The following is a 69,147-nucleotide window of genomic DNA, read 5'->3' as shown; positions in this document are numbered from 1 at the left end:
ATATCTGATTCTGTCAGAGAAACCATTTCATGAGGTGTCTGCCAAGACAGCTCCTAATCAGCCTGGAAGTTGCTGGCTGGCGGGGTGGGAAGTGGTATCAGGAAAACAAAGCTGTAAGAATCAAAAGGGTATTTATTTTCATATCTACAAAGCAAGCCTGCAGAGAGAAGCACATGGATATTTGGTCTCTAGTGCTGGAGCTGAGCTCTGAAATCACTTGATGATGGTTTGGGGTTGTTGGAAATGAAGAGGTAGGGTAGGTGTTTAGCTGAATCACAGTTAAGTACAGGAGATACCAAACACAGCCTTAAATCCGTGCTTATTCAGAAAAGATCTTTAAGTGTGTAATTAACTTTAAGCACTTGCTTAGGTGCCTTATAAGTGGTGATGCTTTGCTGAATTAGGGCTGTAATTATTGGGCTGTGACCGTACACATGTTTACCCTTCACCAGGCTGGCTTGTCCCGGCATGGGCGCTGGGTGGCTCGCTGCCGGGAGCATCGGCAGGGCCAGCAGCAGCAGGTCCTGGAGCCATTGGGACCTCCAGGAATGAGCCACGGCAAAGCCCTTTGGGATGCAGTGAGCTGACCCAGGGGTCCAGCACCACCCCGACCCTGAGCTCTGCTCACCGGGCTTGTGACCGGCTCCCCGCTGCAGAAACCTCCCCTTCCTCTTGTGCAAAGAGCCAGCACAGCCCCATGGGCCCTGATAAACATCTGAAAGGCAAGCAGGGCTCTGGAGGGGCTGGCAGCCTCTTGCTTCACCGAGGGCTGTGCCGGGCAGCGAGCTGCTCCACCGGCATCCCCGGAGCTGGTTCCACTCACTCCTCCCAGCTCCACACCTTCCCAAGGGGATGAAGAGCACAGGCAGGAAAACTCCACAAAGCCTTCGGAGACACGGGGCGATGTATTTATAGCCAAGGCTTTTATGTTGCAAAACACAGGAGGCCAAACTAAACATGCCGAGGCTGCAAGAAAGCAGGAAATGAAAGCAAATCATCACTTGCCAAAGCCCTCGGACCAGCGTGAACGACAAATGTGAGTGGAGCAGCCACTGCCTCTCTGCTCCGCCGGCCCTATCGCCAGCGCAGGCAGCCAGATCCCGCTCTGGCCTCTGGCATCAAGGGCTTAAAGGGGACAGATTTTCCCATTTTCACTTGAGTCTGTCATACACTCTTGAGAGGGGTGGTTTGAAGTTTTGCAAAGCAAATATAGCTTTAATTTGAAAACCACACCAGCTTTCAAGGGGCTCTGCCCAGAGCACAGCCCACGGCTTGCCAGGGTCCCTCCTGCTGGCTGCTGGGCTGCTGCTTTTTGGGGACCCTCTCCCACACTCTGTGTCCCCTCCTTGTGCAGGACACCTTTGCTGTGCCTCTGTGGCCAGGAGCTCTGTCCTTGCCCCACGCTGTGCATTGCCACAGCTCTCTCCTCCTTCCCTTGGTGCATCCTTAACCTTTACCAGCAGCAAACGTGTGACCCAGGTGGCCCCGTTTGGGGACAGAACATTGCAGAGGGTCTTTGCGCTTGAAGACGGCTCCAGGCCAGCTCTGGCACTGCTTAGGTCTCTGCTCTCCTCTCCAGTGCTCCCAGGGAGTCACCCTGTCCCCGGGCTGTCCCCAGGGCCTCACCTGGGGGACCCACTCGCTGTTTCACACGCTGCGTGTGGGCTGCCACCCCACTGCTTTGCTCTGCCTCCCCATAGCACGGCGGTCCCTGCCCCACAGCATCCTCTCACCATGACCCTTGCTCGCTGCTAAGGTTTCCTCTTGCAGCAGCCAGGACCCACCACCTTTTGCAGCCTCATTTTGCTGCAAGAGAGCAAAGTCCAAAAAAGCCCAGAAGCCACATACTGATAAAGTCAGGGTGGACTCTGAAGACACCAGCAGATCTCTCACGGCCACCCCAGCACCAGCACATCCCTCCAGCCCTGGGTGCATGTGCCCAGCTGGAGGTGGTGGATGTTCCCGTGGCTGCGGAGGGGACACTCCAAAGCAGCTGCTTCACCTTGCTGACAGGAGACACCTCCTAACGAGCTGCTTGTGCTCACAGCAGCGTGTGGATGATCCAACACATTGTCAGTCATTGGCAACCCCAGCTCGTGTTGTCCAGGTTTAACCCAGCGTCGTGTGTTGATGGTTTGATGTGCCTGTGGCTGCTGAGCTCCTCGGTGTCTGTGGGGCAGAGCAGACCTCAGACACATCCCTCCATCACCTGGGTCAGCCTCCCACGATCAATCTTCCTCGAGAAAATCATTATCAGAGCTATCTGTGGTTATTACCGCCAGGCAGGGGGCTCTGTGAGCAGCGTGTGATGCTGAGGTGCTGGAGGAGATGGGTTGCCAGGAGGGACAGTCCCCTTCCTGAGCAGCAAAAGGCTTTTACAGGGCAGGAACTGCCTGGCCATGGCTGGAGGCTGCAGAACTGCATCAGAAGTACACACCTGACCCAAGAAGTGGCCTGTTTAGTCTAGTTTCACAAATCTGGCATTAAAACTTAATGTGAATGGTGTCAGGTGGATATATAGGGTCTGCTCGGGGTGGCTTTAGCGTGTACCCATGTGTTTGCCATGCCAGGAGGTTGGTTCATGCTGCAAGTCTTTCTGCAACATATGCAACCAGCAGCGCTGCCACAACCTGCCCGGGATGCCAGAGTCTGCCGGGAGGGTTCGGTCCTCCACATCTGACCTTGACATATCTGTTAAGCCGTGCTTACTTCCTTCAGAATTGTTAACCTGGGTTAAGAGGATATTTTCCACGCATGGCAGATTGCAACACCAAGCCTGGAACCAGAACAACACTGATTAAAGAACAAACCCCACATTTAATGTAGCGTAATGATTTCCACCTAGCTTAATGGCTGCGAAACAGAAACAAGTTATCGCTAGCACATCAAAGAGCTGGAAAAATGTAGTCAACGGTACCTTTGAGCTATTATGCATATCAAGTGGCAAGATACCATCATGAAAAATAAGGGATCTGCAGCGAGGTTGCACAAACGGCGGTGAAGCAATGCTCACCGTGCACCCTGCGCCCGGGGTACATCAAAAGCCTAGAGAGAAGGGCAACTCATCTCCAAAGAGCGGCACATGGAGAGGCGGTGGGAGGACAAGACGTGCACTATCCCGAGGAGGAGGCTGGGCCGCGACACCGCACAGCGGCCAAAGCCAGGGGCTGGCACCGAGCTGCAGCGCTGAAGGGCAAAGCTCTGTGTGTCACCAGGGCTGACATAACCCCGGATGAACTCCATGTGCTCCTGGCTTTGGAGACCAGAGCTTCCCTCACCTGGGAGTTGCTACACCTTCTTTCTAAGCTTCCTTCTTCCCCAGGTTTTTTCTCCCAGTAAATAACAGAGAGCTCACTGGAGGCAGTTGCCGCACATTTTTGTATTGATCCCTCTCCTTTCAGGATGGCTTTCCTGTGGCCTTGGCAGTGCCTTGGAAAGGCCATTTCTCTCTCTGCTTTCTGAGTCACCAGGTGCTTTTTGTACTCTAAGTGTTGTCCATGTTCATGTCCCTCAAATATCATAAATATTAGGTGTGTAAAATCTCCCTGTGCCAGCTCCCTTTGGCCACGCTGTTCCTGCTGGTCCCTTTGGAGCAGGGGCGAGCAGCAGACATGCTCGAGATTTCTGTCCTGCTAGCCCTAGTGACACTAAAATGACACCGGGTTACATGATATTTTCGGTGTTCCCCTCCTTGGAGGCACATGCGGGGTCTGTCACCCCAGTGCAGTGCAGGTCATCGCTCCTCGGCAGCGATGCTCCCCGGGCCACCGCGATGGAGGGGACAATGGAAAGAACAGAGCAGGTCCGTGTGGCTGCCGTAATCACCGTGACATGGAGGGAGGTGCTGTCTCTTGTGGGGGTGTCCAGGGGGGAAAAAAACAGCAGTATGGGTTGGGGTGAGCTGGGCACACCTCAGCACCACTCGCTGCTTCATCAAGCATTCCCAGTCCTCAGCAATTACAACATGGAGAAAGAAATACACTTGACTTGCAAACAGCGTTGGGCAACAAATGAGTCTTTCTACCCACAGAACCAGCCCTGGGGCTTTACCACGCCGCCTCAGCCTGACACAGTTAAATTTTCGCAGTGAGTGCTGATGACAGAGGATTACAAGAAGGAACAGTCCATCCTCAATAAATGGTTTCACTTGAGAGCTGCAACCCAATTTGCTAATTCCTTTGGTATTTCTGGCAGCAGCGCCGCTTGCTTCACGCCTTCCACGCTAACGTCTTCCTCAACTGGTACATCCTTTGGGGTTCTCGTGATTTTGGAAGGGATTAAACCAGCCATTACTCACATGTTACCAAACGCCCTTCAGTAGCTGTGGGGCTGCAAGAGCTCCTGGAGAATCCGGGTGGGACAGCGTGGGCTATGGGGCTGGGGAGCCAGGGATGGGGCTGCAGAGCTGGGGATGGGCTCGGAGAATGATGCTGCTTGGGATAGGAGGGGCGGCTGGTCCCTGCTCTGCACAGTGCCATCCATTCACAGGTATTTTTTAATGTTTTTTTTTTTTTTTCACCCTCTTATTTTCCTCAGGTGCCTGTTCGCCCCGTGCCCCAAGCTGTGCTGTGAATTCTGAATAACGAGGACTAGGGCATGAAAATGAAGTCCCACGTGGACAGGAGCATGGGTTGCTCAGCCTGCGGGTGCTGGCTCTGAGCTGTCTGTGTCTCCCCCACACCAGTCCCTGTGCAGCTCTGGGAGCAGGGCCTGGGCAGAACTGCTGGTGAGGGGGTATTCATTTCTAATGATTCCGATGGTTGAATTTGCAATTATTTCTGTGTAGAAGCAGCTTTCTAGCTGTAGCCATGGCCGGACACCACGTGTGCCCAGGATGGCTAATCCTCTGTTTGGAATGAAAATAAGACAAACATTCAAATTAAATGGAGCACTAAAGGAAGATCAAGATGGTATTAATATTCAATTAGAAATGATCAGGGTGAGACTAAGGCTGACTCTTCTATTATTGCTTTGTTTGCAGGTGGCCTTGTCTTGCCACTGGAAGTCAGGTTGGGAGCAGGGGACTGTCCCGATGTCCTCACTGAGGACAGTGCTCCAGGCTTAGCTTAGCAGCGATGATAGAGGGGCCAAGCGCTGGTCCTGAGTGGAGCCTGCAACTCCAGTGAAGCAGCCAGGGGAACGAACACAATAAACTAGCAAAATTGGAAAAGCAATTGCAATTTCTGGTGCTGAACCAGCCGGCTCAGATTAAGCCTGGGGAGGGGGAGCAGTTGCTCTGGTGGCGGAGCACCAAGTCCTGCATGCAAGGAGGGTTCCAGCCCCTCTTTGTAATTCCAACCCCAGCCCCTCTTTGCAGTTCCCGGAGCACAAAGGCAGGGCTGCAGCCAGCCCAGGGCAGCAGAATAGCTGGGCTTGTTTGCGCATCAAGGCTGAGAATGAATAAAACATCTTGGGAGCACAGGGTCCCTTTGTCTGGCTGGTAGCCGGGTGCTCTGGTTTTTGCCATGTGCATGCAAGTTGGAGGGCAATATTTTAATGGGACAGTGCCTGGGACCAAAATAAGTGACTAGTTGTTCTGTTCACCCTTGCCAAGCCAAGGGGGCTTCCACCAGGCATCAGTCCCATAACGCCTCGTGCTACTGGCATCAATGGGATCAGAACATCCTTCCATATGAGAGCCAAATTACCTCCCGTGAGGTGGCCCTGATGGCTCTGCTGATGCTGCACAGCTTCAACTCAAGAGGCAGAAAAAACCGCTCTGGGTGCCTGCCTGTCCCACCTACTGTTTTTTTTGCTGAGAGACGTCTTCAGCAGAAATGAGTCACAGGCAGAATAATTGAGACTGTTGATATTTCAGAGTATAAAGTGGTCAAAGCAGCTCTACCTGCGTCCCGGCAAGGCCTCTGCAGGCTGACAGCACCAGGGCTCTGCCTGTGTGGGGCTGGGGGAGGGGGATAAGGAAGATTAATGCGGGATCCAGCCCCAAAACATGGGCCCTACAGCTGAGCTTGGTTCTCTTGGTCTTGGTGGCTGGAACTGCATCTGCCATTGCATGTGACAGCAAGACCAGCCTTAAGGATGAGCATAACCACCATGGTGCAGGGGACAGGGACATGATGCTGTGGCACTGGTGAGTGCCCTGGTGTTGCATGGTGCTGTCACAGCAGACAGATGAGTGCTTGGGCAGCTCCATCCTTGCATGGTGTGACGTGGTGTGGCATGGTGTCACGTGGTGTGGTGTGGTGTGGTGTGGTGTGGTGTGGTGTGGTGTGGTATGGTGGGTCACACATGAGCTGATCCCTGGTGGTGACAACACAGCTCCACGAGGAATCGCAATGTCTGCCCCAGACTGGGCTGGGGGATGCTTTTGGGGAGCAGCTCCTGAGCATCCTCACAGCCCTGGGAGGGGACCAGGGGAGCTCACACTGGGGCTGTCCCAGCTCACCAGTGGGCCAGGGGAAAAATGGGGAAAATTCCTAAAGAACAGGGTTTTGCTGGCAAACCCTGACCTGTCCCAGGGGCACAGCAGCAGGTACAGGAGCAGAAGAGCTGCTCTAGCCTCGGCTGGTTCCCCCAACCCAGAAATAACTGGGCAAAAGTAATTCCCCCACTGAGCCCCATCCCAGGCAAAGGGAGAAGCAGCACTTATGACACCAGCACCATCGCCACCACTACTACTACTACTACTACTACTACTACTACTACTAACAATAAAAGAAAAAAGCAGTTCACGGGGAGCCTAATGGTGCAGAGTCTGCAGTCCCCACCCAGTGCTGCAGTCCCCACGTCTGGTCCCCTGGTACAGCACCAGGGCCACATAGGAGTGTGTCCTCATGTCCCCAGCAGCGCTGGGGACACACCGTTACCATGTCCCCGTGGCTCAGACAATGGTGCCACCCCTGCAGCTGCTGCTGGGGGTGCAAGGCCAAGCTGCCCCTCTCAGTAGGGTGGCGGATGCTCTGGGGGTGCTTTTAAATGGTTTATTATGAATAATCAAGCCTCTAAAATCCTACCAAAAAGTGATTGGTGTGTGTTTTAACCTTTTCTTACAGATTAAACCTTTCCACAGCTTTTCAGCTTAAGGAAAAGCTGTTGAGGTGAAAAAATGATTAAAAGGTCTGATTTTTTTTTTCCCTGAAGAAACAGCAACAATTTTGATGGCAGCAAATTAGCGACAAAATGTTCCTTCCAAACAGGCGGTTTATAATTGGAGATGAGGAATTTTTTTTTTAATTCCCAGCCAAGTGTGATTTCAGCGGCTCTGGTGGGGATGGTGAGTGTGTGTGTCCCCCACACCCTGTGCCAGAGCCTGTTGTGGGACAGGGATGGGCACCTGTCCCAGCTCACAGCGCGGGCAGGGGCTGCACAGTGGCAGTTGTGGCATCCATGTCCCCTCCCGCGCCGGCTGCCCCACTGCATGGCAAATACACCCCAGCTGCAGCTGGGATGTGCTCATATATTGGGGGAGGAGTGGGCTGGGGAGGAGCGGAGCTCCCGTCACGGCAGCATGAGCCGTGGAAACCTGGGCGCTGGGTTAATTCCTCCCGAGACACACAGGAGAGGAGAAATGCAGGAGGAGTGGCATGTGATACTTGATTGCTCGCTACAGGCATGTTGGCTCCGCATGTGTAAAAACAATAATTAAACGTAAGATGTGGGAGGATTATTAAAGGTTTTATGGCATCTAATCCTTTTTGAAACCTTTCTGTAGGCTGGAATCTGAGGCTAGAGCAATAAAAATGCAAACTACACCCAGATTAATTCCGTGCGCCATTATTTTCCCTCCCCGGCCCTTGCCCTCGGTGTTGCCGGGGCTGTGGGAGCCGGATGGGCATGGCCTGGTGCTGGCGCGGAGGGATGGGTGGGATGATGGGATGCTGCGGCTGTGCCTCCCGGGGCTGGCGGGGCTGGAGACCCTGTCCAGCGTGACGCAGGACACACCTTGGTGCTGGTCACGTGTGTGTGTGAACATACAGACATGTACATCTCAGCTCCATCTTCCAGTGATGGCCCTTGGGCGCTGCTCCCCTCCCTCTGTCTGGGGACTGAACTGAGCAATCCCCGCACCCCCGCGAGCTGTCTTGGAAATAAATAAACAACTATAAAGGTGCCTTTCGCATTTCAAAGCTGGGAGATTTCTTTTTTTTCTCCCCTCCTTCAAAATGGCTTATCTCCATGAAATTAGTAATTGGCATTTCTTTCTGAAGCCGGGTAAGTGCCAGCAGCCAGTAACACCCACGCGACACTTCATTCTCTCCGAGAGGCCCCGCAGCCAAAGCAGAGAGGCTAATAAAAATAATAACAAGGAAAAAAAAACCCAACAAACCACCAGAAAGTGCTGAAATCAGATTTTACTTTCCCTTTTGCTCCCCTAGTGTTTTTCAGGCAGGCAAAGCAGCGTTGGGTCGGGCAGAGAAGCGTGGTGGGTGGGTTTCGGGCACCCTTAGAGTGTGAGGACTGGTGGGATTTGGAGTGCTGGGGAGGAGCAGGGTGCTCCCTCCTGGAGAGCCCCCACCAGCCGTTCTCCAGCCTGCATAGAGACACGTATTTACAAAACCCCATTTCATCTCCAAAGCACCCTTGGGGCTGCAGCATCCTCCCCCAGAGCTCCCGGCCTCGCCGCTTGTCTGGCACATTGGGGCGGCCACCCCCAGCCGAAACAGGTTTTGGCTGATGATTTCCAGCCTGCTCATTAACTGTGTCTTCTTCTGGTTGGCTTCATTATTTTTTTCCTATATGTGCCAGCTCATCCTGCCCTTGTGCTGGTACCTGGGGAGCCCTGGCTCTGAGTGGACCTGAGACCCAAAGCAGCCCCATTTGGGGTTCCCTGGTAGTGTTATCCCGTGCGGGGCTTGGGATGTGGCAGCCGGCAGTGCCTTGGCCAGGGGAGCTGAGAATGGGGCTGTGAGGCCGTTCCCGGGAGGGTGCGGCAGATCCCTATCGCCAGGAGCACATTCAAACCTCCCGAAAACAAAGCCGGGCTGCCAGCGGCGGGGTGAGCGGTCGGCGAGCTCTGTGCACAGCCCCGGATCCAGCGGCGCATCCCTCCTTATCCCCCGGGAGTTATGAATGTCGTCCACACCCTGACAGCCAGTGATTATCAGTGTGGGAGATCCTGGGCGCAGCTCAACGCCGCGGCAATGCCAGAGCTTCCCAGTCTGTGGCACGTCTCTAATGCTTCGGCTGAGGCTGCTGCAATTGCCCAAGGAATGGCAGGTGGTGGATGTCAGCCCCCTCCTGTTCAGCTGTTGCTCTGGTTGGCTGCACCAGTGCAGCACTGGAGACACTGGGACAGGCTGGGGGGGTTATAAAAGGGGGCTGGAGCCTCAAGGGGGCCCTGGGTTGCACCCTCCCACCCCACCACTGACACCTGGCCCTGGTTGTGCTCCCCAGTCTGGTGATTCACACTGCTCACAGCACAGCTACCTGAGCAGGTTAATTACCTTAATAAATATAAATGACAGTGGGAATCAGAGCACACTGTGGTTTCTAGCCTGGGCTTTAACGAACGCCCCATTTATTCTGCAGTAACCCACTGCAGACACCTCGGGGGGTGGCTGAAGCTGCTGCAGGCTGACCCTGAGCACAGGGGTTATGACATGTCCCTGGGTGTGAGCCCTGTGTCCCCTCCCCACCCTGTGCATCCCTCCTGGGAGACATAGGCACTGAGCTCCCACCACGAAGCAAAGAGCATCGATGGAGAAGCCATTAGGTGTTTGGGTTTAATTGAGTCCTGGGCCAGGTGCACATACAGTTCTTGGGGTTGTTATGCCGTGGAAAAGGCTGGAAATGCTGGGGCAGAACCCCGTCTGAGCTCCTGCTGTGCTGGGGCCCTTTGTTGGTGGCAGGGGACAGACCCCACTGCCAGGCTCAACCGCACCAGTGCCCTCCACCATCTCGGCCTCATCCAGGAGCCAGGCCCCAGAGAATCCCTGTAATTTTTGTATTTTTTTATATTTCTCCTCTCAGGCAAGCCAAAAGCACAAAAATTGCTGTGAATCGATTTTTGGACATCAAGTTGAGATGGGTCATATTTGCCTAGCTTTTAATGCCCACTGTCTATAGCTTGCGCTTCCATCATCCCATTACACGGCTGACAAGCAGGCCAGCACCACAGAGAAGAAACAAATTACCTAATAAATCAAGCACCTAGGATATAAAGCGGACAGTGCTATTAGGCTGCTATAGAGAGGGATGGTAACAGATAGGGATGGATCCATGGGGGGAGAGGGGGCCCTGTGTCTGCTTTTGCCACGAGCAGTTGCAGAGGGCTGGTCTGCGCCGTGCTGGCCTCAGCTGTGCCAGGTTTCTCGGTGGGCCATGCGCCCGCTCTGTAACATTTCTTTCATAAAAGACTCTGTGAAACGAGTTCCCGGGCACTGGGAGGAGATTAATGGGGTTGGAGGGGTGTTTTTATGAGCCTCTCCCTTTCTCCAAACCCTCCTTGCAAGTTCTCATCGCTTTAACGAGAAATTCAGCGGGGCTAGAAATGAGCCAGCTCCAAACCATCAGGCTTTTGTGGCCTTCATCGCAAAGCACTGATTTCATTGTGGGTTTATAATTAGCAACTACAATGCCATAATTATGCACCACTTAACTTCTTAGCTTTAATATCTGTGTGAGCCAGCACTAAAGCCAGTGAGCAGGATCCCGGTGCTCTGTCCTGGGGGAAATCCACCGGGAAGGAGGCTTTTCCAAGGGGAGCAGCTCAAGCTGCCCCCTCCCTGTGCAATTGCTATTGTTTTCGGTGAGAACGGGGCTCCATCTGCCCGAGCCCCCGGCCGCGGGGCAGCGGGCAGAGGAACAAAAGGGGCCTGCAGGAAGGAAACGCTTCAGAACCTTCCAAAGGTTCCCTCGCAGCAGAAGAAATGCTTTTGATTTTTATCACTTTTGTTCTTTTAAATAACCTACGCTTAACCTTTTTGTGTTTCCCTTTCTGGGACAGCGAGATAGTGCTGGGAGCTCTTGTGACTCAGGGTGCTGCTGGGGAGGCCTTGGATTTCTTTTCGGTGTCTCTCACCTCGTGTCCAGTTTGTCTCTTCACCTTCAGCAGAGTCCTCTCTGCTTAAGCATCTGCACTCCTGAGGCCCTGCTGAGCATGGTGCTTTGCAGGGCTGGGTGCCCCGGCACCCCGAGGGGATGCCCAGAGGAGCGGAGCAGCTGCACCCCATGGCCCCTACCCCATCCCTGGATAACTTAATTTTCTCACCTTGCACCAACGAGTGAGTGTTTCTTAAAGTCCACTGTGGCCATCAGCCTCCGCATCATTTAACTCCTCAAAAACTGCCCTGCAACTCATTATTCTGGATGAATTAAATTGTTTGTAATTGATAAATTATGCAAAAGTGCCTGCCAAATCTGAAATGTAGAGCTGATATCAACCCACCCAGGGGGACTCAGTCTAATTTTGTCTCAGCCTTGCATTGTGCCTCGCCTGCTTGATGTATGTTGTATTGATTTAACAAGGCTCCTGGGAATTAGGTTGATTTTCTAATTTTATCCTCTGGATGAAATGAATCAGATTTAAATACAATGCGGGCATTGTCTGCCGTGGGTCACGCAGCAGTGTGTCCTCCAGCCTGTTGGTGGGTTATGCTGGGAAGGGATCAGTGGGGACCGTTCTCAACCCTGCATCATCCCAAGGCATCTCCTGAGGACAAAACCCACCCTGGGATCCCTCCAGCCTGTGTCCCCGTGCTGCCACTCTCCTCGACACGTGCCACCCAATGGCAGATGCTCCACATGCTTTTCCTGCTCCCAATCCCCCCGGACCACAGCGGAGCAGGAAATCTGACGCTGCTCCTCAAAATAACCCTGTGTTTTTCTTCTAGGGAGGGTTGCTGGAGCTGCTGCGGTGATCTGAGGACGGCATTGGCATGAGCAGTAATGTTAGTCCTAAAAAGAAGCTTCAGAAAAGATTAAGGCTGTATTTTTTCCACGCTTGTTCAATTCTACATGGTAATAGCCTATAGAGGGGATAATGGAAGAACTTGATTCATGTGTCAGGTGCATCTTCACAATCTCTGTCTGAGGAATTCCCATTACAGTGAATTCAAGGGTGCTCCCAGTCCCTTGGAGCCTCCCCAGGGGCTGAGGGCAGGAGCCTCAGCCCGTTATCACCTCCAGCTGCCAGGACTTTCCAAAAGCAGCATCTGAAGCCTGACACAGCTGCCAAGAATTACTGTGACCCACCCTTTCCCCCGCCTCCCTGCATCCACTTATCAGATAACTGGGACAATTAGGAGATCATGACCATAAATAATCTAGATTATGCAAGAAAAACCTGTGGTTAGGATAATATATTCTGATGGGCTGGATTTAAAAGGCTGGGAGTGCTCTTTGGCTGCTGACTGTGGCTCAGGCTGGTGGGTTTGGAGGAGGTGGGTGGTTCGGAGGATGAAGCATTGGCCAAGGGCACAGGTACTGTGGCTTTGCCTTGTCACTGCTTCCCTGGGCTGGTTGTGGTTGCATCTCTTCAGGGCTTGATTTCTGTGGGTATTTAACAGAACCAGTGCAAAAAAAAAAAAAAAAAAAAAAAAACAAAAAACAAACCAAAAAACAAAAAAACACCAACCCAGGCTATCTGGGTGTTGGGTCTTGATCTCTCCAGACTGTGTGACCACCCCCAGACCTTCTTATCAGACCTTCTCATCCCACAGCCCCCGTGGCAGTTTAGGTTGGAGATGCCGGAAAACAATTAATTCCTGGTAAGCTGGATGTGAATGCTACTCCTGGGGGGATCTGGGGGCCTTGTCCCCACTGAGGAGAGCAGAGCTGGGGCTCCTGGCACTGGGCAAGGTCCTGAATTCTCTTATTGCTGCACTTCACTGAGGGGTTTTCATCCCTCGGATTTAGGATCCAGCTGGAAGCCTCTCAGGGGTTCATAGGTGGGGCTGTCATCCCAACATTACTAATGTGGTGAAGGAGTGGTGTCATGGGTTGGAACAGCATCCCTGGCTGGGATGCTGGAGGCACCAGGCTGGCAGCAGCGTGGGAGGATGCTCTGCAGCTCCACTAAACCTTCCCTGACTGCTAAGCGTGAGCTGCCATGCTCAGCTCTACATGGGCTGTGAACACAGCTCTGAACCCCGGTCACCCCATGGTCCTGCTGGCAGGGATGTGCAGCAGGATTTAGGGCCATCCTGACCCTCCCCACATGGGCTGGTCCAGCTGCCGCTCCCGGCCAGCCTGAGGGAAAGGGAAGAGCTTGACAGAATTTTCTAGTTGTGGTGATAAACATGGAGGAGCCAGCAAACACATTTCCATGCAGGAATTGTGCATAACTTGTCTGTGCATACGGTACAGCAACCCCGAGGCAGCCAAAATTATTTTACTTCTGTTTTAAATTAATATGCATGTTTTCCTTACAACTACAACTAGCTATTCTCTCTCTCCTCCCTTCTGCCCTTCAGACTTTTAGGACTTGTATCTGGCCTGTTGTCCATTATATATGGGAATATGCTAAATATAAAATAGATTTGGCTGTTGAGAAAGGGGTTGCCAGCAGGAGGAAGATGGGTTGGCTGCCTGGGTGGGGAAGTCCTCAAGAGCTCCTGTTAGAGCTTCAGGAGGGTCGGTTGGGACTTGAAAATTGCTGTGCTCCAAGAGCAGCTTCGCTGAGAATGAGAATTTGTAGTGTTCAATAAATATTATTAGAAAACTGAAAGATAATAATTATGTCAATTACAGGATGGGTAATTGGGCCTGGAGAAGAAAAGTACTTTTCTTCCTAATTGCTGGGGGCATGCTACTGTGATTGCATGTATCAGTTCCAAAAATAAAAGCCCAGCTATCTAGTGGAGAAAGCACTTTGTTTTTTAATGGCATGTTATAGCACTGTGTCTGGAAGAGTGTGCTGGGTCAGCCTGCGGGAATTTAAGAGCATCAGTTTCGGGGCGGGGGGGGGAAGGAAAAAACCAAAAAAAAGCAGCATTTTGAGGTGTGATAAGAGCCTCTGCATTGACCCTTTGGCTCCCACACCCATCACCACCCTGATCTGTTTCCATCCCACTTTCTGGGGTGACCTGGATGGCTGTGCTGCAGCAGCTGGTGGTTTTGGGGTGTTGCCCCTGTTATTCCTGGGGTGGATGTGGAGGTTCCCGGGATGCTCCTGGCAGAGCCCGCTGGGTGGGTGGCCCCTCAGCCAAGGGCTGGCACAACCCCCTGGTGCTTTGGGGCTTTTGGTTGTTTTATACAAATTTCTGTGATCCTGCTTGAAAGAAGTCTGGGAGGAATTTCAGCGTGGGGGAAGGGGAGCTGTGATTTATTTCCTCCTTGCCTGGTATAAAAGATACTACGCTGGGTCTACTGAGCTTTGAGTGTTTGTATAAATCTGTCTACTCAAAACATCTCAAAGAGTTGACTGACGGCCCGTGTAATTTAGCACACAGCTAAAAATTTAAATCGTGCATCCTGCTGAGAGCCAGAGAATACAGTATCGCCTGTGCCGTGCTCAGCATCGCACCAAGGGAAGCGGGTACGGGGATGGTATTTTGGGATGTGCCCAGGATGGAGCCAGGCACAGCTGACCCCCCAGCGGTGCTGTCCCCAGGGAATGGAGGCACAAGGCGGGGTGGGGGGTGTCAGACTGAGCCTGGTGTGGGGGTGGTGACCGTGGGGCAGTCCCAGGATTTGCCTGACTCCAGTGTCTTTTTCTTCTTTCCCTTTTATCTCTCATTTAATTTGTCTGCCTTGGTAGCCCATATGTTTGCCTGAAGATGGCAAGGTTTATTTTTTTTTTCCTCTGAACTATAAATAGGCGTTTCAGAACAACTTCTTGCTGCCAGTTATCCGTCTACACATCAACATTAACATAATTACCACGGTGAATCTCTAATCTCGGCAGTAACACATTCAAGTTTAACAGTGGATCGAGCTTCGTAAACGTGTGTAATTTGGGTCTTTAGCGAACTGACAAATCTGCAGGCGAGTGGTGGTGGAGAGCTGTGAACTTCCCCTGGTTCCCAGCCCTGATCCTCGAGCAGTGACAAGTGAGATGGGAACAATGAATAATCGCTGTCACGTATCCCAGAGGTGGGTATGTATCACAGCCCAGCTCCTGGCTGGTGGGAGAGTGGTGCATTAATCTTTCATCTTCTTTGTTTTGTTTGCAAATGTCCCCGAAGGATGAGGCTGTAATTGGGCCGGTGGCAGAACGGGCAGTGGGATTTCTCTGGTATGTTTTCCAGCCGCTGTTGCTGAGAACTTGCTGGGGAGCTCGTTTTGAGTGATGCACGAGCAGGAGGTGATGCTTGTCCTGCTCACCCAGCATGAGAGGAAATGGCCTCAAGTTGCACCAGGGGAGGTTGCGATTGGATCTTGGGAACAATTTCTTCCCCAAAGGGCTGTGGGGCATTGGAGTGATGGAGTCACCATCCCTGGAGGGGTTGAACAGATGCGGAGATGAGGTTCTCAGGGACATGGGTTGGGGTAACAGTTGGACTCAGTGATCTTGAGGGTCTTCTCCAATCCAAATGACTCTGTGACTCTATGGTGTGTCCCCAGAGCTAGCAGCACCACGGTTTGCAGGGCTTAGCCCCAGCCCCATGTAGCTGCCCTTCATCAGGAGCTGCTGGCAAAGCATTGCTGCGAACCTGCACTGAGTTCCTGCTTCTCCCCTGACAAATGTGACACTTCTCAGAGATGCTTCTCCCCTGGGCAGGGATGGCTGCCCCTCCACAGCTCCTCCATGCAATCTGAGGGGCTCTGTGCTGGCAGCAGTTTTGCCAGCAGCACGGGGAAAAGAGTGACCTCAAACCATGAGTGCTTGTGTGTTCCCTTCCCAGCCTCTGAGTTACACAGGGCCTGGTTAGATGGTTTCAGTGGTTACATGAGTCATGACCTCATCATATTGTGGTGATGCTGCTCTAGTGCTCACACTACAAATTATGGGCTGGATTCTGCTGCCCCGGTGGTGGCTGGGTGTCTTCAGATATAGCACTGCATGTGTTTATTTTCTGGAAAGCTTTGGCTTCAGTGGGACGGTTTTGTTTAATTTTTTTTTTTTTTTTAAATTTGCCTGAGGAAGAAGGAAAGGATGGGGCGTTAAAGCTGGCGGGAGCTGTGCTGCTGGTGATGCTCTGCTCTCCAGCTGGGCTGTCCCCGCGCAGCGCTGGGCTCAGGATCCCTCCAAAGAGCCTTTGCAGAGAACGTGCATCCCATTGCCTTGAGTCGGCTGTGCTGCCTGCGATGCCTTCATAGCTCTCATTAGCAGCACATGGGGATGAAAATGGGAGCAGGAGCCTGATCCCCACTTGCCTGCATGTCCTGAGTACCCCTGCCCAAAAATCTCAGCTCTCCACAAGCTGACATAACTTGAACAATGTTTGCAGCACATTTTCCACAGCAGTAGTGGGTTGCCTGGAAGAAACCTGCTCAAATAATCATCACTTTGATTCCCAACAAAAGAAAGGAGCTGACTGAGTTAAATCCCTCCCTTCTGATGTGATTTTTTTTTTTTTCTTTCAAGAAAAATAAATACCCCCTTGGCATGTTTACAGTGCTGATGTGGTACTGCAAACACAAACCTAAATCGGAGGGCAAGGCATTTTGAGAAGAAAAGCGAAGGTAACCTTGGGAGCTGGCGCTCAGTGCTGAATGCCCCTGTGGCTCCCTGTCCCACCGGCTGTGGCTCTGTGGGAAGGAGCCCTCTGGCTGAGTCTGGGGACCTTTTCCCTCACTCATGGGACCCTGGGCTGGAGCTCTGCTCAGGGTGACTGCTTGTACACTGCAGCCGGCTCCTCTCCAGCTGAAATGCTTCTTGCTGTTTCCTTGAGCCCCATCGCCACTGCTCAGGGTGCTGGGCTGGGGGACCCCACTGCCCTCTTCCCTGCGTCGCCCCTCCTCAGGCAGCCCCCAGACCCTCTGCCTGCAGCAAGGTTGCAGGTTTGCAATTTGTCTTTATCTGATTTTTTGTTTGCATCTCCTGCCACCACCTCCCTGGTTCCAGGCTGTGGGTGAAAGGATTGGTGAGCCAGCCCTGTGGTGCCATCCAGCCCTGCCATGCAGGCAGATGTGCCAGATGTTCCTCCCCAGGGCTGGATGCTGGGATTGGGAAAACAGCAGTGAAGGATGGCAGGGGTGTGTGGAGCCCGGTATGTGGGTTAGGAAGGTGCTAGGGTGGAGGGATGTTCTGCAGTGGGATGGATGCTCCTGGTCCAGCCCAGGGAGACTGGGAGCAGCACCTGCTCCTCCTTCCCCAAAATCCCCCAAAGATGAGAGAGTTGGGGTTGTTCAGCTTGGAGAAGAAAAGGCTCCAGGGAGACCTTATTGTGACTTTTCAATGCTTAAAGGGCTCATAAGAAAAATTCAGACAGACTTTTTAGCAGGGCCTGTTGTGACAGGACAAGGGGTGATGGTTTTAAACTAAAAGAGGGACATTCAGGCCAGACATGAGGAAGCAATTGTTGCCCCTGAGGCTGGTGAGAGCCTGTCCCAGGTCACCCAGAGAGGTGGTGGATGAACCATCCCTGGAGACATCCCAGGCCAGGCTGGACGGGGCTCTGAGCAACCTGAGCTGGTGAAGATGTCCCTGCTCATGGCAGGGGTGGCACTGGGGGAGCTGGGAAGGTCCCTTCAACCCAAACCATCTGTGATTCTATGAAAATCCAAAGAGATTTCATATGCAGGGGCTCAGCAGACTCTTGTCTATAAGCCCTTGTCCTTTTTGTGAGGCAGGCAGTGGGTGCTCGCAGGAGCGTGGGGCTGCCCTGGCAGCTGTCAATAGGCAGGGATGATAATCACATAGCACTATGGGGGGGGGTGAGGGTTGTTTTTCTTCCCTAGGGCTTGTGTGGATGTGCCGGCATCTCTGACAGCATAATCTTCTGCCTGGTGTCATCATTATGGAAACAAGCTGTAAATCTTCCCTTGATGTTATGTAGATCCGGGATGGCTTGCCTCACGGGAACAGCCAGCGTTAAGAAATAGGGTGTTGAACATAAAGATTAACATATTGCGAGCACTAATTTTGGGAAGGAGCTGCCTGTGTGAGGAGAGCCGCGGTCGGTAACGCTGGTAGCAGCTCTGCTGAGCTCAACGTCTGCCGCCGCCTCCCCAGCAGCGCCAGGAGCCGGATGCTCTTACCACACCATCGCCTGGTGTGTTTTTCTTTTTCTCTCTCTCCTTCATTTCTTCTGGCAGAACCGCTGAGCAGCAGGGGGAAGAAGATTGCGAAGTAAGGGATGCTGTTCAACAGAAAAAGTTGCTGTTTGGATATTTTTGGTGCAATTTTGCTGAACCGCAGACACCTTTGTTGGCCGCTGCTCCCAGACCTGTCATGGTCCCACCTGCTCCCATGTGATCCTGCCCATCCCGACCTGTCTGTTGGTCCCGGCTGTGCCAAGTGTCTCCACTCACCCTCTCGCTCTGCTCTGCCAGCCCTTTAATCTTGGGGAATTTCTTTTTTTTTTTTTTTCCCTCTGACATCTCTGACTCTCTTGTGAAATGCAAATTAATTAGATTCTAATTACTCACTGTGTGCTGTTTCTGTTTCACTCTCTTGTTAGGTTAGTCTAACATCTTTGTTGTCAGCTGTATGTTGTATGTATTCAGCCCATTAAAAGTGATCCTTGTTCAGCGGGAGACAGGCAGAGCAAAGAGACAGTTCCCCCCCTCCTGCTGAGGCTTTGTCAGGAGCAGCTTTGTCAGCAGTTCCCAGCAGCATCGCTAAGGCAAACCTCCCCTTTTTTTATTGTTCAGTTTTTCTCTCATTTTTGTTTTTTTTTTTTATAACCTGGCAAGTTAAGCATTTCAAGGAAGCATTTAGAGAGCATCAGCTGACCTGGCTGGTTCATCTGCACTGCTTAGGGCCACTCTGAGCTTTTCTCTGCACCAGCTTTAAGATGCCTGTGGTCTCCTGTGCCCTGGGGAAATCCCTGCCCAGGGTCTGGGACCCCTCTGTGTCCCCATCCTGTGCCCAGCCCCATCCTGGGTCCCACATCCCTCTGTCCTGCTGGGAGGACCAACTGCCCTATGGGGGCTTGAGGCAGATGTGGGACTTTTGCTCTGGGGATGCTCATTCCCCAGGGACCCCTGGGCCTATGAAGGTCCTGTTGCTACTCTGGTCCCTTCTCTCCTGTGTGTCCTGGTGGGAAGGCAGACACCAACCTGCATCCCCTGCTGCCTGGCTTTGTCCCCACCGCGTCCCCTTCCCCTCCTTCCTCTGTACTGTCCTGTCTCTTACCATCCCCCTGCTCTCATTAAACTACCTTTGCACCACAGAAAGCAGCACCTATGGACACCGGCAGGTGTCCCACCCCCCAAGACAAGTGTCCTCTTCTGGCAGGGGTGGCTCCCAGCCAAAACCCTGTCACCTGGATGGACAGGACACAGTGGGAAAGCTCTTGCAGGTGTGGGAGAGCAAGCAGCATTGCATGCTGTCCTGTAAAAGCCAGCTGAGAACCTTGGGTGTTGGTCTTCAGCCCATGCTGGGGGTTTCAGGCAAATCCACGCCTGCATGGGCTGGTAATAGAGATCTTCACACCGACGGGCACTTCCTGGGGAACATCACACTCACCAGTGAATCAGGTAATAATGTCAACATAAAAATGGTTCTTGTTAGCTGCAGCAGCCCGCACCTTGGCATGCAGTACTGTGGCAGCTTGCAGGTATGGCCAGGGGGTGGGAAAGGGGTTCCCCCTGAATTCAGCCCCCACTCTGCTCTAGCTTCTGCCATGGCTCCTCCAGCACTCTGCACCGGGGGGATGGATGCTGAACTGCAGCTCCTTTAGGTGCCTGTTTGATGTCTTAACAGTCTAACAAAACGTGGCAAACAGGAGTGTTCCTCCCGCGCCTGACGTCGGGGATGAGACACTTCTCAAGCTTTCTCTAAATGGAGAAGGGAAGCGGGAAAGCTGGGGGATATTGCATCAGCAGTGCTTCTCTGGCACAGAAATCAGTGTCACCTCCACCCCATCACCCTGGGGGAGCCCTGCAGACCCCAGCCTTGCAGAATGGGGTCCAGGCTCAGTGAGACTGGAGCACACCTGTGAATTTGGGCTGGAGGCACCATTTTAGGTACAGCCCATGTGAACAGGCAGGTTTTGGCTGCAGGATTAAATGCAGAGTCAGCCCCATATCACAGCTCACTTGTCTTTTGCTCTTCAAATACATCACTTGGGGTGAGATTGTCAAGGGGTTTGTCCCCCAGATTTGATGCTATGTCCCTCTGCCTCAGCCCTGTGTCCCTGGGGAGTCCTGCACATGCTGGGCAAACTTGGAGAGAGGCTCAAATGCATCTCCAGTTGGTTGTGGTCCCTCTGGCTTGGGTCAGCTTTCCTTCCAGCTGTTAAACTTCCAGGTGTGCATTTTGTGTGGGGTTTTGTGCCAGGACTGACTCTGCACAGTTCCCGCTGCTGCCCAGGTCTGGGGACCAGCATCTCCCTGGTACCCACAGGCACAGAGCCAGGAGGATGCTCCTGTGACAAGGCATCACCAAGCAAAACAGAGCAAAGTTCCCGCAAGTTGTTTGGTTTTTTTTTTCTCTAAGTCCATAAATAGTGTTAAAATACAACCAGGATCATCTTCTGCCTTCATGCTCTTTCTCTTCTGCAAGAAGCCCAGCTCACTGCTCTCCGGAGTTTGTTTGCTGCCCTTGGAGCTGTGCTGACAAGCATCACCAGCTTTGAAAGTCAATTGCTCACTGGAGTTGAAAATGTGTTTTCAGGTATTGGGCTGATAGGTCCTGGGTGAGGAGGATGAGGCTTGAATGCCAAGTGAGGCAGCGCTGGATCTGGCCCCTCGGGCAGCAGAAGGGGAAGTGGCTCCAGTCTGATGTGCAGCGATAAATGCAGCAGCTCCAAGTGCCCACAAGGTCTGAGTGCCAAGTCCTTGTTTGCTGAGTTGATAAAGAAGGTATAATTTCTATGTAAAAGCACTATAAACTTTTTTGCTCCTAGAGAAATTATTTTGGCAAAAAAAATGAACGAGGATTTAAAGTTTCCATTGGTTGAGGTGAATGGTTGTAACTGCATTTTCCATGGTCCTGGTTCCCCTGGGAGCCACAGCCCTGCTCACGTCCTGTCCTGCTGGGCTCCGATACTGGTAGCTGAACACCAGTGAGGTCTGAGCATCTCTGGTGGTGGGACACAGGCCTGGGCTGCAGAAGCAGCAATGGGGATGGAAATCGTGCCAGTAAAATGATCCCGCTCTCCTGGGGATGGGTGATGGGTCTCCTTGCCCTGCTGCATTGTCACTCATAGCTCTGCTTTAAAGTCAACAGTGGGAGCCCCACGTCTGGAGCCGGTCTGGTGCTTGGAGGAGATGCCTGCATGGGATCTGTCACCTCTCCAGGGGCTGCAGCCTTGGGCTATAAGCACTTGGATGGAGTTTGTTACGATGGTCAAACTCTTGCTGTGTTTCTCTGGTTGGAGTTTGCAGAGCAGAGCCTGGGCCACCATCATGGTAACCAGGGTGATGGTTTTAAACTGGAAGAGGGGAGATGCAGGCCAGACATGAGGAAGAAAGTTTTTCCATGGAAGGTGGTGAGAGCCTGTCCCAGGTCACCCAGAGAGGTGGTGGATGCCCCATCCCTGGAGACATCCCAGGCCAGGCTGGACGGGGCTCTGAGCAACCTGAGCTGGTGAAGATGTCCCTGCTCATGGCAGGGGTGGCACTGGGGGAGCTGGGAAGGTCCCTTCAACTCAAACCATCCTGTGATTCTGTGATTCACCATCTTCCTGCAGCTCCACCGTGGCTGGGGAGAAGATCCCGGAGGTTGAGTGCTCACCAAGCTGGAAAGCAAAGTTCAGCTCTGCCCGCGGCCGGTGTAGCAAGGAGCATGTGTTGGGGGGATGACTGTTCCAGCCAACCAGCCGTGCATGTTTGATGTGGTTTAAATTAATCTCGATTGCTGTCTAATGTTTTAAAAATACACTTTTTATAACATGCGAGAATAATGTAGGAGAACTAATGTTCCCTTATGAAATGCCTTTCAGAATCATGATAAAAGTGCCCTTTAATCTGCTGTGAGAAGTCTCTGTGAGGGAGAGGCATCATACGAACAGGTGGAATTGTGGAATAAATACAATAATTAATGAGAAGAAAGAATTTGCATCTTCTGACTTTTCCACAACACCTGCTCTTTGGTTTGTTTTTTTTTTTTTTTTCCCCAAAAAGGCTTTATTTTGTTTCCTGAGGGGGTCAGGAGGACCTGGGGATTCAGGCTTCTGGTCGTTAAGTTCTAGTTTCAAAGACTATAAAATGTCAGGGAAGCAGCGCATGGGAACTAAGTACTCCATTATGTTTTCCCTATGAAATTAAGCACCTTTATTGCCTTAAATGAGAGCTCCCACTTAATGATGGACCGATGCAAATTCCCAACTGCACACCCGGGCAAAACTGTGGTGCCCAGCCATGGTGCCGCTTGGAGGAAAGTTTGGGGACAGGAGCAAAAGAGTCTCCCTGGGGTGGAGGTCACTGCTGTGCCATGGCCATGGTCTCAGCTCTGCCTTCACCACTTGGAAGGCAGGGATAGAGAATCACAGAGTCATTTTGGTAGAAAAAGATCCTCAAGATCATAGAGTCCAACTGTTACCCCGCCCTGGCACTACCCCATGTCCCTGAGAACCTCATCTCTGTGTCTGTTCAACCCCTCCAGCGATGGTGACTCCACCACTGCCCTGGGCAGCCTGTTCCAATGCCCAACAGCCCTTTCCAGGAAGAAATTGTTCCCGAGATCCAACCTCAACCTCCTCTGTAGCAACCTGAGGCCATGGATGCAGGCAGGGAAAGGTTCTGGTCATGCCACCAGCAGCAGAACCACCATTTGCAGCCCCAGCAGCTCCACACTCAGTTGGAGAAGCAGCAAATTCCTCCGCTGGCAAGTGCTGCATCGGGGCTGAGGTTTGTAGCTGCCCTATGGCGACATGTGAACACCGCAGGAACGTGCAGAGGCTGAAACTGATTCCGCTCGGTACGCAGAGTTTTCTCTGCGTGAGTATCTACGGTGCCACAGAGCACAGCCAGGCTCAGGCTGCCTGTCCCCTCTCCTGCCATGTGCAGCAAGTCGCTCCTGTCCCACAGAGAGCTGGGGAGCACGGCCGTGCCAGCAAAACTCCGCCACCAAAGTTTTCAAGGAAATGCTTTCATCTAGTAAATAACATATTATTAATTTGCATGAGGGTTAAACTACTGTGCTGAGATGCCTCTGCTTCAAAGCCATTTAAAGAGCAGACATTGAAGTGGTAACTCAGGCATCCTCTGAACAGCTCTTAACCAGTCTTCCCTGTTTTGTAAATGGCATTAGTATCTGAGCTGCTTATTTAAAGCTTTAAAAAGTAACCAACTTCCTTGAAGTCATTAAAGTCTAACCTTTAAACTCCAGGAGTCTAATGGTTCAAGCCAAGCATAATGTTGAGGCACATCTGTGATAAATCTGCTTTTAATCTCCACAAAGTGCTTTTCATAGATTCCAACTTTAACGTATTAGGTGTTAGATGAACACACTGAGTGCTAGTAAAATACACTAGATTGTAATCTATTACCTTTTACACAAAGCAGCATTTAGTTTTATTAACTATTGAAATATACTGAAAACTGTTAAAAAAGCACCGTGTAAATCTTTAAGATTCATGCTGTTTGATTTTATAGAGGCCTAATTCCTAGCAAGAGTAGCAGGAGAGTAGTTTGGCCAATGACTTAATAGTTTGTAGCTGATTAACAGAAACCTCCCATCGAATTTCAGCCAAAGGCTGATTAATGAGGGGCCTGATGCTGTGTGGGGTGGAGGGGGCTCTGCAGGAGCTGGTACCAGCCCCCACGCCCCACTGGACCCAAAGCGGCTCCTTGCATGGGTGCAGTGGCTCAGGTGCAACTTTACAAGTGGGATGTTGAAACCTGCGGTGTCTCTGGCCCCGGGTGCCTTCAGGGGGGTGCTGGGAAAGGAACCCAGCGTGCAGTGGAGGACGGGCACCAGCGGTGACAGGTGAGCCTGGCTCTTTTCCAGGGGTCCGTCTTGGGATGCGTGTGATGAGCACCCCCGGTGATGCTCCCAGCTCAGTCCCGTGGCACCGGGGACATCTGCCGTGTCTGCAGCACCGTGTGTCCCTACTCTCCAGTGCCCTGGGTACACCTGGCACCCTCCAGGTCACCGTCCATGTGCCCCCACCCTGGCCAGCAGCCAAGTGCCAGGTTGTTGGCACGTGTGTAGATCCACACTGACTCAGCAGAGCCTGGTGTTATTTTTGGACTTTACTCAGGTGCAAAAGTGCAGGGGATAACAGCTTGATGGGGCTGGGACCTGCGGCTGGGGATGCAGCGGGGCTGAGGCTGGCAGTCTGTCCCCTACACAGGACCTGTCTGTCCCTGCCCACACACGTGTGCTGCGGGGGTTTCCAACCATGCATGGGGAGGGTGCGGGATGTGTCAGAGCGAGAAAGAGAAAGGGGAGGCCTGGGGTTCCCCTCCTGCTGCTGCCATGGGGCTGCGAGGAAGATAAACCTCCTGTGTGAGCCGTGGGACGTGCCTGGGGCTGCCCCAGCCTGGCTCAGGGGTGCGGGGGCTGCAGGACCCCAGCCCAGCTGTGCCCAGGCAAACTCCCTGAAGTTCCAGCCTGGCTTGGGTACCCTGGCTACACTGGGGACATAGCCTGCTCTGACCTGGGGCTAGGCAGCAGGAGGCCGAGGGGGTATTGCTTATGTGCGTGAACCTCGCCAGACCCCCAGGGAAAACCAGGCTGGGCTGGGGCCTCCCCTGGGTGCCAGGACCCCCTTGTGCAGCTGGTGCATGCCAGGAGGGCTCAGCAAGGGGCAGCGCTGCAGTTTGCTTCTCTTATAGATAGCGATGCAGCCCAGGAGAGCAGATTCCCTGCCCAGCTGCCGTGGCGGAGAGCATGCATAGCCCCCCCAGGCACTGCAGAGAGTGGCACCCAGCTGCTTCGGGAACTGGGGGTGTCGGGCTGGGCCCCCTGGGGAGGGCAAGGGTGTGTGAGCCTCAGCTGGCAGCACTGAGAGCCAGTGGGGAGGGCAGCGCACCCAGCCATGGTTTTAATTTGTTTGCTTGCATGTGAGTGTCAGAACTGAGCTTGGACGGGAGGCTCTGGGCTTACATGAGCCCATGGGACCTGCACCCCAAGGCTGCCCCACAGCTGCCCAGTGGCCCATCCGGGGCTCCATGGCAAACCCTGGCAGTTCCCAAGCTCTGCCTGCACCATGCACTGCCCCGTCAGCTGAGCTGGGGGGTCCCATGCCAGGGCAGGCACAGGGCGGGCTGGTGCTGAGCTGGGGCTGGTCCCAGTGCTGAGATGGGATGGAGCTGAGCCAAGATGGTGCTGATCTAGAGCTGATCCCAGTGCCTATCCAGAGCTGGTCCCAGTGCTGGCCGCCAGCCCCACAGCGAGGAGGGAGGTTTGGATTTTGAGACTGGTCTTGTCTCCATCTCCAGCTCTTCATCTGTGCTTTTACAGCCAGCAGGGCTAATTGTCAAGAAAACAGGCATTTGAGGGGAAAAAATCCTTTAAGCCACAGCAAACTACAAACATGGGAATAATTAAAAGATATACAAGGGCAGAAAGTTAGCACAACAGTAGGTGGTTTAAGTATGTGCAGAGGGATCTCTCGCTGTACTCCCAGCCAGCCACTCCCCAAGGCCTCCGAAACGGCGAAGGAAACGTCTGTTTGGCCACCAGCAGCACCGGCAGGAGCTGTAAAGCTGGGTCTGGGGGTGCAGGAACCTCCATGGTCGCAGGCAGCAGCTCTGTGCAGATTTGCTGGGGCACAGCTTTATTTTAATAAAAAGCTAAATTGAAAAATGTTGTTCGAAAGGCTGTTTCAGATCTAGAGGGAAATAACTCCGTTTCAGAGCTGATGAAGCCAAAATGTGTTTTGGTTCTTTCCACTTTTGGAAGAACTGACGATAGATTTTTTTCTCTCTTGTTCTTTCTCCTTTCCTCTCCCTCATATGATTATTCAATTTGCCATGAAAGCTGGGACCAAACCAAAACCTCAGTGCCAAAACCTCCACACTTGGAGAACATTTGGACCTCGAGCTGGAGCTTAAATTACATCTTGCACATGGCCTCAGCCGCGTCAGATTAAAATCCAAAATACACATGAGTTCCTGGTTGTCAAAACCCGGCTCTGAAGTGAGCTGCTGTCTGCCCAGGGATTCCTCTGTCTTCCCAAAACCCCCCAACTCCCTCCCCATTCCCACCATCTCCCTCCCCATCTGGGGTCTCCCTTCCCGTGGGGTCCCCGTGGGACCCAACCCACAGCCACCAGAGCTGTTCCCCTGGATCCTCTCCGTTCACACTTTCCCGATTTCCCTTTTTCCCCCATCCCCACGTCTCTGCCTGCTCGTTTTCATCAGACACAGCACGTAAACAAGACTCATCCTCCTCTGGCAGAGCCCATGACCAGAGAGCTCTTGGCCTCATTTTAGCAGTACAAGGTGCTCTAGTGATTATTAGCCCTAAATAATGTGGTTTAACAATTAACAGCTTGTTTAAACAGTATTTGCATTTTCCCGCTACTGAAGAGGAGACTTTAATCTCCACACACAAACAGCATCTTGTCGGGACAAGCTGCAGGATCTCCGGGCTGTGGTGCAGCCGTCCTCACCCCGGCTCGTGTCCCTCTGCGGGGTTTCACCAGAAATCACCGCATCATCACCGAGACCTGCGGCAGCAGGCCCGCACACTCAGGTGCAGCCGGTGCCAGGGGCTGCTGGGGCTCAGCACAGCCCCAGCGCGGCGGGTCGGACCATGCGGCGCAGACGGTGCCAGCGACGGCGCAGCCAGCTCCTCCGCTCCGCCGCTCCTTTGAACGCGCTCACTCCAATTATCTCTAATTACACGCGGTGTATCAGAAGTCAGACTGCTTTGAACCTGGAAGAGGATTGGTGCCGTTTCCAGGTGCAGAGCAGCGAGCTGCCCCAGCCACATGAAAAGTTGATATTTCTAGGACTATTAAAGAAGTGTCTTTTAATGATTTAATAAAATAGCCAGCGTAGCAACCAGTCCTCTCAGATGTCAAAACCCCAATCCAATAAGCCATTGCTCTGACAACCGGCTGCCTCAGGTGCGCCATCAGGGAGAGATTTTACCAGGCACCCTAGCATGTCTGTAACGATGGACCTGAATGGGACCAGTGAAGGGTCAGTGCAGCTTGGCGTGGTGGTGGCCAAAGCTCAGCTTGGCAATAGCCAAAGCTCGGTGTGGTGATGGTCGCAGGTCTCCCAGCTCTGTCCCTGAGCGCAGGGGCTGTGGTGTGCCTGGATTCAAGCAGGCCATGGTGCTTCTGAAGGTGTCCCAGCAGGGTAAGAGCCCTATTTATTTTGAGGATGCCTGGTGACCTTTCGCTGGCAATGCAGATAAATGCTAGGCCAGGCATCATTGTTCTCTCTTAAACCAAGAAATAGAAACATTAATCACCTAACCAGTCATTTATCATGGTTTGGGGGCATTAATTTGATGGTTTGTCATTTCCCATTTGGTTTGTGTGTTGTGGAGGTTGCATTCAAAGCACCTTCAATTAGATGTAACTAATGATATAGAGCTATTTTAAGGACTGATGATCCCTTGTAGCAGGAGGTTGCTGCAACTGACACAGCCCTCGGAGCGGCCACCTCTGACACTGGGTAGGAGCTGGGGGACAATCAGTCCCCCTTGCTGGGGGACAAGCCACCATCAGCCTCCCCAAGCTGCTGGGCGAGGGCTGTGGGACACAGGGCTGCAACCTCATGGGACACAGGGGTCCTGCCTGGCACTTGGGAAATCCTGAAACCCCCCAAGCCTGTGAGTGCCCCTTCCCTCTCCTTGCATGTGGGAGAAATTTGCTCAGAACCCAAGAACCAGGTTTACCTCCTACTCAACAACCAGCTCATAGGAGCCGGGCTGACGTTCCTCATCACAGCGATGCCTCCATCTTGGAGGCTTGTTGATACCACAGACATCGTGGGAATGTCCTGGACCATGTCTGCCTCGCAGCTGCCCATGCAAGGCAGGGCTGGGGTGTGCAGCTGAGAGGGACAAAGAAGAGTGACAGCCCATGGACTTTGTCCTGGGGGCAGCAGGTGGATGAGGCTGTAATGGGGAAGTGGACAGGGAGGGCTGTATGACCAACCAGGGATGTCCTTTCCCATGGGAACCTGAGCAGGTGTCTGTGGATGCTGCAGCACTGAGGCTTAAACAAGCCTTTGGAGTGGGGTGAGCCGGGAGCTGGGCTCAGGATTGGGCAGACAGAGCATGATCCTCTTCTATTCATCCACGGCACAGAGCCAGGCAGACCGCAAGCCTGGAGCGAAGATACCCAGCAGTGAGCAAGAGCTCTCAGGACATGGTCCCTGTTGAGGGAAACCCCTTGCCAGCTCGGGGACATGTGCACCGCCCCCCGCAGGCACTGTGCCACCACGGTGGGCTCACAGAGGAGCCCAGCCTGGCCTTGGGCAGGATCAGAGCTGTGGGTTTGGTTTCTGGCTTGGCCCGTGGACTCATTGCACAACTGGGGTGAAGCACGTAACCTCCCGCCCTGCTGGTTTGACTTTAGAGGAGCTGTTAAGTCTCTGAATGGAGAAGCACCCATAATGACTGGGGTTATTAGTGGTTGCTCAGGGAGGAATAGCAGAGCTGGGCAGATCAGAGGAGCAGCCTGCAAACAGCCCTGTCATCCACCTTGAGCTGCCCTGCAACACCCTTATCTGTCCCAGACTGGGGCAGCTCCTCAGCAGAGCCTGCCCATCGTGCCAAACTGCACCACCAAGCCGGCAAACACTCATTAGTTGCTAGGCGGAGCCTAACAAACCCATAGGCAAGGACCACCTAGACCACAGCAAAGCCAGGCTGCAGCATCACCCTGAGATGCCACCATGGAGCAGCAAGGGCTGCATTACCACAGAGCTTTGTTGTGCCTCAGAGAAAACCTGTTGCCCGGAGAAAAGTGAGCACCTGCCCTGCAGCCATGTGTGCAACATGCCCTCCTGCCGCGGCAAGTCATCGTGCTCCCCAAGAGCTGGAGAGAAGGGGATGGTTTGCTCCGCTGCCTGCAATGATTCATTCAGAGCTGGGCTGGTCTGTTTGGTCAGGGCCATTTTCGGGCTGGGCTCTCAGTTTCTGCTGCAGCATCTCCTTGAGGGCCCTGGACATGGCAGCTCTGGGTTTCTTCCGACACGGGTGTGTGGTGGTGCCGGCAGGACTGCCCATCTCCAGACACCCTTGGGCACCCATGTATCCCTGGGCAGGCAAGAGAGCCGAAGAAAAGGGAGCGATCCCAACAGACCTTCCCTGTCTGACATGGAGAAACTGCCTGGAATAGATGTTGCAGAATAAGCTGTTCTGGTGAGCTGTTTGAGGCAGAGAAACCCTCATTCCTTTACAGGCTGGAGAGCCTTTAAAAAAAAAAAAACAAAGTAAATTGCACATGTGGCATTTGCACCAGCTTCTGGCTTTTGCACAGGAAATGTGGCCAAGACAATGGCTTTAAATAAAAAGTGCTGCTGTCGCTGGCTGCAGGAGGGCACCCTGCCCTGCCGGAGACACCGCGGGCGCTGCCCAGGCTGGAAACCCCGTCCAAGCTCAGCCAGGGCCAGGCTGGGAGGACACCGGCTTCCTCCTGCCCCCCAGGTCTCTGCTGAGCCCTCACTTGGGCGAGGGATGGGGGAAAAGGGCTCCTGCCCCCTTCGACTGGGGCACCGAGGCCTGGGGCTTTTTGGGGTGCGGGTGCAGGCTGGCGTGGGTGCAGGGCTGACCCTGGCACTCAGTCCCGTGGCTTTTCCCCTGGGAGCTGCATCCCCCCGGCTGCCTCCTCACTGGGGTGAGCTGGCAGGTGCTGTGGCAAAGCCCCCCAAGGAAAACGCTGACACGGCTCCTCGCTGCCACCATTCCCCGAGCACTGTCTGAGGCCACAGCAACGCCTCTGTCACTCCCAAACCCCGCGCTGTTGTGTTTTCTCCCGGGCTGCAGACAGTGGCCTGGCTGGCTCTGAAGAGTGTGAAGCTCTTCTCAAACTTTCCGGCTAGCTGACAAAGTCCTCCGTCATGTAGCGGTCCCAAGTATTTGCTTGATCTTCTGTTGCCACACATTCTTCCGAGAACAAACCCGCGCAGCAACACGCGCACGTCATTCTCCTCCGGAGAGCTGGCTGCTTTTCTCCAGTTATAAACCAACGCTGACAAGTGTCAGACCTCCTGCCAAATTTGCACTGACTGGCATTCTCATGAGTGTTGGTCAAACAGTAAAATCCATTCATTTGTCTAAAAACAAACCCACAGCATTCTCCTTGTCTTGAGCCGGGACAAAGTCTGTGCCTGTCTGCTCCCTGCCCTGATGGCAGCAGCATTGCCCCCTCCTGACCCCATAGCCGGGGCCACGATGGGCTCTGGGGTAGCACAGCCACAGCCCTGCTCCCCCCAAATGCTGCTTGGTGAGGGAGGTTTTAGAAAGACCCCTGGAATAGCAGGAAACCTAAAGCCTGGGTGTTATTCGAGGTGGAAGGTGGCGAGGCTGATGCTCTAACTGGGCTTGGCTGTGTGCACGAGCCTTGGTCCCCTCCATCCTCCAGTGAGGCAGCCCTGGTATGATGTCCCTGTCTCCAGGACTGGCCTGTGCCCCCATGGACCCCGGGAGGCTTCATTCTCCCTGGCCAAGGCCCACGGCAGCGAGCAGCACAGCCGGCTCTGCATCAACCAATGTGTCTCCGGCTGACGGCAGCACCAGGGCTCACTGCTTGGATTGACGTGCGTGTTTGCGCTCTTCGTGTTTGATTAAATGTTTCTGAGGAGGGAGATGCTTCATTTCCAGACCAGCACCAGATTGAGCAACAGAAGCATCTCTCTCTGTTGTGGAGCCTTCAGGAAACTGTGGGTATTTTTTTTTTAAGACATTGGAGATGTGCTGGGATGAAAGCGGAAAACACAGGGCGAGCATCGTGCAAACCTGGCAGCTCCTATGAGCAGCTTGTGCTCAGTGTTCTGTTGGGATAAGTGATGGTGTGGAAGGCCGGTGTGAGCGCCACTGCTTCCAGAGCTGCTCAGAGCCGGGTGCCCTTGGCCGGGGCTGGGACACAGCCCTGGGGCAGGTGCTGCTGCCCTGTCACCTCAGGTAGCCACTAAATAAAGGTTAATCCTGCAAGAGGGGAATTGCCACCTGCCCACGGCGCGACCGATGGGCTCCAGGGGCAAGGAGCATCGATCAGCCCAGCAGCTTCTGGAACAACTCCTCTGCAGATAAAAATCATGTTTCATCAGGGGTGATGGAGGACCTGTGTCTTCCCCCTCTTCCATTTTCTTCCTGCTTTGATGAAGCTTCTCGCACATCCTTGTAGGCAGCATGTAATTGTTGCCTGCTTTGCTGAGAGCCCAATGCTGCAGTTTGCCAGGGCAAAACAAGCTCCTTGTCAAACCTCCAGCTCCTTCCCAGGGTTGGGGGGCACAAGGCAGCCCAGCTCTGCCATGCTGGAGCGTCCAAACCCCACCCTGTGTCTTTCATCCCATGGGGTGATACAGGGAGATGGGATCCCCCTGCTGATGACAGGGATGGGGGGCATGCAGGGGATGCTCCAGGGTAGGAGATAGGATCGCTCAGGATGCACGGGGCCCTTTGGAGAGTCACCCCCAGGCCTTGGCCAGCGTCAGCTGCAGGAGAGCAGGTACCTGCATAAAGGACAGTTTTGATTTCAGAGCTGCAGGGAAATCAGCCAAGCAGCTCTGAAATCAAAATTGTCCTTTACGTAGGGTCCTGTTCTTCTGTAGCTGTCAGCTCGACCGGGCCCATGGTGGGGGACCAAAAGGTCCCTGACGCCTTTCCTGGGGACTCCTGGGCTTCTGGATGGCTTGGAAGTTATTGCTCCTTAATGCTGAAAGTTCATTTCTTTAGTCCTGGAGCACATGATTTAGGGTCGGGCTGTAAGCCACGGTTTAATGAGCTGAGGAGCAGTGTGTGCTGGACGGAGGCTGCTGCCCCCCGCGCTGGCGATGTCCCCTGTTCCCGCGGGACACGGCAGCGTCGGCTTTGGGTGAGCGGCGGGACGGCTGCCACGGGCTCCTGCTGTCATTATTCCTCCGGAGTGCGACCACAAAATAGATCCTACCCAGCGGATACTTGCTGCAACTGAAACCAGTCCTGAGCTATCGCTGAAACCCGTCCTAGACTGAGCCCAGACCAACGTGCGGCTCTTATGTATCAGCGGGAAGTGTCTTCCTGTTTAAAAGCTCTCAAAATCACAGGGGGAGCTTGTTTTGACATTTGATTAGCCACAGAGAACAACTTGAGAGTGCTTGAGCGAGTGAGTGAGCAAATTCGGGAGCAGCCCCGGTGCTGACTGCTGCGGGCCGGCGGCGATAGCGGCGGGGGGGGCACCGCTCCGGGCTGATAAGGGCCTGCCGGGGGGAAGTGCTGAGTGAAATCAGCTGAGAACAGTTCCTTTTGCTGGCTCTGACTCATAACTTTCATTAGCGCCCCGCTTTGCTCAGGAGTGAGTGGGGCTGTGCAGGTCTCCAGCATCTCGCCGGCTCCCTGCGGAGCTCTGGCTTGGGGGGCTGGGGCTGCGGCTGCGTAGGACCTGGAGGCTGCCCCCATCGGCTGCAGGTGACCCCCTGTCCCTCGCTGCCGGTGGCCTGAGCACGTCCCTGGACAGGCAGAAGGTGCCGCTGCGTGTTTGTTGGTGCCAGCGTGAAGCTGTCGCTGGGACTCCCGGTGGTGGCGGCTGCTACGGGACCCGGCGGAGGGGGCTGCGAGGAAGGTGCTGGCAGCGCGGCCGGGCAGAGCTGGGTGCTGCTCCTCCTGAGCATCCCTGTGCGCAGGGCCCGGGCAGCCAGGAACTGCAGTGGTTTGTTGGTTTTGTTTTGTTTTTTTTCTCTAGACCTAAAACATGTTGTGTCAGGTTGGTCGTGACACTACCGGGCTGTTCTTCTTTCCCTTGCTATCACTGCTATCAAGTAGGAGCTAACAGCTCTTGTTTATACAATGACTATCTGGCCAGAGGCTGATTTAATACCTCCCACTTGCTTTTAAGTGCAAATAGACTCTAATGTGTGTATTAGGCTACTTGAATGGCTGTTCTGGTGAAATACTCGCTTTCCAAATATCTGCAGTTAATGCTGAGGAGAAGAGCAAACTTCTATAGAATTTAGCAATAATAAAAGGAAAACAATCACTTTAATATTGTCCTCCTTCCTTGGCTAAACCTTTAGTCATGCCAAGCCTTGCTGGGTTTGCGCAGGCAGAACCCTGTGATGGTTTATGGGCCGCAGCCCTGATTCAGCAGGTTGCTTGTGAGCATCCCCAGGCCTGAGCCCAGCAGCTCCCGCAGCCGAGGACACGGAGCTTCCCAGCCAGGCTGCCCGGCCCCGCTGCCAGCCCAGCGCTGGGGCCGCCGTCCCGCGTCCCTCCCGCTCCCCGAGCCGCTCGTTCGGTGGCCACCGGCGGGGCGGGGGCGGTGGCCGTGCGCGCAGGCAGCATCTGCAGCCGCGCTTGGCAGGACAGACAGTAACATCATCCCTGAGCGAAACTGCGGAGTTTCTGCTGAGTCACAGGCACCCGGGAATGGGGAGAGCAATTACAGGCGAAAACTGGGAAGGCATCCCAAACAAATTGGTTATAATTAACAAGTAGAAGAGTAACACCAGTAATACCATTAGCAGGCCCAAAATCCATTTGCAATATAATATCTATAATTAGACAGTGTACAGCAAAAGCCTGTGCAGAGTTGCTGGCCCCGGCAGGGAGGGCAGGGCAGCGTGGGGAGCGGGGTGCCCGTGGCCTGGGCTCTGGAGACCATGAGCATCTGCCACCACCTGCCAGTGACCTTGCTCTGGCCATGGCTGGTGAGGCGCTGGCTCTGGTGCCTGGAGAGACTCCGTGGGCACGGCAGAACCTGCTCTCCCTGCCAGGCTCTCTGTGCCCTCCTCTGTCCGAGTGCAGCCTGGCTGGAAATATCAATAAGCACCCAGTGTTGCTGTCTGGAGAACTGGCACAGCGTTGGAGCCCCAGTGCAAACAGTTGAGTGTGCGAGGCCAGCGCTGCTCGGGGCTCTGCACCCACCTTCTGCCCAAGCACCGCTGCGGGTCATGGCTGGGCTTGTCTGGGGTCCCTGCATGCTGGGAACAGTCAGAGAGGCAGGCAGGGGCACAAACACCACTGTCTTGTCTGCCCAGATCTCTCGGATGCCCTGCTTTCCCCATCTGGGTTTGGACAACAGCGAGCTGTTTCATAGAGCCAGCAGTGCCGAAGCCGCTGGGTTTGGACCTGAGCTGAGGCTAAATCCTGTTAGTGAGTCCTGGGCCTGGTCCCTTCACCTGCTCCTCCTGTTGGTCCCAGCTTCTTGGCCAAAACTTTGCAAATAAGTGGATGAGCTGATGTTTTCCCGGCAGGTGGGACACCTGAGTCCGGCTCTTCTGACCTGTCTGTGCTGCCAGGAGGCTCCTGGAGATTCATCTCCTCACACCTCTAGTCCCAGCCACAGGGAATGGGAGAGAAAAAATGTGCTCATGAGGCTCAGGCCGTTGTTTGGTGCTGTCAGGAGTTTGTGGCAGGTCCCCAGCATGTTTGCTGCCCCCCGGCTCCCCTGCCTGGGCAGCCCCCGCTGGCAGCAGCACCAGAGCCACTGGGCTGGGCGGGCACAGGGATTGCTCAAGCAGATCCTGCGGATGAGGGTGAGGTCAATGGAGTTTTGCTTGTGAAAGGACGGGGTAGCCGAGGCCTGTTGTGGCAACATCAGCAACCACCACTCGTCCCTGTCTGTCCGCTGCTGTGCTCGGAAACTTCCGGCAGGTTCCGCGGGTGTGCAAGGGTGCCCGTGGCTGTTGAGGGCAACGTGATCGCAGCACTGCCCGCTGCCCCAAAATTTGCTCTGAAGAGGGAAGAAGGAGAAAATGGAAAAGCTCAAATCATCCCAAGGAGCAGGAACACCCAAAACTAAAAGAGGCTTTTGCTGTCCCCAGCCTTGGGGGATACTGGTGCCAGCAGCGGCCACAGGACTGAACCCTGCTTTGCCGGGGGGCTGTGAAAACTTACTGCCAAGAGCAGATAAACCCGAGCTTCTCCACAAAGCAAAATAAACTTGCTGATAGCTCTCCTGGCTCTCAGCTCGGTCATTAGTATGCGTTTCGCTGCCTTCCCAGCTCTGAAATCCTTGTTTAGATAAACTTGAAAGCTAAAGGAAATTTGGCAGGCAGGGTCCTGCCCTGCACGGAGGGCAGATAGTGTCACCTGAAATGTAAACACACACTATTGACTGGGGCTGGGACTGGCTTGTCAATGATAAAGCCACCGCTGGGGCGGCTGCGTCAGGCGGGGAGCAGCGCAGGGCGAGTCCAGCTGCTCACGGAGGCCAAGGAGGCAGAAATGGAGGCGACCTTGGGACCGGTGGGTGCACGTGTGTGTAAGTCTGTGTGCATGTGTGTGCACATGTGTGTGCACGTGTGTGCATCTCTGCACAAGTGTGCACACAGGTTTCTCCTCTTTTCTCTGCTACCTTCTCTGCACCCTACCAGCAAATCCAGGTGGCCTGACGGAGGTGTGCTGAAGCCATAACCAGCTGCATCCAGGGTTCATGGGACAAACAGTGTAAGAGGAGGAGACGAAAAGTAATGAGCAGGTTTCTTTCTCCCATTTTCTCCAGCTTTACCACAGCCCCAAGACAGCCTGGCCCTGAGAGCAGGGCTATGGGGGGCTCTGGGCACCCCCCGAGCAGCTAGGGACAGCATTGGGGCCACTGGGACCAGCCAAGGGTGGCTGATGCGGGAGCATCGGGTGTGGGAGGATGGCTCTTCCCCGCACAGGCTGCTCAGGAAGGGGAAGGGCAACTCAGACGGTTTCCCTGAAGGGCGGCATCGTGGTGGGGACAGGATGGTGTCACAACACCCCGTGCCCAGAAGCTGAGCCCAAGGTTTCTCCCTGGACAGGGAGGGTGGGGACATGTCCTGTGTCCTTTTTCTGGCTGTGGAGCCTCACAGGGTGCTCACCTGGGCACCCTGGCACCCCAGCACTGGGGAGGGGACACATCCCGCCCAAAACCAGCAGTGACATCTGAAGGAGGGGTCACCGTGTCACCCTGAAGGACCCCGATGCTTCCTGCACTCCGCTGTCCCCGGGCTGCTCCATTGCCATGTCCGCATGGGGACCAGCCCTTTGCCAGCATCCGAACGATGTGCACGGGGCTGAGCATCCCCGGAGCCCTCGGCCTCATCCTCACCCTCACCTGGGGGTGTTGGCTGCCCCAGCTTGGGCAGCAATGCTCGGAAGGAGACAAGGACCCCCTCCCGTGTTCCCCTTCTGTCCCGCACCTCCTGCACAGGAGGGATGTGACGTCCCTGGCCTGTGGTGACAAAGGCGTCTCACAGCAGCACTGGCTGGGGGAGGAGATGGTGGCTTCTCCTGCTGAGGCTTTTTCTAAGATTGCTAAGAAAAAAAAACAAACAGAAAAATAATTTATGGGAAAAGATTATTGCTTATAATTGGGATGTGCAAATATCAATTTAAGTAGATTTTAAATCAATATGAACCAGAACTTTTCCTTTCACCCCAATAGTTCTTTGTTTTCTTATTTTTCTTTTCCAACCAGGTGAGTTTTAATAAGCTAAAATAAAACATCTGCTATTTCAGTACAGTCCTAGTGTGAGGAATATCAATTAACGAGAGGCATTTTCGGTCATTTGAGTTCACCACAACAACGCTGGAGCTATGACTAGATGGAAATGTGAAGAAAATTACAACCTTTTCGGGGAAACCATTAAATAAAAATCAGAATTTGTCCATAAGTACCACTGGGGGAGGGAAGCAACTCATCTAATGTGTTCTATTTTGAGCAATGAAATGAATTTTCAGTGCAAAACCACTGCTTTCCCTTCCTCTGCCTGTATCCCCATGTCCACTGAATTAGGCTCCAGAAAGCCCCTGGGGCAGAGGGTCTGGCTCAGCCCCCCTGCTGCAATCACCCCATTTTCTGCACTTTTCCAGCCCAGTGAGGTGCAGAGCCAGAACCAACGGGGACCATGGATGCTCCAGCATCATGTGCTCCAGCAGCACTGAACCTGGACCTGCTGCAGCTCCAGCGCGAGCACCAACCTGCCGGGGGGAGCGTCAATTCCCCTTCCCCAGCCATGAAAAATGAACAAATTGGTGCGAACCCAAGCGCTGAGGCCGAAGTGCAGCAGTTTTGAGAATGATCACAGATCGCTCCATCCTATATCAGCCTCGGCAGTGTGTCGGTGACGAGCGATGGTGTGTGTCCCATCCCTGAGGCCTCGTGCAGGGGAGGATTTTCGGGTGCTGCCGCCTCTGCTTTGCCGTTCTCCGAGGACTGGGAGCACCCATCACTTTTCTCCACTAAATACATGTCACCTTGGATGTACAGAGCAGAGCGAGCTGCCAGGGCGAGCCCTTCACAGGAAGAATAAGCACTGCTTTCACCGCTAATTTTGCCAGGGTGACTAATTGCCATTAATTTTTGATGTTTCTGTGGGCACAGGCGGTCCTGGGAGCACCCGTGGTGTGGCTCAAAGTGCCGTGTGCCCGTGATCTCCCATGTTGGTTTGCATGGGTGCTCTCCCAGTGTCTGCTGGGGCTGGAGTGCTGGGGAGGCTGTGCTCCCCAATGTGAACGCCAATATGCACCCCATGTGCACCCCATGGAGTGCAGGGACTTTGCAGAGAGTTGCTGACTCTACGGAGGAAAAGGAAAGAAAAGTAAAAGGGAAGTAAAATTTTAAAATTAGCAGGAGAGGGAGGAAAATGGGAAGGAGGCCGAAAGGGCGAGGAGGCTGTGAGGGGAGCGCGGTGGCTCCGGCTCCGGTGGCGGATTCCGCACCGGGTTTCGCGCCGCGCCCGCCGCCTCGGCCGGTCCCCACGTGGGGGCAGGGCGGGGCCGGCCGCGGCGGCCAATGGGCAGCGCCCGGCCCTGACACTTCTTGTCACGTCAACAGCCGGAACGCACCCAATTAGCGGCGGTGCCGCGGGGGGGCTCCGGGCTGGGGGACCTCCCTGCACCGGGCTGGGGGACACCCCCTGCTACCCCCAGCCCCGGGGGCTCAGCGGGGACACTCTGCTCCTGCCCAGCCCCCACCCGGCGGGGCACCGCGGCCGGGGGACACACACGTTACCGGCCCCCTGCGCAGCAGCGTGGGGTGCATTTTGGGGGGGGCTGTTGGTTCCCCCTCTCCCCCCCGCCCTTTTTTATTATTTAAATGGATACGTTTCATTACTGGGGGAGAAAAAACCTAAAATATTCGTTTGATACACAAAATCAAATTGATATTTAGCCTCTGCTTACTTTTTCACGCACGGCTGCCTCCGCCGCGGCACTGACAGATTGTTTGAGCTGGAGGAAGAGCCGTTCCGAGCTCATTAAGCCGCCGGCCCGGGCGGGATTTGCAAGCGGGGGCTGAACAGCAGCGGCATTTGTCAGCGCTCCGGCCCCGCGTGGCTTTGATTGACAGCACCCTCCCCGCCGCGGCAACCCGCAGCGACTCAGCCAATAGTGTTGGAGCAAGGCCGGTTCGTCTCTTTTTTATTGGTCAGGGGGTGGGGTTTGTTGGAGGGTACCCACGTGGGGCGGGGAGGCTCCGTGTGACGTAAGGGACAGGAGCCATTTTGTGTCTCGGAGCCGGGCCCACCCGTGCGGTCGCGGTTCCCTCTGGTCCCCGCACGGAGCTCGGCCGAGCGTGGGGGCTTCTCGCCCCCAGCCCCGCTGTGGGGGGCTGGGCTCGCCGGTGTGCACAGGCGGCTCGGCGGGGCTGCAGGCCGGGTGTCCCCCCCGCAAACGCGGCGGGAGCGTGTCACGTTAATGACATTAGCCGTGTTGCTCATTAAAGCCGCTCGGACTTGAAAGAAGGCGCTGGCGGGGGGGAAGCAGAAAGCGCCGGTTCCCGCCCCGAGCACCGGGCAGGGCTCGGCACATCAAAGGGGCGAGGGGAGGGCCGGTGGAGGCAGCGCCGCCATCCCGCCGGCCTCTCGGTGCGGGCGGGGAGGGGACAGACAAGCCTCCCGCACCGATCGGTACCGCGGCTGGCGAAGTGCGAAACGCTAAAGTGACAAAGCGGTTCTGTTTGTTTTATAGCGCCTAATTGGGCTGCTCTGCCGACCTAATGAGATTACGGGCAGAGCGATCCCTCACCGGCTGCGGAGGAACCGTGCGCGACCGCCCGGAGCCCCGGGGCCGCGCGCTCCCGCCGCCAGGGGAGCCGGGGGGCGGGGCTTGCAAAAGGGGGCGTGTCCTGCGTGGGGGGGGCGTGGCGCGGGGACCGCCTCGCCGCTCTCTCTCGCTTCACTGTTTCAGACACAAGCTGGCATTGTGACGTCACCGCCGGCGGCGCCCAGTCAGCGTGCCGCTTGCTCCCGCCCCACGTGGGTCCGCCGCCTCGCCATTGGCCGGCGTCGGAGAGGCCGCCCGGGTTTTGTTCCCCCTCCCCGCCGCCCCGCTTCGCCTGAGCGCTCTGGCGGCGGCGGCGCGGACCGCGTGCTCCGGCGCTGCCTCTGTCCGCGGCGGCATCGCGGGGTCGGGCGGGCCCCGCTCCGTAGCACCGGCGGCCTCAGTCTCCGCCCCGCGCCCGGGAAACCCCCCCGCGCACCCTCGGACCCCGTGGAGCGGCAGCATGGCTTGTGGAGTTACGGCGATGCCGGCTGGACGGAGCTGAACGGTCGCCCCCGGGGCGGGGGGAGCCGCGGCGGAGACGCTTCGCATGTCCGCGGCGCCCGGGAAGTCGGATGTGTACGGCCTTCTTCCCCCCTCCTCCTCTCCTCCATGGCCGTCGTGCTCCGGCGTTAGTTCCTGGCTTTGCTTCCCCCTTCTTCTCGCAGCAGGAATACCGCGGGATCCTCCTTCCTCCGGGGCTGTTTTGGTTGCGTTTTGTTGTTGTTGCTTTTTGAAATTTTTCGGGGGGTGTTTTTTAATATATATATATATATATATTTTTTTTTTTTTTTTTTTTTTTTTGAGAGCGAGTGCCGGAAGAGGGGGGGAGGTGAGGAAGCGGAGGACCGCGGAGCGAGGCGGCCGGGGGGTCGGCACCTGGCCCCGGCGGTTGCGGGCGGCTCGGCTCAGCGGGGCTGGGCTGGGCTCCGCGGCCGCGCAGCGCCTCCCCGCCGGTGCGGTGATTTGCGCGGAGTGGGGGGAGGCTCACAGCGAGCCGGGCCGGCCGGGCCCGCTCCCCCCTCGCCCCCCCGCCCTCCCTCCTCCGCCCCCCGCACGGACTTTCCTCTCGTCTCTTTGTTCAGTTCTCGGCCTCTCCGGGAGCGCTCCGTGGCCGGCGGGCAGCAGCGCACGTCGCGATCGCCGTAGCGAGGCACGGCGCGGCTGGCTCCAGTGACCGCGCCCCAGCCCTGCCATGTACCCCCAGGGCCGGCACCCGGTGAGTCCCGCTGCCCCCGACCCTCCGCCACCCCTGGGTCCCCCGGTGCTGAGCGCCTCTCCCCGCAGGCTCCGCACCAGCCGGGCCAACCGGGCTTCAAATTCACCGTGGCCGAGTCCTGCGATCGGATCAAGGACGAGTTCCAGTTCCTGCAAGCCCAGTACCACAGGTGAGCCCGGGGGGGCCGGGGCGCGGCCGCGAGCAGCGCCGCTCCCCTCCTTTCCCCCGCCCCCCCTGCCCGCCGGGTCTCACCCTCCGCTCTGCCCCCCCCAGCCTGAAAGTGGAGTATGATAAACTGGCGAACGAGAAGACAGAAATGCAGCGCCATTACGTTATGGTAAGAGACTTTAATCAGATTTCGGATCAGGCTGTAAATGTCATTAGCTGGTCGCCCAGCCGTGCGCTGGGAAAGGGAGGCGGGGGGGGTACACCCCCAGGGAACGGGCAGCTGCGTGCCCGGGGACCCCCCACCCGCCTTGGGGGGGCTGCCCGCCCTGCCCGGGCACCGCGCAGACCCAGCCGGCTGGAAGCGCGGTAGCAAGTTTCCTATTAACCCCTTTCTGCTATCAGCCCCCGGGGGTGCAGGGAGAGAGGGGGGGCGGCAGGAGCTCTGGGGGGCGTCCCTGGGGATACTGGGTGGGGAGGGTGAGTACGGGCTGTCCCCACTTGCTGCCCCGGGGCGCTCGGTGCATGCGGTGAGGCCACCCCGAAGCTTCCCAGGGCATGCCCCTCGCCCGGGGAAAATGGGCTCTTTTGTAGCCGCAGAAGCCTTTTTTAGCACCCCCTTTCCCGGCGGGGGGGCAGGGGCCGGGGCACTCCCTGGTCTCCCGGCAGCAGTGCTGGACCCGGGGGGGGAATAAATCCACCCCCCCAGTGAGAAACTGGGGTTTTGGCCAGACTACGAGCTGTACCTGTTCTGCCAGGGCTGTGCAGACGCCTGTCACACAGCTCTGCGCCTCTTTGTTTTTCTAAGTAGCTTAGGAGGAGAAAACAGGAGTAAAAAGGAGTGTCCTCTTGTTAAATGCATGCCGGTTAAACACTATAAGCATCTGCTTATTATAAGGTATAATTTCCTTGGCTACAAATGCTGTAAGCGTAGTTTTGACCGGGATGCTTTCTGGTAATGACCTTATGCAAATACCTTATGTTAAATTAATTCAAGATTTTCTTGGCTCTTTTTTTTTTTTTTTTTAATTCCCCAGTACTATGAAATGTCGTATGGTTTGAATATTGAAATGCACAAACAGGTGAGTAATTTAAAGGGGGAAGTTGTGATTGATTGATCTCCTGTTGCCCTTTTCTCAATGTGAGATAAAATAGGCCCTGATTGCACTAAATGGGGCATAAGTGCTGAAGTCAGGGATGTGACTCCAGGTGAGAGCTTGTGGCCCGGCAGTTCTGTTGGGAACTGTAGGTTTATGGCAAGCCGGTGGGATTTTTGCCTATATTCATGAGAAACTTAGGCTTTGAAAAGAGTGTTTGTGAGAAGAGGTGAAAATAGCTTTGCTGTCGGTGCTGGGAGGTCGGTACCTGGAATAGCACGTTCCCGGCACTCGGAAAACACTGTTATCTCCCACGTTTTCCTCTGGTTTTGTTGTTGGTACAACACGACTGTTTCTAAGGTCATACTCCTGATACTCGCCGGGCTGTAGCGTGAGACTTAGAAGGGAGTTATCGTCGGGGATACCAGTATCTTATGGTGTGTTGCTCAATGTCATGGATTTGTCTTTGCATCTGGAAAATGAAGCAATGTTTGGTACGTTTTTTTTTTTTTTCTGGTCTCCTCTGATATGTAACTTGCCTGAAGGAAAAATATAGAAGGCCATAGCAGAATGTGGTGTGCTACCTTGATAAGATTATAGTTAAAGAGCCTAAAGGCTGGGCACATGATGGTAAAACTTAAAGGAATAAAGTTATTATTGAGATTAGACCTGATTATTTGTGCTGCTGCTGCTTACTGGTTTTAGAAGTAGTTCTAATTAAGAACTTAAGGCAGATAGAAATTGACATCAACTTTGCAATTCGCAAATCAGCCTCATTCAACTCTGAGGTGGTTTTGCTTAACAGTAGTATTGCCCTCCTAGGTAAAGTCTCGTTAGCCGACTGATGAAATTCAAAGCAGCCTGTCTGTGAATCTGCCTCCTCTTCTTTAGCTTTCTGCTAAGTAGTGGCAGGGTAACAAAAATAATTATTGCTTAGTGTTCAGTTTTTTAAAAATATCTTCTTCCATGCAGATAATCCCGACTTGTTTCTCTCTCTGGCTTCTGCCTGGACAGAAGTGGCTTGTGGTGTTGCTGGGGGGGCTGTGCAGAGCTGGGGTCCCCCCCGGGGCATGTGGGGCTGGTGTGCAGCTCGGGGAGCCCTTGGGCACCGTTTGGCCTTGGTGCAGCTGGGAATGCTCCTCAATGCAGAATTTGTGCCTAGGCCTGTGGTGGCCTCCTGTGAGGACCCCATCCCCGCTTTGCACGTGTCCCAAGGGACACGGACCCTGTGGCTCCTTTTGAAGTGCTGGAGGATGAGGGTGATGCCAGCGCAGGCTCCTTCCAAGAGAGGGGGTGCCCCTTGCTGCCTGGCTGCTGGGAGTTGAGTGGCTTCGCTCCGTGCAAACGCTGGGAGATGCTGAAATAATGCACCAAGATATTGAGCTTTTTGTCTTGGTGAGGCTTTGGAAGCAATTGGCTGTTTCCAGAGAGGTGCAGCATGTTTTCCGCCAGTCCGTGGCTGTAACAAAAGCGTGGTCTGAGAGGTTTTGTGGGTCGGGACTTGGGGTGAGACCCCGTTGGGTCTCTGGCTTCGTTGGTGTGCGGATGGCACGGTCTGCCGTCTTGCAGTGTGACCATGCAGCTCTAGCGTGTCTTCCCCGTGGTGTTTGGCGAGGCAAAGCGGCTGGGATGCTTTTGGAGGGAACTGAGAAGCCTCAGAGTGCCCAGGGGCACTTTTCCGTGGTGCTGGTGCAGGCAGAGCTGCCGCTGCCCCTGGTGACCCGGATTTTTCGGGGTGGCCGGTCCCACGCCGGGTGGTGCAGCCGGGGAAGCCCTGCGTGGTCTGTGCCTTGCTGGGAGCCGCCTCGCAGCTCCGCAGATCAATCTTTGCCGGATGATTCCAGCCTGTGCTGAGCATCTCCCGCCTGCTTTAGTTGTTCCTGGTGACATATGCTGCGTGCCTGGTGCTGGGCTGATGGGGGGGGGAGTTTGGGGAGGTGAAACTGTCTTGTTTAATTGACAGCAATGTGCATGGTGCTGGAGGAAAACAAAGCAGCCAGAGCTGCTTCCAATGCGCTCCCAGGCGAAAATGGGGTGAGAGGGAGTGGAGGGATAGGAGGGACGGGGAGCTTGGTCCAAGTGGGTGCTGGGGAGGGTTCCTTCTCTTTGGGGCTGCAGCATCCCCCAAAAGGCATCCAGCTGCTAATTGCAGCGTGGTCCTGCCTGCATCTGGTGGAGGGTGGCTAGTCCTGAACAAACAAGTTTATCAGCTGACCTGTTTAGCGGTTGACTTGTGTTTATCTGCACACAATCAAGTAGACTGAAGTGCCTGAATTATTCATGCAGTGTCCTGCCCTCCAGACTTGACTGCTTGTGATTACATCTGCTTGAGACAAACATTGATGGATACTTCATCTTTAAGCAAAAGGGGATTGTCTGTCTGTGGGCTTATATAACAGATTATCTCTTCTACGCTGAATATTAAGTGTGTGCATATGTGGCTGCATGTGGGTTTTTTTTTTTTTTCCTTTCTTCTCATTTTGTTTCTCGTTAAGACAAAAATGTAGTTTCATAAACAACTCCATATGCAAGGAAATATTTAGGAAGTGACTACCCACTTTGTTGCATATACCGCAGTGAATTGCTCCTTACATCAGTGTTCCTGCTGAATGAAGCGCTCTCTTATCCTGGCTTGGCTTTCTTCAACCTGAGGCTGCTTGGGAGTTTTCTTTTTAAACCTGAGTGGAACTTTTTTTTCTTTTAAGGTTAATTGATTTTTACAAAAGAAACATTTGTTTCCCTGTTGGTTTTGCATTGTTTTTGTTCAGATCTCTGTAGATAATTGCTGAATGCAACTGGAGGGAATAACAAATCCAAAAGAAAAACTAATTTTGCATGGGGGAATGGGACACCTTGGCGGGGAGAACCTTTGTACTGATTTTTTTTTTTTTATGGCTGAGAACTCTCCACATAAGCACTTCTTGTTTTTGTGCTTAAATACTTTAATGCTTGGAACAAACCTAAACTCTCCTGACACTTCCATGGGAAGAGAGGCATGCTTTTTTTTTTTGATTTTTTCTCTAGAATATTCCAAGAACACAATATACTTTCTGTCATGCTCATTAGCCAGGAGTGCCAGGTAATAATTTGCCAAATACTTCAGAAGCCAAGTAATTTGTTAGCGTGATAGTCTCAGGTCTCCTAAGGTGGAAGGAAGAGCTGTCAGCTGAACCTCTCCCTGGCTTCATGGGAGCCCTGGTGGATTTTTGGGGGCCCTGGGTGGGCTCTGGTCCCCACAGCCCGGGTGCGGGTGGTAATTGTGTAGTGAGGGGTTGTGGCCCACCCCTCCACACCCCCTCCCTGAATTTAATTCTCATCAGCGAAGCTCTCTACTTTGCTAATAACGATAGCAGCCACAAATAGCTTTCAACATGCCATTGACAGCCTGGCTGGAGAGAGCACTTGAAATCCTGGGAGACAGCTGAAAGTGCCCGTAATTGTGCGCCGGAGTGAGAACCACACTGCTCAAGGGCCTGATTTTCATGTGCTTAAAGAGACAATATCCTGGTTTCAACAAATGCTTCTGGTGCTTCACCGCTGGTGTGATTTACGCCGGGATTTACTCCGGGTGGTTCTCCGACCGCCCCTGCCACCCGCTGCCAAGGCAGGGGTCTGGGGTGGCTCTGGGGGGGTGTGGTGGTGCAGATCTGTCTCAGAAACGTTGCTGGGGTGTATGTAGGGTGACCAGTGGTTTTGGAGCTGGGGAGGATGCTGGGGGGACTGGTGGACGAGTACTTTTCTTGGGAGTCTTGGGTGAGCTGTGGGATGATGCTGGTGCCACATTCCTGCATCCAGTGGGCCAGTGCCTTGGGCACCGGCCCAGCCTCATCTCTGCGGGTGCTTGGGCTGGTGGTGGGAAGTATTGATAATGTTTTGCCGTGTTTTTCAAGAGGAGGAAGGCTCAGTGGAGTGATGCTGTGTGTTCAGGCCCTTGTCTCCAGCCTGCATTCCATCCTTTAAATCAATAAGCAAGGGCATGTTGGAGGTTGGTCTGGTGTGGTCTACAGTGTGTTTCAAAGGTGCACCTGAAGTGGCCTGGTCTGGTGTGACTCATTTCCAAATTGTGTGGGTTCATGGTGGGTCTGTCCCGTGTGGGGTGTGAGTTGGGGTGCAGGCGTTTGGGGAGGCTGGGGGTGCTCCCGGCAGGGAGCTGCAGGATTGGTTTTTGCAAACGCTTCCATCCCTGGAGCACAGCTGGTGCTGGGAACCCAGAAGGGGTTTGGGTCCAGTCCTACCCCCCGAGGGTGCAGGGATGCAGCAATGGGGCTGGGGCAGCCCTGCAGCTCCCCTTTGCTTGGTCAGCTAGGGGCAGGGCAGATACATTATGGCACATCAGGCATCTCTGTTGTCCAGAGTGATGTCTGCAGGGGTCTCCCTGCATCCCTCACCCTGGCTGGGAGCTGGGGCTCCGCTTGCCCTTGCGCGCTTTGGGTGATTTTTAAGGTGGCTCCTTTCAACTCTGCTCTGCGTATCCTGTGACTGATGGCCGGCAGCGTTATTTTTAAACTTCCCTCTGCCACATCCAGGTGTAAAGACGAGAAGCTGGGGTGGGTGGGGGCAGCAGCTATTTAACACCATGCTGCTGGTGCAGCCCAGGCCCCACCATGGCTCCAGCCGCCACAGTCCTGCCCTTCGGTGCTTTGGGTGCTGGGAGCTGCTCTGGCCATTTTCAGAGCGGGTGGCAGGATCCGCAGCCTGTGGCTGAGCGGTCTCTCTTGATTTATAGCCAGTGCAAATGTTTTCTCTGATCCCTCCCTCCTGGCGGAACATCACCCGGAGTGTTTCTCGTCTCGCAGCAGGTCAGGTTCCCAGCAGGGACGGGGGGATTAGTTGGGATTTCAGGTTCTCCTGACTCCTTGCCCTTTTTAACGAGGGGAACGAAGCTGCCGTTGCCATCGTGCTGCCTGGGGTGAGTGTCCCGGGAGGGGCTGCCGCGGGTGCTGTGCTGGGGGTGCCTCTCCTGGGGTGCCCTGTGCTGCCTCCCATCTTTTATCCACCGTGGGTGTGCAGCCCACGCCTGGCGATGTGTGCTGTGGTCCAGCGAAGATGCAGGGCGCTGGGAGGGGATGCGCAGGCTGGGATTGCCATGGCAACCCGCGGTGGGGAATGGAGGTTTTTCTTGGCAGGAGCAGCTGGGGGGGGCTCCATGGCTCTGGGGTGAGGTGATGAATGAGCCCTGTTATGGGGAGGCTGTTGGGCATGAAACCCTCTCCTGTTCCCGGCATGCCGGAAGATCCCCTTTCGCTCCCGATTAAACTTTTAATGGGGACTACTAGAGTTTAATATGCTGGGGAATGGGAAAAGTTAAAGTGAACAAATATTTAAATATCATTGAATCTTGCGTTAAAAGGAAACCTCATGGTTGTAAACATAATATTTTGGACATCTAATATCTTACTCACTGAATCCCACGTGGGAAGTCTCTCTCTTTGCAGAGCATGAAGCTTTTCTTCAAATCTCTGTTGGAAGTTTGGACGGAATTGGATGTAAACACGGAGGCAATGGGGCTTTGTGCATCTTTTTTTGGATTGTGTTAGTGCTTGATGATGCCCAGGGAAAACCCAGCACCGTCCCTCCCTCCTCTGCAGAGGTGACCTGTTTGGATGCTGGATTTTTTCCTGTACACCTAAATGGCCTTTGCGACGTGTAGCAGGAGGGACTGCTTGTACTGGCACTGCTGTTTTCACCTCAAAAAATGATTGAATTTATTCTAGAATTTGTTGGGGGCTGGAAAGAAAGAGCTCGCAGGAGAAGCAGCCATGCTGGAGGAGCAATCCGCCGAGCGCTTGTTACTTCCAGAATCCAATAGGCTTCATCTGAAGGAATAAATATTTAATGGAGCTGCAGTTTATATATAATCTTAATCGATGCATCAGTGCCAAAAAGGCCTTTAAAGAGGCTTACCTATTGCTGAGCAGCATGTGATGGGAGCAGCGGGGTGGCTATCAGTAGCCCTGTGTTGCTGAGGGGCTGGTGGCATGCACAGCACCAACCCCGCTCCTCGGGCAGGGAGGATCATGCGGCACCCGCTGAGCCCCCTGTCCCCGCTCCTGGGTCCGTGATAATCTCAGCGGCTGCGGCTCTCGCGTAGCAGTAGCCAAGGTACCTGAGTCCAAACCCTTGTTGTCCCAGATGCCTCTGTGTGACCCCGCGCGCCAGCACGCTCCCCCGACCTCGGGAAGGGCTAATAACAGCGTCAGGTGTAACCCGAGCACCAGGCGCTTTCGGAAAAGACGACGGCCAGAAATATCCCCGTTGCTTTGAAGCCGAAACCGGCGATGGCCGTGTGAAGGTGCTGCGGTAGCACAAGTGGGGGACTTGAGGGACTCTGGGCAGCGAGTCCCTGGGTCCACTGGCCACAGGGTCTCACGGGGTTGTTCCCTTCATTGGGTGAGCCTGGGCTTGTGGAGGATTGGGGTTGTCCTGGGGCGTGTTGGTTGTGCTCTTGCCTCAGTCTCTACCTCAGGTTAGTTTTGTAGTAACACCAGTGTACCCCAGCCCATCTCCTCAAAGGAAGGGTTGTGATCTGGTTTTTTGTTTGTTTTCCTCCAAACTATGATATTTTATTTTTTTGGTTTTGTTTTTTTTTTCTTGCAGTGTTTGAGAGCAGGTGGAGCTGAGAGCCCCGCTCTGGGTCAGCACCCTCTGGGACTGGGATTAAAAATCAGAGTTGCTGTAGGGCTCGTCCTGGGGGTGCTGTGGGGCTGAGTGGTGGGGCCGGGGGGGATGAAGCCTCAGGGTGCTGCAGGTGGAAACAGTGATTTGGGGAGCACACTGAGGCAATCCAAGCTGGGGGTGGCTGCTGGCCGTCTTGGGGATGAGGCACCTTGCCGACATGGAGGCTGGAGCGAGACCCAGTTAATCACTTATGTTATTGATAACGAGCTGCTCAGGGCTGTCGGAAGGAATTTCTGGGCGTTTGATTGTGTGCCAGGGCTCGGCTCCGGCCATTGTTGCGGCGCTGAATCCTCGCGGCTGCTGGGGCCGTGTTTGAGTTGGACCCAACGCTGTTTTAACAGCTGCCGGGGCCGGCAGAGCAGCCGGCGTTAACTCCTGGGAGCCCGGGGAGCATCGCAGGGCAGCACCCCCGGCACTGCGCTGCTGCTCGCCCCAACCTCTGCTGTGGTTATCGCTCCAGGAAAACGTTATTCCGAGTTAATGGAGGTGGTGCAGAAACCACCGTTTGACAGCGTAGGTTTGTTGTTAAATTCACCCATAATGTGGTCAAGCCGATGAGTGTAAATAGTAATGGGTTAAATTTCCTGACTGTGAGGACGGCAGAAGGAACTCGAGTGGCTTTAGTTTGGGTGGGGAAGGACCTCGCGGTGCTGGGAGCGGTGCAGCCCTCGCTGTTGGCCCAACACTCTGCACGGGCGCTGTGTGTTTGCTGAGTTTCTTCTGAAGAAACCCAACACCCGCAGATAAGCGCTGGGAGCGGGAAGCGATGGCCGGGGCTGTCCTGGCTGGGTGCGCAAAAGGGATTTTGTGTGATCTGGCCTGTTTGGAAAGCGTTGGCTGCTCTAAGGACGGGGAGCCGTGTCAGCGCCTGGCTGCCTTCTCCCGGAGCCAGGGACGTCCGGGCTGGCACAAAGCTGGGGGGGCTGGTCTGTGATGCTTGGTCCCACAGCGGGAAGGGGACCGAGGTGTCCCCAGAGTGCGGAGAGTGGGGCTGTGTCCCTGTGCTGGCCAGCACAGAACATGTGAGGAGGTGCTTTTGTTGTCTCTTTTGGAAACTGCTGCTTCCTCTTGTGTGACTGGGAGGGGACGGGGAAGGGGATGCACGGGAGGGGGATGCAGATAAGGGAATGGGGATGTACAAGGTGGGACAGGGAAGGGGATGCACAGGGGGAAGATGGGGAGGAAGATGCAGGGAAAGGCAAGTGGAGGGTGCACAGGAGGGGACAAGGAGGGAGATGCAGGGAAGGGGACAGGGAAGGGGATGCACAGGAGGGGGTGGGGGAGGATTCTCGGTGCTGCTGCCGGGAAGCCTCGTGCAGTCTGTGGCAGGCTGCTTGGTACTGACTGTTGTTTTTCTTCTTCCCTTTTTTCAGACAGAAATTGCTAAAAGACTGAATACCATTTTAGCCCAGATCATGCCTTTTCTGTCACAAGAGGTAAGCAGGTTTTCACACCCCAGATGGGGGATGTTGCTTCTCCCTGGGGTTTCCCCAGGAAGGCAGTGCTGTGAGGTCCTGTGGGTGGGATCAGACCTGTCCCCACCAAACTTGCGGTTTGGGGGTGTGGGGCTGCTTGGGTTCCATGTGTGTTACAAAACTCTCGGGATAGGGAAGAACCAGACCCATGAGGGGCTTTACTCAGCTGTGGGGGTCTGCACCAAACCCAAAGAGCAAAAAAGGTGTCAAGGGGCTGCTCTGGCTCCCCCTGCACCCCATGAGCAGAGAGATGTGTTCAGGCTCCTGCTCTCATGAGCAAAATATAGACAAAAAAGGGCTGACAACTTATGGGGGTTTGTGCCTCTGCTTGAAGCCCCGTGCCCAGCTCTGACCTGTCCGTGTGTCTGTCCCCGCAGCACCAACAGCAAGTCGCACAGGCTGTTGAGCGTGCCAAGCAAGTGACAATGACGGAGTTGAATGCTATCATCGGGGTACGTGGACTTCCCAATCTGCCTCTCACCGTGTGTATACCCCTTTTATTCCTATCATTTACCATGACCAGAGGCAATCCTGCGCTCAGGGGCGGTTCAAGACGGGCGGCTCGCAGCCCCCCAGCTGTCCCACAGCCCCCCCAAACCACCAAAACTCCCCCAATCTGGCATCAAGCGAGACAGGGGGTGGCGGAGGCCACTTGGGCAGCCCAGTCCCCGTCCCCAGGCGCTAATGCAACCCCAGGAGCCCCCGCTTCCAAATTTGATGTTCTCCACAAGGGTTTGGTGCCCAGTGCCCTCCCGGAGCCCCTGAGCCCAGGCATGTCTCTGCGTGTGCTGTTGATGTGAAATGTTCTGTAAACCTGCCGGAGTTGTAGTTCCATGCATTGACTTACCCGCTCCTGTCTGACCGGGCTCTCTCTCTTGCAGATCTTGGGTGGGATTTTTTTAAGATTAACAATTTTTGTCTCTTTAATGGATGTAACGGTCTCAGTCCTGCAGCAAACCTGCTCTGTGTTGGGGCTCCCTGAACCCTGGGACATCAGTGTCCCCAACCTGCGTCCTGGGGAGGTGGCTCCTCTGGGTTTAGGTGTTTATTTTCCAGAAAATACTGACTTTTAATTTCATTTTTTGAGTAACTATTTGCACTTCTTTCTTAAGCTACAAGGATCTTTGTGATTCTTTGCATTTAACTTGCTTTTACATGCATTTTTCTGGTGTTATGAGTAGTACTAAGTGCAGAACTGGGCTCTGGGCTCCTGAGGACAGTGGTGGGTCCCCAGGGCTGGGACACGTGTGGTGGTGGCGCTTGGGGACCGGTGTCAGCTCAGGCGTGTGTCTGGTTGGGTCGGTGCTGGGGTGATGGGCAGCGCCGCGCCCCCTGTGCCCCATCCCTGGGCTGGGGGTGACCCGGGGTGTCGGTGACGGGGACAGTGGTGAGGGAGGTGATGAGCTGCTTGAGGTCACAGGCAGGAGCCCAGGCAGCTGGAAGCAGATATTGGAATTCAATTAAGGTAAATGAGCGGGGCCCCTGACCCCCATTTTCAAGGTAATTGCTTCCTCAGATCAGAGTGAGTGTTGCCCCGTCATTAAGCAGCCAGGCATTTAATCGCTGTGACTGATGGGTTTGCAGGAGCTGGTGCAGGCAGGATGGGCAGCGGGGACCGTCTCCTCTACTGCACCCAGCGAGGCAGGGACAGGGGTGCCCCCCCATACTGCCCCGTGCTTCAGTGGCTGAATAGGGGACAGGGCTGGTCCCTGAGCGTGGCTGGTCCCCAAGCTGTGCTGCACACCCCGGGCAGATGCGGAGCTGGTTTGGGTGTCAGGCCTATGTTGCTCGCTGGCGGCTGCACCTGCCCCTGTGTTCCCCCAAGACATGAAACCAAGAGGAGTTTTGGTTTTGTTTTTTTTCCAGCAAACAGAATTTCTCGCCTTTGTGCATGCAGTGCTTTGTTTTTGTAGGGTTGCTCATGTGGGGCAGGTCACTTGGGGTGTGTTTATTCTCAGGTGGAAGGGGCAGCGCGCTGGGGTGTGCACGGATCCTCACCCTGTGTCCTGCGGGGACGGGTGGCTCTGCTGTCCCTGACATGCCTTGCAGCAGGACAAGACGACTCTATTTGTAAACTGCACCAGTGTCTTGGTGCAGGTGCTGCAAACAAAATCAACACACACACACACACACACACACACACACACACACACAAAAAGCACCAAATCATTAGAACCTTTTTTTTAATTTCCCCTTTTGAGGTCAAGAACTGTTAATTTTATGCATCTAGGCCATTGTCTCACAGTTCCTCTGCTTCAGGCTTCTGTGAAATTGAGCCCTTGATTTGGTTATAGCTCTGGAAATGATTAGACTACTTTACTAAATTTAACGCAAGTGGTGAACTTAAGTGGTGAACCATTAAATCGGTTAACAAAGGCATGAAGCATGATGTACATAATCCAATTAAAAACACTCTACGTACGAGATATTCCTTGCCAGCCTTTCTCGTAAATCGTAACCTCCTTCGTATCTTAACCATATTTGTCTAGCACATGCTGAGGGACCCCAGGAGGAAAACATCTCTGTGTCTGTGCATCTCCCACCAGACCCAGGCGATGCTGATGTCCCTGATGTCACCCAGGGCTATGTTTGCTGCAGGCTCATGTCCTGGGCTCTGTGGGGATGTCACTCTGGTCTGGGCTCCTGCCAGCAGATGAGAAGCCCCAGTGTTGCATCCTGAGGGGTTCTGAACTTGCCATTCAGCTTGGGGACGCTGGGGAGGTGTCGGGAGGGTCCCTGGCCATGGAAAGCTGCCCCAGGTCCTCGCTTGTCCCACACCATGTGCCCGGCTTTGTTGGGCAGGACCTTGATCCTGCTCAGAGCTGAGCACCCTGTCATGTCCCTGCCATGGGCTGGGGTGTAAGGCATCTGCTCAGGGGGCTGTCTGCAGGTGCTGGGCTGTTTTTTTTTTTTGGGCGATGAAGGTGACCTAAGAGCTCCTTCAGCCTGCCCTCCCCCAGGCTATTGGCAAGAAGCCTCCACAGGATGTGTTTTTAAAAACAACCTTTTTCAAGGAAGGGAATAAGTGGCAGGGGAGGGAATTTGGGCTTTTCAGCAGAGAAGATGCCAAGCGAGCAGCGTTACTGAGCTCTGCAGCATCCCTCTGTGCTGGGAGGTCCCAGGCGGGTTTTATCGCCCTCCGTGGAGTCTCCAGATGTGATTCCTGAGCACAGCACAGGACGGATGAGGATTGCCTGCTGCCTGGGACAACAGACACAGGAGAGCGATACAGCCGGGATGGCCGTGGGGAGCCGCGAGCGGAGCCTGGGACCCTCCAGCACAATGGGGACGTGCGCTGGGATTGTCATCTTGTCATCTTCTCCTTGCCGTGGGAGTGACCTGGCCGGGACGTGACTCCTTACAGCAGTGTCAGGATGGAGGTCTGCAGCTCATGGTGTCATCCTTGCTACCCCGTGGAGATGCGTTGGACAGAGGGACGAGACTTCAAACCAGCAAGGAGACTTTCCAGATGGATTCTGCTCACTGGTTTCTGCCTGCCAAAGGGGAGAAAAACACCTTTAAACCTTATCTTGAGCCACAGTGGGATGTTGTGTCTTGACATTTGTTTCCACCCCCTGTACTGGAGCGGGGCTGCTACATGGGGGCTGGGACCCTGCGGGGACAGTTCCCCAGTTCACCAAGCCGTTGGATGAGTGCGTTTGTCAGCAGCTTAAAAAAGAAAAGGAAGGAACCGGCAGTTTTCTGCCCTGTTGGAGAACGAGGCTCAGGGTGGTGATTATTCCTGCCTTCACCGCTGGTGCTGCTGCGATTGCTTGTGGTGGAGCCATGTTGTCTCCCGGGGCCATGAGCCCCATTGATGTCGGGGGCTGGAGTGTTGCTGTGTGGACCCAGGGTGCCCAAGGGACCATGTCCCTCTTCTGGGTTCCTGCTGCTGCCGGGGCTGGAGAGCTGTGGAGAGGAGCACTGTGCAGCGCTGGTGGTTCTGCCCACCGTGGGAGCTGTAAATAGCTGAGGATAAAGCATCGGATCCCTGCACATCCCAGTGCCATGGTAATGGGCACCGCTGGAGAGCTTGCGGGAGAGGATTTCACTGTGCTGGAAACCACCGGGGGCTGTTCTCCAGGGTGATGCTCTGCTGTAATGGCCAGCCCTGCCTCTTGCTTAAATGGGTGAAATCACGTGAGGCTGGGACTGGAAAGAGCATCATTGATTCCAGCAAGAGCTGAGGCTGTTCCCCTGGCCATGCTGCTGGGGGGATTGATCTTGGTATGTGTGCGTGGCCGGGAGACGGGGACTGTGCTCTGTGCTGTCGAGGGACATGCTGGCACGGTGCTGATACCATCAGGAGAGCCCTGGGGACACCCTCACTGTGCTCCCTCTGCCCTGCCAGCCAGCAGTCCTACTGCCCTACGTGTGTGGGTTTGGGGACACCCCTCAAACAGGGCACCTGAGGATGCTCCCCCCTCTGCACTGTGGATGCAGCAGCCCAGCAGAAGCTGAAAGCTCCTGCTGCTAAGGACACAGTGATTTATGCTTTTCCTGTAACAGCACTGCAGAGGCCTAATTGCCTCCTTGATTTGGCTTCTGCCACAGCTGAGACCTCTGTGCTGCCCGCAGGAACCTGTGTTGTTCAGATAATGCATCTCCTCTGCCCAGAACTGCAGCTCCTGCTGCTCTAATCTGACCTGGCTGGTGTCCCACAGGGGATCGCCCCCTCCCGTTGAGCCAGGCTCCGAAACCAGAGCCAGGCAGGTGGGGGTCACCCACCCCCTATGGGTCACCCTTCCCTGCACCCAGCTCTGCCTCGGGCAGCAAGACGCAGCTGAATCCCACTGTGCCCATCAGTGTGGGACAGCAGCAGGTCCCCCGTTCCTTCTGCCCCAAAAAATAGGTCCTTGTAGTGGGTGGAACTGGTGTTGCCTGTGGAGGCATGGCCTGAGGGTGGGGGTTTATCCAAAAAGCTGCAACCCAGCTGTGGGGGCTGTGTGCGTGGCCTTGCAGCAGGGCCACTCCCTGCCCTGTGGCACACGGGGGCTGGAGGGCACTGGCCTTGTTTAGGTGGGGGAGGAAGGCTTTGAAGAGCACCTCCCATGTGTGATGTGGTCCAGCTGTGCCCTAAGCTGAGTGCGGGACCCCTCTGGTTAAACCCCCCTCTCCTGCTCCCCCGGTGGGTTTTGTGTCGCAGTGGCTGGTGATGCCATTACTGGGGTGTCAGCCCCACCCCCTTGGGCTGTGCTGGGGTCATCCCATGAGCCAGTCTGGAGACACCCAAGTGTGTCCCCTTGCAGCACTGGAGATGTGCTGGGAATTTCCTTGGTGGAAATGTTGGAAACGGAGTGTCCCCAGTACCTGGGAGGGGTTTTTGGTGTGTTCCTGTGCTGTGGGTTATGCTGGGCTGTGCTGCGGTGGCAGCAGCCCCTGGCTGTCATGGTGCAGGGCTGGGACTGAGCCCCCCTCGCCTGCTGTTGTGTGTAGCCTTGCGGGTGGTGCCGTGTCCCCTCACCGTGCTATGGGACCCTCCACGCACAGGCACTGGGAAGGGAGAAACCCTGATCTGAGCTGGCTGTGGGGACCCGGGGGAAATGTGGGGGGTTCCCCTGCAGCTCAGGTGTCCCCCAGCCTGTGATTCTCACCAGAGGTCAATGGGTGCCAACTGGGTGATGCTGGAGGTGGCTCTGGGTGTAGGCAGGAGGGCTGGAAAGCAGGGTGCCAAGCTCTGAGACCCCTGGCTGGACCCCACACTGCTGTCCTCGGGGTGTGAGCTGAAGGGTGGTGGTACTGGGCTCTTGGAGGTGACACGGCCATGGGCAGAGCATTGACTGGCAGCCAGCAACTCAGATCTCAGCTTGTATGCTTTAAGTTTGAATTTGAAATAGGAACGCGAGGGGTGTGTTTGGTTGTAGTTCAGTTTGGGCCAGCCCTGTCTTCAGTGCAGGGCACGTCCAGCTGCCGTTGGAGGGGACGGGAGCAGCGGGTGGCAGGGTGGGGCCAAGGGGCTGTGTGGGTGGTTTTCCTCTCACCGTCAGGTGCCTTCAGGCTGGCCCTGAGCAAATAAGCAAAACTTTTCCTTTCGGAGGCAGCCTGTGAGGATCCTGGATGGTTTGAGTTTTTGCTCTCTGATCTGGTTTAGCAGCTGGAGCTCCAGCCAGAGCCACTTTCTGCATCCTGGGTGGTATTTTTTTTTTTTCCTTATATATACTGAAAAGCAAAACTAGCCAAGTCTGCAGCAATGGTGTGAATTACCTTGAATTAAGGATGGCTTTTGCGGTTTGACTGGGGGTATGTGTGCCAGACACACCGCTGTGCCCCCCAGCTGCAGCAGGGATCGACCCTGGGGGGGCTGTGCATGGGTCACCCCCCGTCCCTCCTGCTAATGGGGCTTCTCTTTCCAGGCAGCCGAGCGGGGCAGCTCCTGGGGCATCCCCAGGCACGTGCCCCTTCCCGGCATCACATCATTGCTTGATGCCCTGACATCCCACCCTGTCCCGCTGCCCCGTCCCCGCTCACTGGTGGTTTTGTTGCAGCAGCAGCAGCTCCAGGCCCAGCACCTCTCCCACGCCGCCCATGGGCCCCCAGTCCAGCTGCCGCCACACCCCTCGGGGCTCCAGCCACCGGGCATCCCGCCGGTCACCGGCAGCAGCTCAGGGCTGCTGGCCCTCGGCGCCCTGGGCAGCCAGGCGCACCTCGCCGTCAAGGATGAGAAGAACCACCATGACCTGGACCACAGAGGTGAGAACGAGTGGCTGGGTCAGCGTGGTCCCTGGGGGCTGCTCATTGCTGCATCATGCTGTGCTAGAATCATGGGGTTGCAGAAGGGTTTGGGTTGAAGGGACCTTCCCAACCCCCCCAGTGCCACCCCCGCCATGAGCAGGGACATCTTCACCAGCTCAGGTTGCTCAGAGCCCCGTCCAGCCTGGCCTGGGACGTCTCCAGGGCTGGTTCATCCACCACCTCTCTGGGTGACCTGGGCCAGGCTCTCACCACCCTCAGGGGCAACAATTTCTTCCTCATGTCCAGCCTGAATCTCCCTCCTTTAGTTTAAAACCATCACCCCTTGTCCTGTCACAACAGGCCCTGCTCAAAAGTCTGTCCCCATCTTTCTTATCAGCCCGTTTTAAGTCCGCAAAGGCTGTAGTAAGGTCTCCCCGGAGCTTCTCCAGCTGAACACGCCAACTCTCTCAGCCTGTTCTCCCAGCAGAGCTGTTCCAGCCTCGGATCGTTTCTGGGGCTCCTCTGGTCCCTCTCCAGCAGGTCCATGTCTGTCCTGTGCTGGGGACCCCAGAGCTGGTCACAGCCCCTGGTCCAGGCTCTGCTCCCTGGGCAGGGCTGTTGTCCAACAGCCTCCCCATGCTGCTGGGCTCTGCTGCTGCTGGGTTTGGGGTGTTTTCCTCACAGTGAAAGCCAATGAGGAAAAGCTGTTGGTATCCAGTTACATTCATTTTTCCACATGGACACAAATTATGAGGAGATCCTGGGGAGCTGGGGCTGTTTGAGTACTAATTGGGGGCTGATCCACATCCCGCTGAGGTGGCTGCAGAGATGGGCTGTTGGGACATTCTCCTGGGTTTGTGCCTTTGGGTACAAGTACAAGAGCCAGAGAGCGGTGCCGTTCCTCTGGCATTTCAGGGCACTTCCCCTTTGCTCTGTGTTTTACCAGATAAATCACATTGTCAAAAGGAAAGGCGGGGAGGAGGCGATGGGAGCTGGATGGGCAAGGGATATGAATTTTAAAGCAAAACTGGAGAGAGCCCGGAAAGGTTGAGTTAAAGCAGGAGGTCATGCAGTGAAGAGCTTCTAGATATTTTTTTTTTTTTTTCTATTTTAAGTCTTATTCTAACTTGCTTTTCTTTTTGTCTTCTCTTTTATTTTGCCTGTGACCTCACCTCTGACACCATCTTCTTCTAAAAAGAGCGAGACTCAAGTGCAGTAAGTCCCATTAACCTCCTTTTTTTTTAATCTATTGTTTTAAAAAACAGACTGTGGATGTGAGCTCCAAGGATGCCTTTTGCACAGGTCCTATTTAGTTTTTTTAAAAAAGGCAAGCAAAAAATAAACCCCCCACGCTGGCTGGAAGAGCGGCTGGGTTGTTGGCTGTGCCGGGCCGGTTATGAGATTTGGTTTAAATCTTTTTGATTGCGGCAGGGCTTCGAGATTCGGTTTCAGTTGACTAAGCCCTGTGAAGGAGCGCAGTCAAGTCTGCACGGCTAAAAAATCCTTGGGTGATTAGGAAAGCTATTTTATTCCTGATCACTCGTCTATTATCTTGGGTCATCTAATCTGCCAGGCTGGGTTTTGGCTATTACGCTGTGTTAAGTAGGACTTGGAAGGTCAAGCAGTTAACTAACCAGCTAAATAACCGTGGTGGAGGACAGCCCTCACCTCCGGCACAGTGGCTTTTTACTTGTCCCTGATGGTGTGGTGTTCGTAGCAGCAGTTTGGTTTGTGTTTAGGCCAGGTGCAGTGGATGTATGGAGGGCAGGGGGTGTATTTTTGGATGGGCAGAGGTTGGTAGGAGCCAGAGGTGGGGGGGCTGCCCTCACCATGGAGGTGCTGAGCCTGTGCCCCCCACGCCAGGGTGCACAAAGCCTCTGTCTTGGGGACAAGCTAGCAGGACAAAGCCCGGCTGAGCTGCGGCTTTGCAGCGATTTCCTGCCCTCCCCGAGCCCACAAATGGGCCTTTTGAGAGCTGGGGGCAGATGGGAAGAAAAGTGGCATTTACGGGGGGAGAGGGGAATTGGGCATCATTAACCTCCTCCTTCCGCGGGTGGGGGCCGTCGGAGATGGGAAGGTTCCCGATCTATAAAATAAAATACGGGGTATTCCCCACGGAGGTTTAATGCACACGATAATCAGCGTTAGTCATTCATATTTTCCTAGCCTTGCCTGCGCAATAAAAAATATTTAGTTTCTTGGCGGCGGGCCAGCGGCGGTCTGAATGGATCGATGCCTCTAAATGCTTGACATGATTCTCGGGTAGCTGCGAGGTTTTTCAGCATGACTGCCTGAGAAGAAAGACCCTGGTGTTATCCAAAGCTGCTTATTGGGTACTGAGAAGAAACATGAACTGCTTTAGTTCTCCCTTTCAGCTGGGAGAGAAAGGCAGAGGAGCTGGGGGATGTGCTGCTTAGCAGGGTGGGGGGCTCAGCTCTGACATGAAATGATGGTGGTTTTACTGCTGCTCCCAGGAACTAATTGCAGGGGTCTGCATGGGGCTGCGATGCAGGACTGGGCATTCTCCGGGCTCTCAGGAGCTTTTTGCTGCTGTTTCTGCTCCCAGCCCAGTCCCAGCCTGTGAGGGGCTTTCTTGGGAACGCTGACAGCTCCGGGGCTTTGCATGGAACCCCCCTTAGCAGAGATCTTTTGCAGATTTTTTTGGATGCCCTATGACTGGGCAGAGCTCGGCTGCCAGTGCAGCTCGGCCAGGGCTGGGATGAAGCTCTGGCTCTGCTCATGCTGGAGGAAGCACCCATGGGTGCTCTTGTGGGTGCCAGTCCTGTGCCAATCCTTCCCCTGCGCAGGGGTGAGGACTGGTGTTCCCTTGGGGGCAGAGGATGATGATCATCATGGGGCTGGTGTAGGGGAGTGCAGCTTTTCTTCACTCTGCATTGCCCTGTATGTGCTGGTGGATCCCAGTGGCTGCAGGAGCTGCTGTAACTGGGCACAGCTTCTCCCAGGGTTTGCATTTTTAGAAAACAACCAGCTTCTCTGTTTTTTTTTCTGCCATGCTGTTGTAGTAAATGGACTCGGGTACCTATGGGCAGCTGTGCTGGAGCGGAGCAGCTGCACGGGGCTGTCCTGGCAGCATCCCTATGGCTCGGAGCAATGCTCAAAGCCGTCGCCCAGCCCAGGCTGGACCCTGTCCCAGCTCCCTGGCGTGGGGGGCTGTGGAGTCTCGCCCTGCTGTCGGGGTTTTGCAGTCTGGGGTAGGGCTGGATTTCAGGCTCGGTGCTGGCTGGAGGGGCTGTTTGCAGCACCATCTGCTTGCGAAGTCCTGTTTCCTCCTGTTTCCAACTGAAGAGTTTCTTCTGTCACTGCAGAATAATTCTGTTTCACCCTCGGAGAGCCTGAGAGCCAGCGAGAAGCACCGGAGCTCCACAGACTACAGCATTGACTCCAAGAAGCGGAAAGCGGAGGAGAAGGACAGCATGAGCCGATATGTGAGTTGGGGGGGTCAGGCTGTGGCTGGTGTGCTGAGGGCTGCCAGGGGACATGGCAGCACACATTCAGACAGGACTTTGGCTGGGAGAAAGCAAATTTTGGGTAAAACTTGCCACACATGGTGTGGGTGACCTGTGTCCTGCTGCTGGGGGGGTTTGACCCCCTGGGGGGGCTGCCTCCCGCCCCAGGGTTTACAGCTCTCTGCAGGATGTGACTCCCTGTGTGTTTCAGGACAGCGATGGTGACAAGAGCGATGACCTGGTGGTTGATGTCTCCAACGAGGTGAGCCTTGGGAGTGTTTCGGCAGGTCCCCCCAGCAATTCCTGCCTGCAAGCAGAGCGGGGGGAGCCCTCCCTGATGCTGGGGGTGCAAACAGTTTCTCCGTCTCGCAGGACCCCGCCACCCCCCGGGTCAGCCCAGCCCACTCCCCCCCAGAGAACGGCCTGGACAAAGCCCGTGCGCTGAAGAAGGGGGATGCGCCCAACAGCCCGGCCTCAGTGGCCTCCTCCAGCAGCACCCCCTCCTCCAAGACCAAGGACCTGAGCCATGTATGTCCTTCACTCCAGTGGGTCGGGCCCTGCCAGCTGTGGATGCTGGTGGCTGAGCCTCATCCTTTCTTCTTTTTTCATCCCTTCTCCATCTAGAATGACAAATCATCGACACCTGGGCTCAAGTCAAACACTCCAACACCGAGGAATGATGCACCGACCCCAGGGACAAGCAGCACCCCGGGGCTGCGGCCAATGCCTGGCAAACCGACTGGCATGGACCCTCTGGGTGAGTGCCGGTCACCTGGGTGTCCTCTGGTCCCTCAGTGTCCCCTCTTTGCTGGTGTCCCTAGCTCAGCTTTAGCCTGTTCCCTCCGTTGGGGTTGCAGCAGCTTGGAGTGGGTGGTTCAGCCTTATTGGGGACCTAATGCAGCTCAGGACAGGGGTGCCAGCAGCTCAGGTGTCCCCACACCAGAGACAGGATGAGGGGGAGGTCCTCCGTTGCAGGGCTGGGTGCTGATGGGCTCCATCCCCTGACCATGTCCCCTACCCCTCCCTCCCGCAGCCTCAGCCCTGCGGACGCCCATCTCCATCGCGGGCTCCTACGCGGCGCCGTTCGCCATGATGGGTCACCACGAGATGAATGGCTCGCTCACCAGCCCCGGTGCCTACGCTGGGCTGCACAACATCCCCCCGCAGATGAGTGCTGCTGCCGCTGCTGCTGCCGCCTATGGCCGGTCGCCAATGGTGAGCTTTGGAGCCGTACGTAGCACTTTTAGCTCCTTTTTCTCGGTCCCGGTGGGGTGGTGGGTGTGGGGAGGGTTGGAGGGCTGCATGGGGGGTGGTCCCTTATGTTGGATGTGAAACTGGGGATCTGCACTGGCTGCATTTTGAATCGGCTGCTGTTGAAGCATTGATGGATGTGGAGATGCCCCCCATTGGCATTTTTTTTCCACTGAGGGTGGTGAGAGCCTGGCCCAGGCTGCCCAGAGAGGTGGTGGATGCCCCATCCCTGGAGACATCCCAGGCCAGGCTGGATGGGGCTCTGAGCAACCTGGGCTGGTGCAGATGTCCCTGCTCATGGCAGGGGTGGCACTGGGGGAGCTGGGAATGTCCCTTCAACCCAAACCGTCCTGTGATTCTATGAGTCTATGGGTGATGTGCATGAGCCACTATGTTGGGGTTTATTCTCATTTACCTGCTGCGCAGCTGCCTTCCCCTTACTCGTGCTAACCACCCTGTTATAGGCTTTAAGGCCAAACACTGTCTCAACAAGAAGTAAAATGCTGCCATGAATGCAGACATGGGGGTTTCTGCAGCCAGAGTGCTGGGCATAACTTGGCTGCTCCTGTCCCTGGGGATTGGGAACAGCACGGGGAGGGAGAGCATGTCCCACACTGCTCCTTGCAGCCCTGACACCTCTGCCTAATTCCCCAGTCCTGCCCCTTTCTGCCAGGGGAAAAATAACGATGACTTATTGAGCATCAAGGGAAAAGAGGAGCCCCCGAGTATCCCCATGCCTGCCGGGGCTCCAGGATGGGAAGCTGTGTGTGCCCAGCCTGTGCCCGGCCTCACCCCATGTGTCTCTTGGCAGGTTGGATTTGACCCCCACCCACCCATGAGAGCCCCTGGTCTGCCCTCCAGCCTGGCGTCCATCCCCGGGGGGAAGCCGTAAGTGTGTCTTAGTCTCCTTGTTTGCTGTGGGGGACGAGTATGTCTGGGGTGGGGGTGAGCATGGGGCATCACCCAGGGCTGGTCCAGCCAAGCCTCTGGAGAGCTGCAGCAGCTCTGTCCCCAGCAACTGGGCCGCAGTGCCATCCACCCTGCTGGTTTGCAGGGGCTCACCCCCTCATTTCCCCTCCCCGGCAGAGCCTACTCCTTCCACGTCAGCGCCGATGGGCAGATGCAGCCAGTCCCCTTCCCCCACGACGCGCTGGCGGGTCCCGGCATCCCCCGGCACGCCCGGCAGATCAACACGCTGAGCCACGGTGAGGTGGTGTGCGCCGTCACCATCAGCAACCCCACCCGGCACGTCTACACCGGCGGCAAGGGCTGCGTGAAGATCTGGGACATCAGCCAGCCAGGCAGCAAGAGCCCCATCTCCCAGCTGGACTGCCTGGTATGGGCCGGGGCAGCAGGGGCTGTGGCGTCCCCACTCAGCATCCCTCATCCTCCTGCTCCCCAGGCGCCTGTCCCCCACTTTCCCCATGCAGAGATAAGACTTTTATCCAAAACCTAAATGTATGTGCAAAGCTGAGCTACCAAAAGGACAAGAGAAAAATGCAGGACGTACTCAAAATCCTGGTGACTCCAGAGAGTCTGTACAGAATTTCCTGTATAGCACAGACCAGGAAGTATTAACAGAGAAATTTGGGATCAAGCCCTGTAACCTTTTAAGTCTTTTAGGGGACAGTTGTCTTTTCACAGGGTGAAGTTGCCTTTTGGGGGGGATTAAAGGAGGTGATAGCTTCAAACGTATCATTTCCTCCTCAAATTTGTTTTGCCCGTTTGTCTTCAGATTATATTTTGCTATACTCCTGTATATGGAGCGGGCTCTTGTGTTTTTATGAGCTGCCTCGCTTGGCTTATGAACTTGCAGCTCACAGTTTCTCACTGAAGGATGCATGCTACTGGAGAGAATATCTAAAAAGGGATGGAGATATGAAGCGTGAAAGAACTGTTGGTTCTTGGGAACAATTTCTTCCTGGAAAGGGCTGTTGGGCATTGGAACAGGCTGCCCAGGGCAGTGGCAGAGTCACCATCCCTGGAGGGGTTGAATAGACACAGAGATGAGGTTCTCAGGGACATGGGGTAGTGCCAGGGGTGGGGTTGGATTTGATGCTCTTGAGGGGCTTTTCCAAACAAAACTGTTCTGATTCTGTGATTTCCTAACATGGTGAATCATTCCTCACCCTCCTGCAAACATCTCTTCCCCCTCCAGAACAGAGATAACTACATCCGCTCCTGCAAGCTGCTCCCTGACGGCCGCACGCTGATCGTGGGGGGGGAAGCCAGCACGCTCACCATCTGGGACCTGGCGTCCCCCACACCCCGCATCAAGGCCGAGCTCACCTCCTCTGCCCCTGCCTGCTACGCCCTGGCCATCAGCCCTGACGCCAAAGTCTGCTTCTCCTGCTGCAGTGATGGCAACATTGCTGTCTGGGACCTGCACAACCAGACGCTTGTCCGGTGAGCAGGCTGCCATGGACCAGCACCGCGCGTTGCTCTGCCCTGTAATCGGCGTCTTTCTGGTCATATTTTGGCATGGGGACCTTGGGGATGGTGACGAGTATGCTGTCTTGTGGTGCTTTGTCTGTAGAATAAGACATACAGGAACAACTGTGATGAGGAGTGCTAAGGTATTGGGGGATGTTCAGCCTGGAGAACAGGAGCTGAGGGGAGACCTTCTGATCTCTGAACTGCCTGGAAGCAGCTTGGAGCCAGGGGGGGTCGGGCTCTGCTCCCCAGGAACAAGCACCAGGACCAGAGGAAACAGCCTCAAGTTGCACCAGGGGAGGTTGAGGTTGGATCTGGGGAACAATTTCTTCCCCAAAGGGCTGTTGGGCATTGGAACAGGCTGCCCAGGGCAGTGGTGGAGTCACCATCCCTGGAGGGGTTGAACAGACGGAGATGAGGTTCTCAGGGGCATGGAGCAGTGCCAGGGGTGGGGTAACAGTTGGACTCGATGATCTTGAGGATCTCTTCCCAACCAAAATGGTGCTGATTCTAAACTAACCCAGCAGGCTTGGCTGGGCTGGTGTCCTTCGGCAGAGGATGCTCCTGGGTGGGATTCCTTGGTGCAGGGAAGCTTTGGAGATGGAGCCTGAGCACCAGCTCCCTTCAAGCAACCCACGTGCTTTTTGCCAGTGTTCCCCTTGGAAGATTTGCATTATTTTTTTGTTGTTTAAAGGCAATTCCAAGGCCACACAGATGGTGCCAGCTGCATAGATATCTCGCACGATGGTACGAAGTTGTGGACAGGGGGTCTGGACAACACGGTGCGTTCCTGGGACCTGCGGGAAGGGCGGCAGCTCCAGCAGCACGACTTCACCTCCCAGGTGAGCACGGGCTGCCCTCAGCCCCGGGAGGAGGAATGTCCTGGCGTGATCATGCAGCTCCTCCTGGAGCCCCCCTGCAGGGGTTTGATTCCCCACAGACAGTGGGGCAGCCAGCTCATATGTGCCTGTGGGCCAGGGGCTCTTTCTGCTGGAGAACAACCTGCACAACCCCTGTTAGCTCTGCCCAAGGCTGTCCCAGCTGCTCGAACTGTAACCCAAGTGTGTCCAAAGCAGGAAGAGCTGTGGGGCTCCCCTGGCTCTTGTTTCAGCTTCTCTTTCATCTCTTATTATTCTCTTTCATCACTTATTTAGTCCTGCTGCCTTCCATGCTGGGTTTTCTCCTCTGGAGGATGCCGGGAATGTGCTTTCTGTCAAAGACACAAGTGCTGTCCCTGGCCAAGGCTGTGTCAGCCGGGCTGCCTTGGCCAGGGCTGCAGGAGCAGACACCGTTCCCTGGCTCTCAGCTTTGCTGTGCCCATGTCTCAGTGGCTGGAGCCACTCAGTGGCTTCAGAGGACCAGGCTGTGTCCTTCCCTGTGTGTTAGGCTGTTTCTATTCTTAATTATTTGCCTTGCAGGCAAATCATCATGTTATTAAAATCAACAAGGGCATCACCTCCAGCTCGGTTTGTGCCCAGGTGATTGGTGTCTGTCCCTGATGGGGATTTGCTGAGGACACAGAGGTGGCTGGTGCAGCCAGGTGGCTGGTGGATGCAGACCCCCCTGAGCACCCTCTGTCCCCCTGCAGATCTTCTCTCTGGGGTACTGCCCGACGGGTGAGTGGCTGGCGGTGGGGATGGAGAGCAGCAACGTGGAAGTGCTGCACCACACCAAGCCCGACAAGTACCAGCTGCACCTCCACGAGAGCTGTGTCCTGTCCCTCAAGTTCGCCTACTGCGGTAAGCGGCTCCAGCCATGAACTTGGCTCCTTCGGTGACCGCTGGGGACCGCAACAGGAATGCACAGCACAGCGGTGGGGGCTGAGCACAGAGCAAGATCCATCTCATGGGTGGTAGAGATGAGGATTATCTCTGTAGAATGATCCCAGTTGTGGTTGCAAATGGCCACATCGCATTGCAGGGGGTGAACTGGTGTGTGAGCTGGGTTGTGTCCTGGCAGGAGCGGGGCTGGGGTGGGCACCTCTGGAAAACCTCCATGTTTGCCAGTTCCTCCAAAATCTCCAGTTACTGAGCTAGGAGCCTCTGGGGGGGGTTGCAGGGTCTGGCTGGTGGCCACGTTGGGTGTGGCGGCAGCAGCTTTCGGCTACTGATGCTGTGTTTCCCGGGTGCAGGTAAATGGTTTGTGAGCACTGGCAAGGACAACTTGCTCAACGCCTGGAGGACGCCCTACGGAGCGAGCATCTTCCAGGTAGGACACGCGGGGTGGGCATCACCACAGGAATGGGAGAAATGCTTTTGGGGTGGCCAGATCAGTACCCAGTGCGCAGGATGGTGATGCCACTGGCGTGGATGCTGCTCATTAAAACACAGCAGCCTCAGCGAGGAAACCAAACTGATGGTTTTTCTTTTTTTTTCCCCCCTCTTTCCAGTCCAAGGAATCCTCATCCGTCTTAAGTTGTGACATTTCAGCAGATGACAAGTACATCGTCACGGGCTCTGGTGACAAGAAGGCCACAGTCTACGAGGTCATCTACTAATGGTGGATTTTCCAGCAGGGCTGGCAGCTCCCGGCGCTGGCAGGACTGGGGGCTCAGGGGGCAGTCCCAGGGCAGCCATGGGGCTCAGCCATGGACCGGCACGCTCCGGCGGGGCCCGGCGTACAACACACACGGATTTATTTGGAGGTCTGCAAATATGGCACACATTGAAGCCCTAAACGGATTTTTGTTTGGTTTTAAGGTTTTGGGGTTTATTTTGAATTTTTTTTTTTTTGGTTTTCTGGTTCTTTCCGTCTGCGCTTTGGTGGCACTATAAAGGACTTATTTTTTATTGTGACTTTTTTTTTTTTTTTGGTGCATCCTGCATAAGACTTGTGAAAAATGTAAATAACGGACTAGTAAATAGCATTGGAAGGGTGGGGGACCCCTCCCGGTACACTAGTTGTGTATTTTTTGTCTGCTGTAATTGTATTCCACTGATGGTTTTGGTGGTGGCAATTTTTTTTTCCTCCTTTCCCCCCCGAAGTGTCCGTTGGGACGTGACTTTGCCGTGCAGCGCGTAACCAGGCCAAGCAAAGGTGTCCACTGGTGCAAGTTGTTCCTGCTGTCGTAGCCGTGCGTTGTTCGGTGTGTTCGTGATGGTGGGACGCTGCTGGGACCGCGGGGGACTCGCTGGGATCCTCAGCTACTGATGGGACATCAGCAACACAATCACCTTTTTTTATATATGGATTATTTTTTTTTTGTGCTCGTATGTTTGAAGAAAAGGGGAAGCCCACGCTGCGGGATCGTCTGCGCAAGCCCTTCTTGGTCTTCGGACAGAAGCAATGAGGAGTGATTTCAAAGAAAGCTTAGTAAATTCAGCTCAGGGAGCCACGAAAGATAATATCAACTTATGTGTTTTGTATTCAAATGAAAGTAAAGAATTAGAATTGATAACCTTTAAAATACAGTTTTTTTAAAAGCAAAGTTTACTAACAAGTAGGGTTTGTGTGGTGGGGGATGGGGCTGGCTCTGGTCGGGTCTGGTGGTCGTGTCTCCCGGTGTGTGGGTTCTGGTGGAGCAGCCCCCTCCCCACACAGGCTGCGCTTCAGCCTTTTGTACTCAAGGGTTAAAAAGCAAACAAACAAAAAAAAAAAAGGCATAATAGGAAATAAAAGTATTTGTGTAGCAGAAGCACTCACCCTGTATTGTAGCATATGGAAGAGAATTTTTATACATTTTTATGGATTATTTTTTAATTTTTGGTTTTAACCTGGTCAAAAAGAATAATGCTTGTGGAGTTGAGGTGAGAGCTGCCTGGTTCCAGGTGTGGGTAGCACAGGGTGTGGGGAGGAGGGTGATGTTGAGGCCAGTGGTACCTGATCGCATCCCTCCAAGGATGGGGAAGAGATGAGAGGGGGTTGGAAGCAGGTTTCATGGGAAGTGTGGTTCTTTTTCCTTGTCCAAACAAGAGGGCTTTGAGTTTTCTCTTCTTTTTTTTTTTTTTTTTTTTTTTTAATTTGCTCTTCTCTGTTCTAAAGAAAAATAAGGGGAATGTCCCAGGCAAAGGCTGTATACCCTGTGCAGCTGTGCTGCTGGGGAGGGGATGGGATGGATTTTGTGCACCGATTACCCAGCAAAGGAAAACCTAAACTGTACAACTGCATTTGGGGGAATTGTTTCTGTGAGCAGTTTGGCTCAGACTCTGAAAATGCCACCAGTGTCCATGGACCCGCAGTGGTGCCTGCTGAGGGTTTCGGGGTTTGTGTTTAGTCCCTGAGGATGGAGCTGGGGGGACAGCTCTGCCCATCCCCCTGCACCCCCAGATCTGGGCACAGTGTCCCATCCCTTGTCCCTCCACTTTGTGGTGATGGGGGTACGTTGGAAAGGGCTGGAGGGTTTGAACTGCCCCATGCAGTAAGGGCCCCGTCAACTGGCAGTGTGGGTGCTGGTTTGCAAGTCGGTGCTTTGTTTTCCTCCCAAGAAAAAAAAAGAATCAAGGAACTGCATCTACCGGAGCTGGGGGAGGGTTGCTAAGTCAGACTTCTCAACTTTACACCAAAGTATGTAGCAGAATATGTACAGCTGTTAATAACTACAACTGGTTTTTGTAATAAAAAAAAAAAAAGAGGGGAAAAAAAGAAAAAATAATAAAAAGTAAATGTAATGAAGTTCAAATGAAAGGAAAGTGTGTATAAACCGTTTGATCTCTGAAAACCTGCACTGAGTTGTTAATAAAAGCAAGCCAAGTAAGTGAGGGGCTGTGGTTCCTGCACTGTAGGGTGGGGGCACAGGCCCCCCCCTGCCTTGTGCAGGGACCCCCTGAGCACTGGGGCTGAACCCAGGAGTGGTGGGACCCCCAGTCCTCAGCTTCTTCCCCCCCACCCTTTTGGTTCCCTCAGGATGTGCTGCTGAGGCACATGCTCCTTCCTCCTCAGTGTCCCTCCATCTCCCCTGGGGTCACCCCACACCCCATCCTTCCTTTTTTCTCTCTAAAGGCATCACCCAGCTGCTCTGTGCTGCTGCTGCTGCACAAGGATGTGGGGATGCTGAGGAAGGGCTGGGAGCGGGGACCCCCACCCCGGGATTGCTGAGGCGGGTGCCAGACCTTGAGGTGCCACGGTTGGGATGCTTGCCAGGGCCTGGGGACCCCTGGACACAAGCACCCGCATTCCTGCACTCGTCTCACACCCCCTGATACAGACAAAGCACTTTCCTTGAAGTAGGACATATGGACCGTCCTGCAGGGGCTGCCCCGTGATGTATTGAACATGACAGAGCCCGCTGCGAGGGAGACATAAAAAGCAGGAGCAGCACTCTAACTGCTTGGGTTTCCGATAATGTACAGCAGTAAATGGTTATGAGTGCATTTAAATCTGATTTTAAGCTGGATTGAATGAGGGGCTTACACAGGGGACCATTAAAAGATAAAAATTGCAAGAAATCCTTTGTTGTAAGATTTTGAGAGTGCGGTTCAGGGGAGCGGAAGGGTTCTTTGGGGCCCAGTGTCCCCCCGGTGCTGCCCCTTTGGGTGCCTGATCCGCTGCAGCTTCTGCTTTCAACAGTTCCCAGCAAACTGTTGCCCTTTGCAATTAATTTGGTTCGACTACAACCTTTCTGAAAGTGCTGATGAAGGAGATGTTAACGCTGTGCGCACCCTCTCTGATTCCTATTTACTCTGTCAGCCGGGCGCCCAAGTCTCGTACATCATAATTAAAGTATTCCAAGCCCCAT

At 54.8% G+C, this 69,147-nt stretch overlaps 1 protein-coding gene across 5 annotated transcripts; it reads left to right on the top strand.

The window, feature by feature from the left end:
• The first annotated feature begins 39,462 nt into the window (after nucleotides 1-39,462).
• Nucleotides 39,463-68,367, top strand: TLE3 (TLE family member 3, transcriptional corepressor). 5 transcript variants are annotated; one of them, XM_082061054.1, is made up of 21 exons: nucleotides 39,463-39,595; nucleotides 40,102-40,235; nucleotides 40,304-40,404; nucleotides 40,509-40,572; nucleotides 41,438-41,482; nucleotides 49,549-49,611; nucleotides 50,028-50,102; nucleotides 56,139-56,340; nucleotides 57,521-57,537; nucleotides 59,649-59,768; nucleotides 60,001-60,051; nucleotides 60,162-60,317; nucleotides 60,414-60,546; nucleotides 60,823-61,004; nucleotides 61,852-61,928; nucleotides 62,127-62,376; nucleotides 63,199-63,446; nucleotides 64,168-64,315; nucleotides 65,062-65,212; nucleotides 65,605-65,681; nucleotides 65,863-68,367. In XM_082061054.1, the coding sequence occupies exons 2-21, from the start codon at nucleotides 40,212-40,214 to the stop codon at nucleotides 65,968-65,970; spliced, it is 2,292 nt and encodes a 763-aa protein (XP_081917180.1). In that variant the 5' UTR covers nucleotides 39,463-39,595; nucleotides 40,102-40,211; the 3' UTR covers nucleotides 65,971-68,367. The 5 variants fall into 5 exon arrangements, with proteins under 5 accessions (XP_081917180.1, XP_081917179.1, XP_081917178.1 ...); XM_082061053.1 differs by having other exon boundaries at nucleotides 39,505-39,647; nucleotides 56,136-56,340; XM_082061052.1 differs by having other exon boundaries at nucleotides 39,505-39,647; nucleotides 56,136-56,340; nucleotides 60,823-61,019.
• The last annotated feature ends 780 nt before the right edge of the window (nucleotides 68,368-69,147 follow it).

Source organism: Streptopelia decaocto, assembly GCF_964273445.1.
Source record: "Streptopelia decaocto genome assembly, chromosome: 9".
Lineage (NCBI taxonomy): Eukaryota > Metazoa > Chordata > Aves > Columbiformes > Columbidae > Streptopelia > Streptopelia decaocto.
Note: the sequence above shows the minus strand (reverse complement) of the source record. Positions and strands in the feature narration are given on the sequence as shown.

What these genes read in the sequence shown, in the direction of transcription:
- TLE3 (XM_082061050.1), top strand. Translation starts at nt 40,212, where the DNA reads ATGTACCCCCAGGGCCGGCACCCG. An exon ending in TGGTTGATGTCTCCAACGAG is followed by an intron (nt 60,052 to 60,161) that starts GTGAGCCTTGGG and finishes TCCGTCTCGCAG; the next exon opens with GACCCCGCCACCCCCCGGGT. An exon ending in CCTCAAGTTCGCCTACTGCG is followed by an intron (nt 65,213 to 65,604) that starts GTAAGCGGCTCC and finishes TCCCGGGTGCAG; the next exon opens with GTAAATGGTTTGTGAGCACT.